General features: G+C 39.1%; 1 protein-coding gene and 1 long non-coding RNA gene across 2 annotated transcripts; one reads left to right on the top strand and one right to left on the bottom strand.

Moving 5' to 3' along the window:
* Positions 1-25,911: 25,911 nt before the first annotated feature.
* On the top strand, positions 25,912-31,855 carry LOC107788008 (uncharacterized). Its single transcript, XR_012706467.1, has 4 exons — positions 25,912-26,049; positions 26,267-30,857; positions 30,976-31,116; positions 31,331-31,855. It is a non-coding gene; the product is annotated as an uncharacterized LOC107788008 (long non-coding RNA).
* Positions 31,856-36,811: 4,956 nt separating this feature from the next.
* LOC107788009 (jasmonate-induced oxygenase 3) lies at positions 36,812-40,409 on the bottom strand. Its single transcript, XM_016609644.2, has 3 exons — positions 39,747-40,409; positions 37,810-38,143; positions 36,812-37,351 (listed from the first exon to the last, which is right to left on the bottom strand). Exons 1-3 carry the CDS (start codon positions 40,247-40,249, stop codon positions 37,103-37,105), a joined length of 1,086 nt encoding a protein of 361 aa, XP_016465130.1. The 5' UTR covers positions 40,250-40,409; the 3' UTR covers positions 36,812-37,102.
* Positions 40,410-72,089: the final 31,680 nt, after the last annotated feature.

Here is a 72,089-nt window from a genome sequence, read left to right on the forward strand (position 1 = left end):
GTGGTCCTTATTACCCTCTCGAGTAGACGATACCACATTTGAGCCAATCCTTCCATCATGCTGATATGATGTGGGGATCCAAAGAAGATGAAGCGCTAGCTAGTTTAAGGAATCTATTCTTGGAAGATGAATACATGGACTGTAGTGTAATAGTTGAGGAGGAGGAGGAAGAAGGCCTCATCATCCAGACAATGGAGAAGGGAGCTGTTCTCAGGAACTGGACTGCCACACCATCAAGGGCCTGCTGAGTTCCGGGGTAGCCTGGCTGCTAGTGTCATTTATTTTGAAAACAATTCTTATGAGCATTTTTAAAACATTTTCAGTATTTTATTTTGAAATATTTGTTTGAATCATTGAAAATCGCTTTTGTTTGACATCTTGATAATTATCAATAATTTGCTATTTTATTATTTATTATTATTCTCTATATTTTTCTCTCTATAGCATTACTATTTCTTATCGTGATGAACCAACAACTGTGACATGTAATGAGACAATGCAACATAAGGATAGTGACTCGAAAGAAATAGAAGAAGAGGATATAATACCTGAGGAAATTGTTAGAGAAATTGAAGATTTTGAGAACAAGCCTAAGTCCAACCTGGACGAAACTGAGATAGTCAACTTGGGAGATTCCGAAACAGTCAAAGAAAATCGCATAAGCATTCACATGTCACCATCAGAGAAAGAAGAATACACCCGTTTCATGAAAGAATATGAAGACATTTTCGCATGGTCTTATGATGATATGACTGGTTTGAGCACGTCCATAGTGGCTCATAAACTACCCACCAACCCAATGTGTTCGCTAGTAAAGCAAAAGCTCAGAAAGTTCAAGCCAGATATGAGTCTAAAAATCAAAGAAGAAGTCACCAAGCAGATCAAAGCTAAGGTTCTCAGAGTGGTTGAATATCCAACTTGGTTGGCTAACATCGTGCCAGTTCCGAAGAAGGATGGGAAAGTCAGAGTATGCGTCGATTATCGGGACCTAAACAGAGCAAGTCCCAAAGATGATTTCCCGTTACCCAACATACACATACTGATCGACAACTGCGCCAAGCATGAACTCCAATCCTTTGTGGATTGCTTCGTGGGATATCATCAGATTTGGATGGATGAAGAGGATGCCGAAAAGACAACTTTTATTACACTGTGGGGGGTGTACTGCTATAAAATGATGCCGTTTGGTTTGAAGAATGCTGGGGCCACTTATATGAGGGCCATGAAAACTATTTTCCACGACATGATACACAAGGAGATAGAGGTATATGTGGATGATGTCATCATCAAATCCAAGAAGAGTACAAATCACATAGCAGACTTGAGGAAATTCTTTGATCGGCTTCGGAGGTACAATTTGAAATTGAATCCCGTAAAATGTGCCTTCGGGGTCCCCTCAGGAAAGTTATTAGGATTCATCATAAGCCGCCGAGGAATTGAGCTAGACCCATCAAAGGTCAAGGCTATCCAGGATTTGCCACCTCTAAAGAACAAGAAAGACGTGATGAGCTTCTTGGGATGTCTTATTTACATCAGCCGCTTCATAGCACAATCAATCGTGATCTGTGAGCCGATCTTCAAAATGTTAAAGAAGGATGCCGCAACTAGTTGGATTGAAGACTACCAGAAAGTGTTTGACAGAATCAAAGAATATTTGTCCACACCGTCAGTCCTGGTCCTGCCAGAACCTGGTAGACCACTGCTACTCTATCTCTCCGTATTGGATGGGGCTTTCGGTTGTGTCTTGGGACAACACAATGAGATGGGAAGGAAAGAACAGGCCATATACTATCTGGGTAAGAATTTCACACCCTACGAAGCACGGTATTCTTTGCTGGAATGCACATGCTGTGCTTTGACCTGGATAGCCAGAAACTGAGGCACTACTTCTGTGCCTATACCACATATCTCATATCAAGGATGGATCCTCTGAAGTACATCTTCCAGAAACCCATGCCTATAGGGAAGCTAGCAAAATGGCAGATATTGTTGAGTGAATTCGACATCGTCTATGTGACTCAGAAGGCAGTTAAGGGACAAGCATTAGCGGATCATCTTGCGGACAATCATATAGGAGGAGAATACAAACCACTAAAAACATATTTTCCTGATGAAGAAGTATCATTCGTAGGAGAAGATATCGCTGAAGCCTACGACGGATGGAGAATGTTTTTCGATGGAGCCGCAAACTTCAAAGGAGTGGGTATTAGAGCTGTTTTGGTGTCAGAAATAGGTCAACATTATCCGGTATCCGCAAAACTTAGATTTTCGTGCACCAATAATATGGCAGAATATGAGGCTTGCATATTGGGGCTCAATTTGGCCGTTGACATGAATATCCAGGAATTACTGGTAATTGGTGATTCAGATCTTCTGGTACATCAGGTGCAGGGAGAATGGGCTACAAAGAATACCAAGATATTACCATATCTATATCATGTACAAGAGATGATGAAGAGGTTCACGAAGATAAAGTTTAGACATGTCCCGAGAATCCAGAATGAGTTTGCAGACACATTGTCCACTTTGTCCTCCATGATACAGCATCCGGACAAGAATTTTATCGACCCCATTCCGGTAAGGATTCATAATCAGCCAGCTTACTGCACTTATGTTGAAGAAGAAGCGGAGGGGAATCCATGGTTCCATGATATCAAGGAGTACTTGGCAAAAGGAGAGTACCCGGAGCATGCAAATCATACTAAAAAATGCACGCTTCGAAGATTGTCCAATCATTTCTTCCAAAGTAGAGGAATTCTGTACAGAAAGACTCCAAACCTAGGGTTATTACGGTGTGTTGACGCCAAGTAAACTTCCAAACTGCTCGAAGAGATACACTCTGGAACTTGCAGACCACACATGAATGGTTTTGTTTTAGCTAAGAAGATACTGAGGGCGGGTTATTTTTGGATGACTATGAAAACAGACTGCATCAGGTATGTCCAGAAATGTCATCAGTGCCAAATACACGCAGATATGATACGGGTGCCGCCAAATGAATTCAATGCAATGAGTGCACCTTGGCCTTTTGTCGCTTGGGGAATGGACGTCATTGGACCAATCGAGCCCGCTGCTTCAAACGGGCACAGGTGCATTTTAGTGGCCATAGAATACTTCACAAAATGGGTCGAAGTTGCATCCTACAAAGTTATAACCAAGAAAGTCATCGCAGATTTTGTCAGAGATCGTATTGTTTGCCGATTCGGGGTTCCCGAGTCCATCATCACCGACAACGCCGCCAATCTCAGCAATGACCTAATGAAAGCTATGTGCGAGACCTTCAAAATCAAGCACAAGAATTCCACAGCATACAGGCCTCAAATGAATGGAGCCGTGGAGGCCGCAAACAAGAATATCAAGAAAATACCGAGGAAGATGGTAGACAACCACAAGCAATGGCACGAGAAGTTACCATTTGCCTTATTGGGGTACCTTACCACAATCCGCACATCAACTGGGGCAACTCCCTATTTGCTGGTCTACGGTACTGAAGCTGTCATTCCTGCCGAGGTTGAAATTCCTTCATTAAGAATTATACAAGAAGATGAACTCAGTGATACAGAATGGATAAGAAGCCTCTATGAACAATTAGCTCTCATTGATGAGAAAAGAATGAATGCAGTGTGTCAAGGTCAACTCTATCAGAATAGGATGTCCAAAGCTTTCAACAAAAGGGTCAAACCTAGACAGTTCGCACCGGGGCAGCTGGTACTGAAGCGGATCTTCCCGCATCAAGATGAAGCCAAAGGGAAATTTTCGCCCAATTGGCAAGGGCCCTACACGGTTCACAGAGTACTAACAGGAGGAGCACTCATACTTACAGAAATGGACGGAGAGGTTTCGCCAAAGCCTATCAATTCAGACGCAGTCAAAAGATATTATGTTTAGAATGTTCGCATTTCTTCATCTGATGTAATTGAACTATGCTCGACCTGATTCCTATTTAAGAGGGGATACGCAGGTAGCCCTGTGGGTTTGGTCACAATTCAATAAAATTCTCATTTTCCCCACAACCAGAAACTGGGGCAGAATTTTTAGGAGGACCCTCAAAATTCCGGAGCAAGTCTAGCCAACGTCATCACATGTAGAACGGTCATAGAATCGCCTAAGTAAATTGGGGTAGAAGTTTGAGGAGGACCCTCAAAATTCTAAGGAAGTTGCAATGTCTCTAAAGTGTCACAGTCATTGGTTCATCTAATTTATCTGATATTGCATACTAATGTATTTTAAATACCTACATTCATCATATGCACGCACATTTTCGAAAACTTTATTTTTATGAAACATCCAGATGCTACCTGTGGTAAATCAAGCAGGACTTCGATACAGAGCAAAGCAAAGCAGGAAGGCGGAGGCACGAACCAACCTTCCCCCGTAAAACTCACGATTGTCCTTTGGATACAGGAACAAGAAATATTCTCAAATTCAGGCACACCTCAGAATCGCTGTCTTCATAACAACAAAGCTGCCAAGCGTAAACCCATTTCCATCTAAGAAATACTCTACTACTACTTATTATCTATTCATTGCATGAAACTAAGCATTGTCTCCATCTTGCATGAGGCTAAGCCCTGCCTCCTTAATTGCATAAGGCTAAGCACTGCCTTCCCCTGCATGGGACTAAGCATTGTCTCCATTTTGCATGAGGCTAAGCCCTGCCTCCTTAATTGCATAAGGCTAAGCACTGCCTTCCCCTGCATGAGACTAAGCATTGTCTCCATTTTGCACGAGGCTAAGCCCTGCCTCCATCTTGCACAAGGCTAAGAATTGCCTTTCCTTGGACGAGACTAAGCATTGTCTCCCATCCTACATGAGGCTAAGCCTTGCTTCCTCAATTGCATAAGGCTAAGCACTGCCTTCCCCTGCATGAGACTAAGCATTGTCTCCATTTTGCATGAGGCTAAGTCCTGCCTCCATCTTGCACAAGGCTAAGCACTGCATTTCCTTGGACGAGACTAAGCATTGTCTCCCATCCCGCATGAGGATAAGCCCTGCCTCCTCAATTGCATGAGACTAATCATCGTCTCCCACTTCGCATGAGGCTATGCATTGCCTCCCTAGTCGCATAAGGCTAAGCATTACCTTCCTCTGCATGAGACTAAGCATTGTCTCCCGCTTGCATGAGGCTAAGCCCTGCCTCCTCAATAACATAAGGCTAAGCATTTCCTTCCCCTGCATGAGACTAAGCATTGTCTCCCACTTGCATGAGGCTAAGCCTTGCCTCCTCTTGCATGAGACTAAGCATTGTCTCCCATCTTGCATAAGGCTAAGCCCTGCTTCCTCCTTGAATGAGACTAAGCATTGTCTCCCATTTTGCATGAGGCTAAGCATTGCCTCCCTAATTGCATAAGGCTAAGCTCTACCTTTCCTTGCATAACACCAAATGCTATGCTACTTGAAATCTAGCATTATTTTCTATTTTTCTCGGGGCTAAGCTCTGCCCCCGATTTTACACAAGACTAAGCTCTGCCTTGTTTTGCTTTGCATATGACCAAACATCATGTCTTTGCATCTCATGGGCTGAAACATCGCCATTCTGTCCAAAGGCGTCATAGTCTGAAGGCATCATCCTCATAGCCGGAAGACACCATGCCATGGCCTGAGGATCTCTCAATATTGCACATCATTATTCAAAGGCGTCATAGTTCAGAGGCACCATTTTCATGGCCCGAGAACATCATTTCATGGCCTGCGAATCCCTTATCACGCAATTCATGGCCCAGGACATCATGGTCGAAGGACATCATCCCCATCATCCAAAGACAACTTTCATGGTCCAAAAGGAATTGCATCATGTTTAAATTATCGCAATATACACCTGCATGCATTGTATTTAAGTTCCGCAGGTAATCCAGGAGGTAACCGTTCTCCCAACAGGAGCAATCTTCGCTCCAGTTTCCATTGAATATTCACACCCTGTAACTACCTCAAATACAACCAACCACCATCCGTTACCCATTTCCTCTTGATGACCGTTCAAATACCCATAACCGTTCTAAGGTACATTCATTCATAACTCTGATGTCATCCTATCTAGATGAACATGTCCATTCCTACAACAACTCCATCGGCTCAGTTCACCACTGGATCCAGAACTACACACGGCCTGATTCCCGTAAAACCAGAGATATGTAGGCAACTCAGAAAACGGAGTTCGACCTCCATTTTTCAAATCACCCCATTCGGTCAAAATCGGTCATCATTTCTTTACCCGACAACTCTTTCATCATTCCCGGGTAAAGAGGGGCAGTTGTTGATACCCAATTTTTCTCTCATATTTTTAAAATATATATACTTTCAAAATAGTATATTTGCATTATCATTTAATTTATAAACCTATACAAGCTTTTTCCATAATTGTCCATAAATTTTAAAGGCTTTACATCAATTTCTTTCTGCATTTTATTGTATAAATATCCAATAATTATCGTTCAAATTATTTTTATGATGATTTAATCATCCAAACTTATCATTTACACCAACATGTATGTTTTTAAATATTTTACTGCATTTGTTATAATTACATTTGCATTTTTAGGCTAATTGTATATTTTTGCAATAATAGCCCATATTAATGTATAATTACATTATTTATGAAAAAAATAACTTTTTATATTTTTATAATGTAAGTTATTATTTTTAATCATTTTAGTGCACAATTAATATTTTTCTTATTTATTAATTATTTTTATAAATTATTTCTTTTGCTAAAATATTGGGTATTTAAAAACTAGCCCACTCTTAAACTTATTTTCGAACCAAACAAAGGCCCAAAGCCTAATACACTAGCCCAAACAACCCCCAGCCCAAACCAAATTAACCCAACCCCTAACTCGGTCGCGACCCATTTCTAATAACCCGATCCAACTACCCTTTAATCGTGAGATCAACGGCCCATATCAAGCCCTCCTCTTTAAACTAACCCAAACCCCAACCCTAATCCCATTCTCCCTTGTCCGCCGCCCTAATATCCCTCACCTTCCTTCTCCCTCCTAAGAACCCTAGCCGCCGCCCCCTAAATCCTCTCATAATCCCGTCTAATATGGGATTCTATGGCTACTACTTGCCATATATGACCTCCTCCGGGTATTGGTTACTCTTCTATACTGCTTGCCTAAACATGGCAAGTAGATCTCAACAAGATCAAACCAAAATAGGTTCAAATCACTGATCTTTCTGCTATTCTGTCTATGTTCATCCTTTGTTCTATTGTGAGTACGAATATTTGTGCATTTTTGTTGATTCTTATTTTTTCTAAAAAACTAGGGTTTACAGATCTCTTCAAATCGAACCAAAATTGGTTCGATTCTCTGATTTTAAGTATTATTTGTGTCTATATTTGTCCTATGCTACCGTTTCTGTGTATATTCCGTTGATATTTATTTTTCCTAAAAAAAACTAGGGTTTACCGGCTTATTCTCCTAATTTAATTTTAAATTGATTTATGTGTTCTTCTTTCCTTTTATGGTCTGATTGTTCGTATTTCCTTACTTATGTGCTAATTTTTACCACTATATAAACCCATTCCCTTTCCCCTTTTTGAACAGACAAAAAGTCACTAAAAAAAACTCTCACTAAAAATTAATTTTTCTACTTTATATTTATTTACTATTCTATTCTGTTTGGCTCTTGGCCGGCTGAAAGCCAAGGCCACCGGATTTCTACTTTTCTGACCATCTCTTGGGTGTGAGCACTGCCCTGGGTTCTTGAAACCCTCGGGAACTTGACACATTTGAGACTCTAGGTCCTTACTGCTGTTCTTTTCTTGTTTATTGAACAATCACTGGTTAGTTTCTAAACCCTCGCAATGTTTATTCTTTTATGTTAGCATGTTCTTTGAAACTGCACAACTTAATGTATTCCCTTGATTCTCTTTAGGTGTGATTTTGCCTATAATTTCTAGCCTAATAATGTCTTTGCACCTAACTTAGTTAATTTAAACAGAATGAAGCATGTTTAGTTTGGTGTTGTTGATAATTCGAATGTTCTGCCTTGATTATATGGTTTAATCCATGTTCTCTGCCTAATTTTGAGCTTCTAGTGATTAATTGATGTTATTAGCATACCTTAACTTGTTTAATACCTTAACTTGTTTAATACCTTTACTCTAAGTGTAGTACGCTCCTATGACTATGGTTGCCACTCTATGTGTTCTTGCCATGTCCAATTCTGCACCTCTGACAACTTGTGATCCTTTAAAACCAGTCTTCTTTAACTGACACTCTCTATGTTACCTGATCCTGTTTGTATTATAATGCTTAAGTCATGTGTTTGGTATAATATGATCTCTTAAGTCCTAAATTAGTTGCATTACTTGGTTTTAATAGTCTAATACCATTTGCATGTTAACTTGCAATCCCAGGCTCCTTGTTCCTTATCATATGTCACCCTGCCCAGTGTGTTAATTTGCTTTTGGAGTTCATTATGTGATTATCTTACAAGTTTGCAAATATTTTCCAAACCTATTACTATTTTTCATTGATTGTTTCTTGTTATGAGTCTAATTCTGGGCCGGCTGAAAGCCAAGGCCCCCCTCCCCTAAATCTTCTCTATCACCCTCCCTAGTGTGAGCATTGCTCAGGGTCCATTTTGAGACCCTTGTGAACTCTGACATACTAGGGTCTAAGGTTCTTTGGGCCACTTTGTCCTAATTGTTCAACTCCGCCCCTCCCTTTTCACCTACAAAATAAACTAATTGGTTTGTGTAAATGGCTGTTGATTAGCTCTGGCTACTGGGTTTTGGCTATTTTGTGTAAAATGAAGATTGTTTTTCTGGGTTTAATTGGCTATGACTTCTGGGCTGTGGTAAAGCCTGTTGGATATGTAATTGAAGGCCTGGCTGGGTTGGGTATACTTTGGGGCTATCTTAGGCCCACTACAGTTATTTTGTAACCCTGAATTTTATTTCATTCATTGGGTCTGTAATAATATTGTAACAACAATTGGGATGTTAGTAAAATTGGGAAAAGGGGTTTATTTTAATATTTGCATGAAACGGGTAGAAATCCTGCCTATAGGTGTTTACTTTGCTCGAACATGTTTTGCTATTGTGTGTGTTAGATAACCTTCCTATAGGTATTTAATTCGTTTAACATATTCTGTTTCTACATGCTAGATGGCATGCCTATAGAAAATAAAATGACCAATGTCTCAATGTGCATTACATCATATTCATTAGGTGCTACGACCATAGGGTTATGTTAATTTATGTTCTACCAAATTTGCATTTTAGAAATCATGCCTATAGGGTTTAATTGGATAATGTGTTGTTGTTATAATTGCTCATTTAGGAAACATGCCTATAGGAGCTAAAATCAGTTTCAATCGCTAATCGTAGAAATCTTGCTTTAAGTGCTAATATTGAACTTCCAAACACTGTTTCATTGCTTAATTCTGTCGCTATTAGAAAGCATGCCTATAGGATCAAACTGGGTAATTCTGAGTATTTTCAATAGTTGTCACTACTAACTACTGCGTAAATTACCTAGATAGCATATCTATAGGTTTAATCGCTTATAATCTGTAATCAGCGGGCAATTGTGTAGTCGCTTAGAAGCTGTATCTAAAACGGCACCTTGCATCTGAAACTGCATGTACGTTTGAATCCCAAGGTCACATAGAAACCATGTCTATAGGACCTAATAGCTTTAATTTGCCTCAATCTTGAAATTGTCTAACGTTTAATGTGAAAATTTGTTCGCGTGCATTTGTTGTCTAAGTGTGGAGGCTAACTTGAGCCCTTAATTGCTTTTACATGAAGTCTAACTTGTTTTGTATGTCTCCTAGTTTTATCATTTCTGAGCAGCCTAAGCTATGTCTAGAAACCATCCAAAATAGAGGTCCAAACGCCTCCTGGGCCATAGGCATGGAACGGGTAGTGCACGCATAGGGCACGATTTAGAATCAACTAGTGCGCTTTAGGTAAAAACTTAAAGATTGTAATCGGGTAGCAGGAGATAATAGTCTGTGCCCGTTGAATAATACAAGTAACACCCCACCTCGAGGGAGTTACGAAGTGTTATTTATGTTGCACTGGGTGATCATTTAGGCTAAAAAACTTAGGACCCCCCGTCTTGTCTTTAAACCAATTATTTGTGTTTACTCAAGGACTTTCTAATAATATTTTGTTTTTCAAACTTCTTGTTTTTCTCTCTGACTATTTGACTAATTCATATAATTCAAGTTCGGTCAGGACCCACAGTTGTGGACCTCGAAGAGTGCCTAACACCTTCTCTTCGAGGTAATTTGAGCCCTTACCCGATCTTTGGTGATGCAAATTGGTTAAACCAGAGTCATTTGCAAATAGGTGTCCTAACACACCTCAAACACGTTAGGTGACGACTCTCTCTTTTAACACCTTCCTTTAAAAGAGTTGTCACGTGTCAAAACCCGATTTCGCGAGAAAGAGGGGTACGACAGTAAACCATATCAACATCCTCACCACTTGATTCATTGTTGTCTTTCTTGAGGACCAGGTTCTTCTCCCTTTTGGTCTCTCTTCTCTCATGATCCTTTTTCTTCTTCATTTCATAAGTTTTTAAATTACCAATGAATTCATCAACGGTCAACTTTTGTAGATCCTTTGCCTCCGTGATAGCATTTACTTTGCTTTCCCAGGAACCAGGTAATAGACTGAGTATTTTCCTGACAAGTTTGTTCATTGGAATGATTTCTCCCAGAGAATAGATCTCTTTGATGAAAAGGTGAAGCGAGTGTGCACGTCCTGAATGGACTCATCGTCTTTCATCCTAAAGAGTTCATACTCAGTGGTTAGCATATTGATCTTTGACTGTTTGACTTGCGTTGTCCCTTCGTGTGCTATTTGAAACTGCCTGTACGTTTGAATCCCAAGGTCACATAGAAACCATGTCTATAAGGCCTAATGGCTTTAATTTGCCTCAATCCTGAAATTGTCTAACGTTTAATGTGAAAATTTGTTCGCGTGCATTTGTTCTCTAAGTGTGGAGGCTAACTTGAGCCCTTAATTGCTTTTACATGAAGTCCAACTTGTTTTGTATGTCGCTTAGTTTTATCATTTCTGGGCAGCCTAAGATATTTCTAGAAACCATCTGAAATAGAGGTCCAAACGCCTCCTGGGCCATAGGCATGGGACGAGTAGTGCAAGAATAGGGCACGATTTAGAATCAACTAGTATGCTTTAGGTAAAACCTTAAAGATAGTAATCGGGTAGAAGGAGATGATAGTCTGTGCCCGCTAAATAATACGAGTAACACCCCACCTCGAGGGAGTTACGAAGTGTTATTTATGTTGCACGGGGTGATCCTTTATGCTAAATAACTTAGGACCCCACATCTTGTCTTTAAACCAATTATTTGTGTTTATTCAAGGACTTTCTAATAATGTTTTTTTTTCAAACTTCTTGTTTTTCTCTCTGACTATTTGACTAATTCATATAATTCAAGTTCGGCCGGGACCCACAGTTATGAACCTCGAAGAGTGCCTAACACCTTCTTTTCGAGGTAATTTGAGTCCTTACTCGATCTTTGGTGACGCAAACTGGTTAAACCAGAGTTATATGCAAATAGGTTTCCTAACGCACCTCAAACCCGTTAGGTGGTGACTCTCTCTTTTAACACCTTCCTTTAAAAGAGTTGTCACATGTCAAAACCCGATTTTGCAAGAAAGAGGGGCGCGACAGTAAGCCATATCAACATCCTCACCACTTGATTCATTGTTGTCTTTCTTGAGGACCAGGTTCTTCTCCCTTTTGGTCTCTCTTCTCTCATGATCCTTTTTCTTCTTCATTTCATAAGTTTTTAAATTACCAATGAATTCATCAACGGTCAACTTTTGTAGATCCTTTGCCTCCGTGATAGCATTTACTTTGCTTTCCCAGGAACTAGATAATAGACTGAGTATTTTCCTGACAAGTTTGTTCATTGGAATGATTTCTATCAGAGAATAGAGCTCTTTGATGAAGAGGTGAAGCGAGTGTACACGTCCTGAATGGACTCATCATCTTTCATCCTGAAGAGTTCATACTCAATGGTTAGCATATTGATCTTCGATAGCTTGACTTGCATTGTCCCTTCATGTGCTGTTTGGAGATCTTCCCATATCTCCTTGGCAGATTGACATGCAAAAATCCTGTTGTATTCGTCTGGCCTAATGCCATAGACGTGGATTTTCTTTGCTCGAAAGTTCTTCTCTATAGCCTTGCGGTCAGCATCGCTATATTCCTTCTAGTCTTGGGAATTGTCACTGCTGGTTCCCCAATGGTTTTCATAGGATTGAAGGGACCATCGCAGATAACATCCCAGAGCTCTAAATCTTCATCCATGATAAAATCATACATCCTTGTCTTCCACCATCCGTAGTATTGGCCATTGAATCTTGGTGGTCTGTAGGTGGATTGACCTTCTTCGAAGTTTGGTGGAGAAGCCATGAGGATCCTTTCTAGCTGTTAGCCTAATAGAAAGAACCTGCTCTGATACCAATTGATAGAAACTAAGGGTCCACAAAACTATATAGGGAACCAAGTTCTCTATTAGTTCCCACAGAACACACACACACACAGAGCATTTAGTAAATAACACAATAGAGTTTTACGTGGAAAACTCCCAGCTCACGGGATTAAAAATCACGACCTACACTCATAGGATTTAAACTTCACTACTGAGCAAACTTCAGATTATAAACTATTGTAACATAGGAATTAACCTCTTAGTCCCTCACTAACTTGTAATAACTCTATTACAAGCCCCTTTGTAATAACTCTATTACAAAGCTTACAACTCAACTAACTCTAGCCAAGACACAAACACAAGGTTTATGGTTTTACAAAAGGTTTCCTATACAATGCTTCTAACTAAGCTAAATAGGAATTACAAGTAAATTACTTTAACAAAGGCACAACACAACTAAGGAAATATAATGATTCAATACAGGAAACAGGTCCTTCATTATGTTGTTCTTTGTTCTTGACGCCTTGAATGCCACTTGCAAGTTGGCAACACATTTGAGAGGAAGCTTGATGAATTCTGGAATGTGCAAGTGTAATGTTTTTTCTTTGCTTCATGTTAATATTACATCAGTGACATCACTCGAATGATGTAAGCATGTTTGGTACAAGGGCATTCCCCATTAAGTGACTGGTGCACTGTATGCACTGTTGCGTATGTGCTAAGGCACAGTTGCATCCACTTTACAACTGTTGAGAGTTGACTGGTACAGTCAGCAAGGGAACTGATGTTTATATGTTCCCTCTGTTATTTCTTTGACTCTGAGTGTTGGAACATGTCCCAGACTTGAGATTTGTTGATCTTGAGCACTTTGAGGATGTGGAGCAGGTTCCCTATCTAGTTCCCAACATTAAGTTTGTTAGATCATCAAAACATAACATGACACATGACTTATCATTTATACATCATCACAAGTTTGATATATTGCTATAAATAGTGTACGTACTTAGCCATCTATGTTAGACAGAAATTGTAATTTCAACTCATATTTTCCATCTGCCTTTTTAAAAAAGCCAAGCTCCTCGACCCCCTCCAAATTGCCAGTGAAGGCAACTATCCACTACTTCTTTTCATCTACGGCTATAGTTGAAGGAAAATTATCAATGTTTCTCTACGGTGATGAAGTATTTGTTAATTAAGATGCCTGAGGGACTAGAATAAAGAGTAAAGACAAAGCAAGTCATCAACATTGGGAGATTTCCCAATTAAAGAATCTATTATCGATAATGAAAATTAGAATACGACAAGTTGTATAATTGTATTAACAACAGATAACATTCAAGACTCTGGAGTCTAACAAAGAGTGAATCATTAGAATATAATACACTGAGAAATTATCGTCGACAAGATCCTCGACACAACCCTGTTGAAAAATTAGTGATATCTCAAAAGGTAATGTCCATCTTGGTTTGGAAAATCTTTTCTCTTTGAAATATTATTTACATCTACTTATTAGTTAGTAAATTATTTTACATTTAGTAGAGTCAAATTAGTCATTACTAGCAGTTATCTAGTCGTTGGAGCAACGCCTACATAAAATACTTTCTAACATAACTTTCTGAATCATCTTCTCCCTTCCATATGCTGGGTTTCATTCTTGAATTTTCTGTTAATTCTGTTCCCAATTTTATAACTGGAAAAGCTTGTTGAATCCTGGGGGATATGCCTAATTTTATTCATTATTGTGTGGGCGAAATATCCTTAAGGACTGTCCTTGACACGCCTTGATAAGTGTGGATTTTAACCACTTATTACCACTTTTTTCCTTTTGTTATAGTCCGAAAGTATTGATTTATGTTCCAAACACTAATGAAAGTGTGCAAATAATAGGAATGTTGGAAATTTGGGCTCTCATGAATAAATCCAACTCAAAAAAGAGTGTTCTGACTCACAAGGCAAGAAGGGGTACATAACACAAGAAGTGTGGTCCGCAGAGGTATTTCTGCAGCCACAGAAGAAAGAGCGGACCGCAGAATTTCCTCTGCGGCCGCAGAACTAGTTAAGAAGACCAGCAGACTTTAAGCAGATGTGCAGACCGCACATGAATTGTGCGGCCATAGAACAGGGTCAGCATCTAACAAAAATTCAAATGTTCAGAGAGTGTGCAGATGACAAGACTTGAAGCCTTGCCTGAAGTGCGGACCGCACAAGAATTGTGCGGCCGCAGAAGCTGCATTGCAGCTGCAGACCAAATTGTGCGGCTACAGATTCCAAGTCTCTGTAAGCTGAAGCAATGTGCGGACCCCACATGGAATTGTGCGGCCGCAGAACCTCCTGAGGGGCACTTTTATCAACAAATGTTGGGCCACTATAAACATACGCAAATCGCATTTTAGGTCAAGTTTTGAAGTTTGAGAAGCTGTAGCCAATTTATTTTGCTATTTTAGGAAGTTTGTGACTATTTTGGGATTAAAACATCATGTTTTATTATTTTAATCTTAGATTATGAGTTTAATTAGTATTTCTTCTTTGTTTTCTTTATTTTCCATTATGAGAAACTAGACTCTTACTAGGGTTGTTACCCAACCCTAGTGAGTAAAACTTATGAATATTTAATTTAATGCTTGTTTATGATTGAGTGTTGATTATTTAACCTTGTTTGTGCTTTAATTTAGAATTAATGGTTGCAAACATTGATTCATACCTTTTTGACTTGGTCTTTACTTGAGAAAGAGAGACCTAATCTAGAATAACTTGGATAACAAGAAATTGGGCTAATTAAGGTTTTGATTAGCCTAATTAAAGGGTTTTAACTAGATATAGGGAAGACCCGACTTGAGCTCATATCAACTATTTCAAGCCAAATTGGGCAAAATCACTCTATGACCGAGAGGTATTGAGTAGGTAACTTAGAGTTGAGAGCTATAATACACCCCGATCAATACAATAAGTGTTAACGTACTTAACCTATTAGGCGAACACATAGGTGAATGTCACATCCATAGGCTTTTTAACCATTTGGTAAAAAAAAACAAAAACAATCATTCGCTTTCTAGTTTCGTCTCATTAGTTTTATAATTGTTAGTGATAAATTAGAAGTAGAAAATAAAATCCTTTATTTGGAAGCGCAATTTAGTTATTTCATTTGCTCTCATCAATTGTATACCCCTAACACCCATATTAAACTCCCTATGGAAATCGACCTCGACTCTTGTTGGGTACTATTCTTCCAACGACCATTTTCACTCACTTTTGAGTGCGGATTGGACGTGGATCAAATTTTTGGTGCCGTTGTTGGGGAGTTAAAATAGTGTTAGCTATATATTTGACTTTGTTTTGGGAATATCTTCTTTCCCTTCCGTGTTACTAACTTGTGTGAGAAATTATAGGTACAACCATGGCGAACAATGATCTCTGAAATACGCCTTTGGGGGAACTGGACGGTGAGGAGGAGCAAGTAGAGGAGGTGCCTCTTGAGCCTCAAGCCAATCGGAGAGGCCGGATACCTCATGACAATGTGCCTGTTCCACCCCTACCTCCACCATGAGCGGCTCCACACTGGATCGTGCCCAATGAAGGTTATGCTAGTGTAATAGTCCCTCCCAGTATTAGGACGGATAACTTCCAAATCACCAATGTAATGCTCACTTTGATTGAGCAACGGGGTTTCTTTACCGGAGCTCCAATTCAAAATGCTTATAAACATTTAAAGGGCTTTGTGGATCATTTTGGGGGAGCAAGCAAACTAATATTTCCGAGGATGCATTGAGGTTAAGTCTTTTTTCCTTCTCTCTACGGGGGAAAGATTTAGATTGGTTGGAACTATTGCCGAACCATTCAATTCACATATGGGATGAGTTGGCGGAAAAGTTCATTGCTAAGTTTTTCTCTCCCGGGCACATGGCTACACTTCGAGTTGAGATCTTGGCATTCAATCAAGAGCCGAATGAACCACTACACGGAATATGGGAGCGCTATAGAATAATGGTTAAGGAATGTCCCAACAACGATATGACGGAAAAAATGATTCAACAAGCCTTTTATCGTGGGATTAACACAACCAAACAATGTGTAGTGAATCAACTAGCCAGTGGGAACTTTATGACTACGCCTTATGCGGAGGCATGTGAAATCGTGGATGAGATGGCGGAAATACCGTTGCCTTGTCAATCCCAAGCCAATGTTCCACAAGGTAATCCGAATATGATCCACATTCACAAAGAATTGCAAGATCAATGGCAAGCCACTGCCGAATTGACCACTACCATGACTCAACTAGAAAAGGCCCAACTAAATTAAGCGCAAGATCCTAAGCAAGTTAATATTATGGATGGAGCGAATGTGATGGTGAACAAGAGGAGGACCAAGGATCCACAAGTGCAAACTCGAGTGGAGAACTATGTGCAAGATGATGGTGGTTTTGAGCAAGACGATTCTTATAATGATCAAGGGGAAGAAGTGCAATATGTGAATAATTTTCAAGGGCAAAGAAACAACTTCCAAGACCCAAACCAACAACAATGGCGATCACAAAACAATCATGGCAATTGGAAATCTAACAATCAAAGGAATTGGCATAGCAACAACAATCAAGGAAATTGGAGTGGAAACAACCAAGGAAATTGGGGAGGCAACAACCAGGGTGGATGGAGTAACAATCAAGGCAACCAGGGGTCGGGTTTTCAAAGGCCCCTGATGTACCAACAATCGAGCAACCCGCCTCTTTATCCTTCCCATGGTTCAAGTTCTTCAAACAATGAGATGGGATATATTAAAAGTATGTTCAAACAAATGATGGAAAATAATGTCGATTTGGATGCCCAACTTGCCTCACACAACACATCAATCCGCAACTTAGAAGTTCAAATAGGGCAAATCTCTCAAGCTCTAAATTTTCGTCCTAAGGGGGCACTATCATGTGGCACGTTAGTAACAATACGGGGCATGCCATGGCGGTTATCACAAGAAGTGGAAGAGGTGGTAATGCACCCACCTCAAGTGGAAGGCGATTTATTGATGATGATCAGGTTATGCAAGAAGAAGAGATCCCGAACAATGTTGTGCAACCTAATGAGTAAGTTTGGATCGATATTAATGATAGTGTGGAAGAGACTCAAGAGGAGGTGAACCCGTCTAGGGAACATATTATTGACATACCAGAGTCGATAGAGCAAAAGGCTAAGGCACCATTGCCTAAGACTCCACCTCCATACCCTCAAATAATTTTCAAGAAAAATGGTGAGAATCAATTCAAGAAGTTCATTCAAATGATGAAGAGTCTCTCAGTCAATGTGCCATTGGTCGAAGCTTTGGAATAAATTCCCGGTTATTCAAAGTTTATGAAGGATCTTGTGACAAAGAAGCGGTCAATGAATTTTTAGACCATCAAAGTCACTCATCAATTGAGTACAATTGTTCATTCAATGGCTTCTAAGTTGGAGGATCCCAGTGCTTTCATGATTCCTTGTACAATTGGAAGTGCCGAGTTTGCTAAAGCTCTTTGTGATCTTGGAGAAAGTATAAATTTGATGCCCTATTCGGTTTTCAAGACTTTGGAATTTGGGAAACCAAGACCCACCTCTATGAGATTGCAAATGGCCGATCGTACCATGAAAAGGTCGTTGGGTGTAATTGAAGATGTTTTGGCCCGGGTTGATAAATTCATTCTTCTGGCGGATTTTTTCATTATGGATTGTGAAGTTGATTATGAAGTGCCAATTATTCTTGGGATACCTTTCCTTGCTACGGACAAGGCTCTTTGTGATGTTGAAGCCGGAGAACTCACTTTCTGGGTTGGTGATGAAAAAGTGGTATTCCATGTGTGTAAGTCTATGTGGCAACCAAATAGCAATGAGGTGTGTTATTTTGTCGATTTGGTGACCGATGTCATTGTTGATAATACAAGTGCCACAATCAATGTTGGTGATATTTTGGAGGTCGTTTTGCTCAATTTTGATGATGACAAGATGGATGGCTTCACGGAATGTGTGAACTCTTTGCAAGGAATGAGGTCGTACAACTATGCACCCCGAAAATTATCCTTGGATCTTGAAAATAGGAAGACTCCTCCTACAAAGCCTTCTATTGAAGAGCAACCTATCTTGGAGTTGAAGTTATTGCCTCCACATCTTCGGTATGAATTTCTTGGCCCTTGTTCTACTTTACCGGTAATTATTTTCTCTTGTTTGACTAACGTGCAAGTAGATTCCACATTGGCAGTGCTACAAAAGAGGAAGAAGGCTATTGGGTGGACCTTGATGGATATTCGGGTTATAAGCCCCGCCTTTTGCATACATAAGATCAAGTTGGAGGATGGCGCTAAACCGTCTATTGAACATCTAAGGAAACTCAATGAGGCTATGCAAGAAGTTGTCAAGAAGGAGATTATCATGTGGTAGGATGTCGGGGTTGTCTACCCCATCTCCGATAGTTCATGGACTTCTCCAGTTCAATGTTTCCCAAAGAAGGGGGGCATGACGGTGGTCACTAATGACAAGAATGAATTGATTCCTACAAGAATGGTGACCGGTTGGAGGGTGTGTATGGATTATCTCAAGCTCAACAAAGTCACAAGGAAAGATCACTTTCCACTTCCTTTATTAGATCAAATGCTCGATAGATTTACCGACCGTTCTTTCTATTGCTTTCTTGATGGATACTAGGGCTATAACCAAATTCTCATTGCTCCGGGTGATCAAGAGAAAAGAACCTTTACATTTCCCTATGGTACTTTTGCTTTCAAGTAGAAGCCATTTGGTTTGTGCAATGTACCAATGACTTTACAGACATGGTGGAGGACTACCTTGAAGTTTTCATGGATGACTTCTTGGTGGTTGGAGATTCTTTTGATGATTGTCTTGCAAATTTGGACAAAGTGTTAGCTAGATGTGAAGAAACCAATTTGTTGCTCAATTAGGATAAATGCTATTTCATGGTCGAGGAAGGTATTGTCCTTGACCATAAAATCTCAAGGAATGGAATTGAAGTTGACAAGGAAAATATTGAGGTGATTTCTAAGCTTCCACCCCCAACTTCGGTAAAGGGTGTGCGGAGTTTCTTAGGCCATGCGGGTTTTTATCGGCGCTTCATCAAGGATTTCTTTAAGGTGGTGAACCCGTTGTGCAAGCTTCTTGAGAAGGATGCCAACTTTAATTTCAATGATGATTGCATAAGAACTTTTGAATTATTGAAGCTCAAGTTGACAACTACTTCCATCATCACCGCTCCAAATTGGATTGTGCCTTTTGAACTCATGTGTGATGCAAGTGACGTAATGGTTGGGGATTTTTTGGGACAACGCATCAATAAGATTTTCCATCCGGTCTACTATGCTAGTAAGACCATGAATAGTGTCAAAGTTAACTATACCGCTACGGAGAAAGAGCTCCTTGCTATTGTGTTTACAATTGAGAAGTTTTGCCCGTACTTGATGGGTGCAAACATTATTTTTCACACGGATCATGCGGCGCTTCGTTATCTTATGAGCAAAAAGGACTCCAAATCTCGGTTGATGTGATGGGTGCTCTTGTTACAAAAATTTGATATTGACATCTAAGATAGAAAATATAATAAAAACCAAGTGGCGGACCACTTGTCTCATTTGGAGGAGGAGTGGAGGCCGCATGATGGACTTGAAATCAATGACTCCTTCCTCGATGAGCAACTTTTGGCAATTACAACGAAAGAGGTGCCATACTTCGCGGACTTAGAAAATTTTCTTGTGTGTGGAATCATTCCGGATGAGTTATCTTCAAGCCAAAGGAAGAAGCTCAAAAGGGATTGTCAAAATTATTATTAGGATGAACCATACCTTTTCTGAATTTATACGAATGAGGTGATTAGGATGTGTGTACCAAAAGAAGATCAAGGTGATATTCTTGGGGCTTGTCATTCTTCGCCATATGGTGGTCATCATGGTAGAGCAAGAACGGCAGCCGCTTAGTTGTGGTTTCTATTGGCCCACTCTTTACAAGGATGCTACTGAGTTAGTGAAAATATGTGATGAATGTCAACGGGCCGGTGAAATCTCAAAGAAAATGAAATGCCTCTCACCATCATTTTGGATATTGATATTTTTTATGTGTGGGGCGTTGACTTAATGGGCCCTTTTGTGAGTTCTTGTGGAAATACCTACATCTTGGTCGCGATAGATTATGTGTCCAAATGGGTTGAGGCCGTCGCTTTACCCAACAATGAGGCGAGAAGTGTAGTGGCTTTCTTGAAGAAGAATATTTTCACAAGATTTGGTACTCCTTGTGCAATTATAAGCGATGGGGAGTCACACTTTTGCAACAAGGCTTTTGACATTATACTTAGAAAGTATGGTGTTACTCACAAAGGCACGACTTCCTATCACCCACAAGCTAGTGGGCAAGTGGAAGTCTCCAACAGGGATATAAAGAGTATCTTGTCTAAAGCGTGAATGCTAATCGGACGGATTGGTCCAAGAAGCTTGATGATGTATTATGGGCTTATCGGACGGCTTACAAAACACCTATCGGAATGTCGCCATTCTGGTTGGTATTCGGAAAAGCTTGTCATCTTCCGGTGGAACTAGAGCAGAAGGCAATGTGGGCTTTAAAGAAGTTGAATCTTGATTGGGATGTAGCAGCTAACTTGAGGGTTGCACATTTGAATGAATTGGATGAGTTTCGGTACCATGCTTATGTGAGTTCATCCTTGTACAAAGAAAAGATGAAATATCTTCATGACAAATACATTTGGAATAAAGAGTTCAAGGTGGGCGATCTTGTATTGTTGTTTAACTCAAGGTTGGGGATGTTTCCGGGGAAGCTAAAATTCAAGTTGAGTGGTCCTTTTGAAATTGTTGGTATGGCACATTTTGGTACATTAGACTTGAAGAACAAAAACAATAAAGTATTCTGAGTCAATGGTCATCGGGTGAAGCACTACTTGGGCAAGGTTGGAGATAGCCACGTAGTGGGGGTCATTCACTTCATTTGAGGGTATTCTGCGTCGTACCGCGATGTTAAATCGGGCGCTTCTTGGGAGGAAACTCATGTTCATTTCCTTTTTCTTTTATAGTTAGGTGTTATTTGAGTTCTAACTTGATTTAAAGTGTGTTGCAGGGATGAGTGTGACTTACAAGAGAGGTGGACAAAAATATGGCTAAGTGTTCAAGATTGTGGGGATAACATTTTATTTGTGCGGACCGTACATTTCTATGTGCCATGGCAGAAGAGCATTGTGGCCGCACATTTCTCTTGTGGACCGCACATTTAAAATATTAAAAGAAGTGTCAAAATACTAACTCTCTAAAGTTTGAGCTTGTTAGTGCGGAGGTTGATTTGCGACTGCACGTGAAATCTGCGGCCGTACCTGAAAATGTGCGGACCCCATATTAGGTTCTGAGACGAGTCCACCAGGTGACAGAGTGCAGACCGCTCATGAAAATATACGGCCGCACTCGCTTATTTCTCCTTCTCAAATAGTTGGTATAAATAGAGGAATAGGGCTCATTTTACACTTTTCCCTCTCTGAACAAAACAATGTTGCTCTGTTGATTTTTCTTGAGAGATTTTAACTGTCCTCACACACAACCACCTTGATTATTCACTCATTACACTCACTCTACTTGGTATGCTTCAATTTCATGTTAAATTTTTTGTGTTAGTTTAATTTTTAGATTTTTAATCTTTTTAGGCCATCTATTATTAGAGTTCAATTATGTGTCCATGTGGGGTAGATCTGAACTGGGTAAACTTAATACATGCTCTAATGGGTTTGGGTTAGTGAAATTTCATATTTTTACAATGTTGCCATGTCTATTTATGCGAGAATTTGAAAAACCTAAGTAGGCAGAATAAGACTGTTCGTAACTTTTTGATATATGCGGTCGCACTTGAATTTGTGCGGTCTGCAGATTGGAAATTTTGGCAACTTAGTGAAGAAGAGATTTGTGGCCGTAAGTTAAAATATGCAGACCACAGATTTCCTTCTGTGGCCGCAGTAGGCCATTTCTCTATCATCAGAGACTCAGCAGTTTTGAGAGTCTGAAGTAAGACCGCAAGTTAAAATATGCGGACCGCACTTCCTTTCTGAGGCCGTACAACAAATATCTGCGGACCGAAACTCCCTTCTGCGGCCGCACATCAAAAATGTGTGGCCCCGTAGATCCCTTTACCTGCAAACATGTATTACATTCATAACCCCACTGTGTCCAATTGTTTCTCCCTTACCTACATAAGTCCTGAATGTGTTGTATAATGAATTGCAACTAACATTATTCTTTGTTTTGATACAGACAATGGTTCGATCAAGAGGTCGAGGTGACACTTCAAAGGGAAGAGGTGAATCTTCTCGGGATCAAGGTAGAGGTACCTTGCCCCTTGTCCAGCCTAAGACAATTAGGAAGAAAACCACAGCCGGCAGAGGGAGATGTGTCAACCTCTCCGAGTCTAGCTCCTATGTCCTGTATAGAAAAGTGTCAGAGGGCAACTCAGCCTCTGTACAGGAAGAGCAGATAGCCACAAAGTCAAGTCCACAGGGGAGATACCATCTCAGGGATGAGCCTTCTTCATCTCACAATACCTCTGAGGGGTCGGAGAGTGCTAGCCAGGCTTCTGAGCCATCAGCTACACCAGTCACAGAAGCACAGACTATAGAGGAGATCCCCGATGATGGTAGAGGGGGAGATGGTATAGCCACAAGTGTAGAGAGATCAAAGAAGAAGGAGGTCTGGGAAGATAGGTTTGTCAGCTTGGCCACCTTCACTGATTTTCATATGTGATGGCCGGTGAGGTCGTTGACTCTTGAGAGACAGTTCCTATTGAACGATTTGGAGACATACAACCCGGCGATCTTGAGGCAATTAAGAGCACGAAAGGGGTGGATGTGGTTCACTTAGAGAGTGGAGGATGCCAAAGAATACCTCATCCGAGAGTTCTATGCTAATGTTGCTCATATAAAGAAGGGGATGAAGGTGACCAAAATGCGCAACCTCAAGGTGAGGTTTAATCAGTGATGTGTGGCTATAATTTCATAGTTTCGTACATTATGTGCCTTGCATTTTACAAGCTTTAATGATAAATTACACTTTATTTGCGCATAATGGAGTCTATTTTATGTGAAGGTGAATTAGAGATGAAAGTAGAGCAAAAGAGACACTTAAACGTTGAAAGTGTGCTCGAGAACAGTGAAAAGGAGAGACCTGGCGAGGCCAGCCAAAGGCCAGGCTGAACCAGGCATTAGGCTGGCGACACCAGGCCTGGGGCCAGGTCCAATCCGAATTTTGAAGGCTTATTTCGTCTCCTGGTTTGACTAGGACTTGACCTGCACGTTTAGGTTTTATCCTACACATATAAATAGACCTAAAAAATGCCACTTTGGGGTGGAGACCGAGATTGGACAGAGAGACCGACATTAGACCGGGGATTCGACCTAAGGAGGAAAGAACACACTAGGAGCAAGGCGGAGAATTCTTCTACGAGTTTTTCACTTCCTTCTTTCTATTTTCATTATTGGTTATGAATTCTAGTATTGTAGTTATGCATACTATTATGAATAGCTAATTTTTTATCTAGGGTTTTGATGGAACCTATTGGAGGATGATTTTCTTGTTACGTTAATATAGATTTGACGTAGTATTTTCTCTATTTGTTCAACTATATTATTCTTGTGGTTGATTGAAGGGCCCTCAATTAGCTGTGCCTATTTAGTATGTATTACTCGGGAGAGAATGCATATTTAGGTAGTTGTTGAACAACATCACTTCTAAATGTATATGAGGGATCAATACGGAAGGTTTAAAGGTGGGATTAGGGATAACAAAATATTGGTGCTATCTGAGTGAGTTATACTTAATGCCAGCTAGCGTAATTCGGAAGAATATGTCTAGTAAATTGTGGTAATTACTTGGGAGAGAGTTACAACAGTTAGAGTGCTCATGATCGATAGAGAAAACTTAGGCAAATTTATAGGAAACGTAGCAGAAAGAATCCGACAATTGAAAAAATCATAACTCTAGACCTCCTTAGTCTTGTCTAGAATTTCATCCATGTTAGTTGATAATTTTACTGCTTTATAATATTTGCTAGTTAATTAGTAAAAATAAAAATCAAATCTTTATAACTAGAAAATTATTTGAACTTGTGTTGCTTTGCAATATTGAACAGTTATAACTAAGCCTTAGTTCTCTGTGGGATTCGACTCCGGACTTGTAAACCGGATTATATTTGCAACGAGGGAGGCATGGGTGTCTTGCCCGAGTTGCATGATACTAAGGAAAAGGAAAAAAGTGAGAAAGTTGTTTATTAAAATTATAATGAAGCCTTACACAATTGAGATTTTTTTTGTGGCAAAAATTTATATTAGAGTATCAAAATATGTTGATGAAATTGTTGAGCTATGACATGTTTCCTACAAATTTAGATAAGTTGTTGGAAGTTAAAGTTTCTTTTGAGATGTCTTTATTACTTAGTTGAGAAATACTATAAGATAATATTGTGTATGTGAATTTTCCACTGTATTAGAAGGATACAGTGATGAATCTTTTCTATTTGAAATATTATTTACATCTACTTATTAATTAGTACATTATTTTACATTTAATATATTAAGTTTTGAACCCTCTTGACATAACCCAGCCTATATAAACATGGTCTTTGGAGAGGGAAAGACATACTTTCTAACGTAACTTTTTGAATCATCTTCTTCCTTCAATATGTTGGGTTTTTTCCTTGAATTTTCTGCTATTTTTGTTCCTAGTTTTATAACTGGAAGAACTTGTTGAATCCTGGGGGATACGCCTAATTTTATTTATTATTGTGTGGGCGAAATATCCTTAAGGACAGTGTCCTTGATACGCCTAAAGCTAACTCCTATTCTCCATAATCAACTTTTTCAACACCCCCCCCCCTCCCCCTGCTCTTCTGAATTATCGCCGTTGAAGAAGTCAGGTGCAGAGCTACCCTTCTGCTTATAACAGTTTCGACATAACCCAATAACTTTGACCAAGTCCCTATAATTTTATTTTTTTTAAAATTCAAAACTCATAAACTCAAAAGTGCAGCTGTATAGGTGTTACTCAATATAACAATTGTCTAATTTTTTTCCCATGGTTAAGTTCCATAATATTTTCATGGAGACGAACTGTGTTTTTCGATTGAGATGACTGAGACACTAGACTAAATTAAAACCAAAGCAAGAGATTAAATTTGGAGGAATAATCGTATAATATTCTTGTTTTCTCCCATAAAAGTACGGCAAATTAAATAGGGCCATGGCTAGTTGTATTATCAATAGATTAACATTTAAAACTTGGCAGAACGGTGGGGAGATTTAAAAAAGAATCTTTAGAATATAATAAGCTGGGAATTAATTATAGTTTAAAGTTGAACGAATATCAAAGGTGCACGCCAATGCGCCATATTATTATATTGGTGTGCGTATCTCGTCCCTAGTCCCTAGTAGGCTTCCACCATTATAAATACAGTGCGGAGCTGTTTCTGCCTTGTAAAAGGAAAATTGTTAAGAGAAATTAGAGACACCTAAAAATATGATAGGACCAAGTCGTCCATTGTTCGTTCTATTTGGGTCATCAATAGTGCAGTTAAGCTACGATTTTCATGGTTGGGGTGCAACCCTCACTAGCCTCTACTCTCGCAAGGTATGTCTTCCTTTGTCCTTTGAGTTAATAATTCTTATCATATGCATTAGATAAGTGTGATTTGCTCCTAATTAGTCGTCCACTAAATATACCTTCAAAATTTTCTCGATGCCACAATAAGAATCTCAATTAATTCTAAGCAAGTCCTTTTCTATACAAAAGTTGAAGGTAATATTTTCAGCTTTAAACTCATCATTTTATTCTATACTTGAAACAGGCTGATATTTCATTGCGTGGATATGCTGGTTGGAACTCAAGGATGGCTCTTCAAGTTTTGGACGAAGTTTTCCCAAAGATATACCTGTCAAAACGGGCTGCCAGCCTAGCTTACATGGGCCTTGGTATTTGAAGTTGGTTGGGCGGGGTCGGCTAACAATTTTGATGGGTCTTAAAATGGTTAGCTCAACCCAACCTTATGTAGGCCGCGACCCCATAAGGACTTAGTATATTTTGAGTTTGAGCTATATTTTTTGTTATTTTTTAGTTCCTTTTTCCTTTTCCTTTTTATATTTTTAATTCAATATTTTTTTTATTCGGCCCACGTGCGAATCAGCCCAACCTCAGTCAAGCTTCACGAGCTGTGCGCTTACTTGGGACGGTCTAAAAAAAATTCGTTTTTAAATGGGCTCTAAAATTTTAACCCTACTAAATCACGGGTTAAGTTGGACCCGCCCAACAAGCCAAACCCATATTTACGGCTTTACTCAAAGCTACCTACTTTACGGAATATTGTGTACATGTTTTATTTTGAATAATTAACCCAAATAGCCGTCCACCATATCACTTAAACTAAAGATAACCACTGAATGTATAATATATACATAATTTATGTATTACATGTGTATAATTATGTATAATCAATGTATAATTAATGTATAATTTATGTATATGGCTAGAAAAAGTAAACAATTAATATGGCTGGCTATTTGTGTAAAGATCCCTTTTATTTTCAATGATTTGTGTGCCTCATCAACATCCTACAACTTGCTAGAAAAAAACTTCCTACAAAACATTAAAACAACTTTTTTAGATGGACTCTTCTTTTGCATGAAAATAATAGGGATCTATATCTAAATAGATTTATTGTTTATCTTTTTTAGTTGGTATATATAGTCTATACATTATTTATATATGCTTCCACGCATGATTATACATATATTGTATATCACTCGCCATTTTTAATTTAAGTTGTTTGATGAGAGACTATTCTAGTTAACTTTAGAATAAATATAAACCAACTAAAATGTTGTGAATTTTATCCATGCATTAGGCAGAATTAATGAAAAAGCTAAAATATTCGAAAATTACTGGTTCGATTGTCAGCGCGTAAGGCCCATTAAAAGGGAAAGCGCTCCCTATCAAGGGTTCCATTCCTAAGGCTCGAGCCAAAGCCTCTAGTGAAGTTTAGAGAGATTTTATTTATCCTACCACACCCCTTAGTGGTAGCTAAAATACCCGTTTTCATTAGAGTTAAACCCAAGAGTTTAGATCTAATTGGCTAGTCGATATTCCAAAATTTATGATAATATATATTTGTCTTCCTCCAAAGAAAATTTTATTGATCTGGAATCGTAATCTATTATTTTTTGTTTAATTCCGAGGTAGGATGCGGATGTTAAACCTTCTCTTGTCATACTTTATTTTGGTGGAAATGATTCAGTAGATCCTGAGTTTCCTAGCAGCGCTCATGTCCCTCTTCAAGAATATGTTGAAAACATGGGGAGAATTGCACTTTATATCACGGTAAATATTTAATCATTTTTTTTTTGTAACTAACTTTTGTATTAACACCTTTGAAACTGTACAAAGCTATAGCTAACTAAAACAAGCACAACTAGCTATCTAAATACCAACTAAAACAATAACTCTGACCTATACAAGCCAGTATGTAAACTAGACTCTAGAATATAAAACTTTGCATCAAGGTCTTAACTCTTGTTGATGCTCTCACATGACAAATATAGGCAATTTCTCGCATAATTATCTCCCAATTGCGATACTTCTTTTCAAAGATCCTTTGGTTCCTCTCCATCCATAAAGCATAAACACATTCAGCATACACCATTTTGAAGATTTGAGCTTGCTGCGATTTTCCTCTGGCATTGTAGATAACCCAAGCTATATGCTGGTCCCAAGTCTGTAAAATCTTCTCCTTTCTTTGCATCCATTATTGCATTATGCTCCATTTAGACTTAGCAAATTCACATTCACCAAAGAGATGGTCCCTTGTTTCCACATGATTTTGGCATAGTATACAAGTCAGGTCAACAGTTAAACCTCAAGCCACCATTCGATCGGCTGTTTATAGTCTATCTTCTAGTTCCAGCCACATTGTAAACATTGCTTTAGGCTTAGCATAATTTCCAAACATGAGACACTTCCAAGGCACCGGCACATAGATAAGAATAAGTTGCTTGTACACAGTGTTGATCATGCTTCGAGTAGTTCTAACAGGTGGTATTAATCCCAGGTTCTCCTTGTTTTTCAGTAGTTTCCTAATGATCCAACATGCCTGTGAGGGAATTGTTATGTCCCTTAGGGGTTTGCCTTTGATATAATACGCATGGATCCATTGAATCCACATTTTATACTGTTTGTGTGCAATGTCCCAGCATGTTTTGATTAGAGCAGCTTGGTTCCACAATTTAATGTTTATAAGATTAAGTCCTCCCATCGACTTAGGAGTGCATACCTTATCCCAAGCCACTAGAGCTTTCTTGGTGAGTAGTATATTAATTCCAGACCAAACAAAACTTCTGCAATAAGCATCTATAGTTTTCAATACCTTAGCAAGTATTAAGAACATGTGAGCTCAGTAAGCCTGAATTCCAAAGAGCACTAATTTGACCAACTGAGTTCTGCCAGCATAGGACAATTTTTTTGCAGTCCAAGAAGTTATTTTGGCAGTGATCTTCTCTATAAGGGGTTGCCACTGTAGTAATGTAAGCTTTTTTGTTGATAAAGGAACCCCAAGATATTTGAAAGGGAGAGTACCATGCACAAATCCTAAGTGTCTCAGTATGTTGTCTTTATCTTCTTGCTTGACTCCACCAAAATACACACAATTTTTGCCTAGATTAGCTTGTAGTCGTGATGCTTCAGAGAATTGGCTGAAACACTTGTGTAAAGCAGTGATAGAGGATAAGTTCCCTTTGGCAAAAAGAAGCTGGTATTCCTAGCTTTGCACACCTTGGATGGAACTGAAAAGTTCTGTTATCTTTTAACTCATTGAGCTTCCTGCTTAGGTACTTCATAGCTACTGCAAACAAAAAAAGGAGACATTGGGTCCCCTTATCGAAGGCCTCTTGCAGCATTGCATGTCAATTTTAATCATGCATCTGGAGATATATTTTTTTTCTGGTGTAAGATTTGATAAGCTCATGAGCAAGAATGATATTGTCAGCTATTTTCCTGCTTAGAATAAAACCTGTTTGGGCCTCACAAATAATGTTTGTTACCACACCTTGCAATCTGGAAGTTAGTATTTTAGCAATCAATTTGTATAGGACAGTACATCAAGCAATGAGTCTATACTCCTTTACTGAATTTGGATTGGCAGTCTTTAGGATCAGAGTAATGACAGTACAGTTTATTGCCTTATACAATTTTTCAGTTTTGAAGAACTCCTTTATGGCTTCCACTACCTCTGTTTTCACTATGGGCCATACTTTCTTTAAAAAGTAGGCATTGTATTCATCCACACCTGGTGATTTATCATTTCCTATTGATGATAATCCTTCTTAGATCTCTTGTTCAGTCACCTCTGCACATGACCTTAGTCTTTGTTGATGTGAGATGGTTGGCCCTTTTGTCATAGTGATCTTGTTAACTGCTGGCAAAGTTTGAGCAGCTGATCCCATCAATCCTTTATAAAAGTTCACTATTTCCTTCTTGATTTCCTTTGGTTCAGACAACTTCTTGTTATTGAGAGATGTAAGTTCTGCTATCTGTTTCTTTTGTGTTCTCTCCTTGATCAGAGCTGAGAAGTATTTGGAGTTGGGAATCTCCTAGTTTGATCTAGTTGGCTTTGGATTTCTGCTGTAGTGCACTTTCTTGAATCATGGACCATCTCTCCAGGTTCTGTATTAAGTCTCTGTCTTTTCCCAGTAGATCAGTAGTACACCTCATGTGTATTTGTTCCTGAGTGATTACTAAGTCTTGCCTGGCCTTTTCAATTTTCTGAGTAATGAATTTGAACTCTTCATTATTCAGTTTCTTTAGTAAAGGTCTGAGATTGTTCAGCTTCATCCAAATGTTCTTCATCCTAGTTGTATTATAAGACTGTTGCCAAACATGCATGCTCTACAATGTTCCAGAAGCCCTCATGATTGGCCCATACATTAAAGAATTTAAAAGGCACCTTTATGTTGTTATTAGAAGAGGTCAATGTTAGTAGAATGGGAGCATGATCTGATATAAAAGATATATCATCTATAAAATCTATCTGATCCTATTTGTTTATGGACCATGTATAGTAGTCTCTTTTCCATTGTAACTCGGTTAAGAGTAATATTTACTCGTTTTCACTGTTTAAATCAAACCAAGTAAACATTTTAAGTTTTTAACTATAAGCAGTTAAAATATGTGTATGCAAAACTTGTTGTATATACGTTGAATGAGGGTAATTAAGTTTTACTCAGTTTATCATTATTTGAAACCTTTTCCTAGCTATTACTCTTACACTTTATTTGGTATTTCTAACATAAATCTTGTCACGTATATCACTTACAGAGCCTTTCAGAAAATACTCGTCTGATTATGCTAAGCGCTCCTCCGGTGAACGAGGAACAAATTGTTCAATTTTATGGGTAATTTAACTCCGATGCTGAAAATGACTTCTTGATTAATTTTTAAGTAATTTAAATGATGTTTAAAAGTATGTATTCATCTTGCTTCTGACCATTACAACCTGAAATTAATTATCAGCGATAATCGAGGTAGATATAACGAGACCTGCCGCATATACTCAGAAGCTGGTATAAAATTAGGCCAAGAATTAGGCGTGAAGGTTATAGATTTTTGGTCTGCACTTCAGGAACGCCCAGATTGGTTGACTACAGTCTTCTGGTAAGTTGAAATCTCTACTAATTTTAATCTCTACTTTCGTGTTAATATATGGAGTAGTAGTAAATAATATTGTTTCATTTTGAATCAAAGAAATTAAATTATATACATTGCGCGTAAATTTTGTGTACATTACTAGTAAATTTTAGCGTGTGATAATCGGTTAATTACCATTTTATGAGAATTAAGTTAGTTTTTTAATTTTGTGTTTGTGTAGGGATGGGATGCATTTAACAAAGGAAGGAAGTGACATTTTGGTAAAGAAAATCTCGAGGGTACTTAGAGAGGTAGACTGGGAGCCAAGCCTACACTGGACAAAAATGGCTGATGAATTTTCTGATATTATCATACCACTCGCTTCTGGGATGAACCTTGACAACTGGCAGAATGAGTATATTGAATAAAACTCTAAATCTTTTAGGTGCATATATTAACATATGCAAGAATAAGACATGTACTCTTCATTTCCCGTTTTCTTGTTTGATCTTTTAAACTACTACTAATAAAAAAAGGAATTAGCACGGACAAATTAAATTCTGTAGCTAAACAGAAAAATATTAGCAACGGATTAGTGAAAGATTATCAAGAAATTATTTTAGTTACAAACGATTTAGCGACATATTAGCGATGAAGTTATTAACTAATTCCAGTATATTTTGTAGTGACTCTTCTGCAAAGGAATAAATGTAATCCCTACGAAGGTTTTGCCTTTTCCTTGAAGGGTTTGCTTTCTTGTAGAATGCTTCTGTGCGTGCTACTCCTATGTGTTATGGAAAGTTAAGTAATATATTGCAAAGAACACTATTCTGATGTTCATTTTGGAAACTAACGATTCATTTATTAGTAAAAATGCGACTTTAATTTGCTCTCCTGTGAGGAAGCCCTTTAGTTTCTCCATTAAGCTTAAAGACACCGTTCTATATAAGTACCAAGCTAAATCACTAGGCAGGGTATACATATGTCGGTTTTGGTTCGGGTTTTCTAATTACCAAACAAAACCAATTGTATCGAGTTATTAAATCTAAAGACCAAACCAATAAAAGTCGGACTTTTTAATCTCGGGTTTTCGGGTTGTTTCGGGGGGGTTTTCCATATAGTTTTCATAGCACAAAACATAGAATTTGTGCTCCAAATATTTCTTTAATCCTAGTAAGACATAACTATATGAGGTGTTTCCAAGAAACTAACATAAAATATGAGATTAGTCATGGCATTGTATTAAAAAATCAACAATAAAGATAATAAAATCGCATAAAATAAATATTATTAATAAGCCATAATGAAAATAAACATAATCTTAAATTACTAAGTTGCTAAAATAAGTATGACTAATAAGTACTATTATTTACATGACTAATTAAGTTTTGCATTTTATCTAAACCATGAAAAAACTAAATAAATAGATATGCCATTCCTAACAATTGAATTGAATGTCTTTTGTTAACATTAATATTTATTTGATTATGGTTTGGGATTTGTTTGAGTTACTACCATTTATGGACTATAAAACTTATTGGAGCATTCAAAAATGATAAGTCCAAGCTTGAAATAATACGTTAAAAGATAAAATTATGAAAAAGTTCAAGAAATATTGATAAACTACATTAGAATAAATATATATATATTTAAAACTTTCATAAATGTAATGTCAGGTTGGTTTGGTTTTGGTTTGAATTTTTTTAGTTAAAACCAAACCAAACCAATTATGGTCAAGTTTTTTTCCCAACAACAAACCAAACCAAACCAAACCATAGTCTGGTTTTTTTTCTCGATTTGACTCGGATTATCGGTTTGATTCGGTTTATCGATTTTCTTTGTACACCCCCTATCACTAGGTATCGACAGCAAGGAATAACAACATATAGACTTAGGTCTAATGTAATCCCTAGAAAATATAAGTTTTGGGAAATTATCCTTTTAGGAAAATAAGACCCAGGTCTAATGTTTGCTCATATAATTTTAAGTTTGATTACAGATTATTCGATTGTAATCTAGCGTTTGCAATAACTCATAAAATTTTAGACCGATAAAATTTTGGTTTGCTAAAAAATGATCTTTAGACCATGATTTAAAAAATTTATCAGTTACAAGAAAAACAAAAAGAGGGTCATTTCCTAAACAGTTGATACAGAAAGGGACAATCGGCAAAAGTTTCATGTACCGTTTGGATCGGGAGAAATTCAAAAATAGGCAGATTTACAAGTGGTTATTCAAAAATAGCCACAATTTCAAAAGTCATCGAAATTTAGTCACTTTTCATGTAAAGATAAATCTGAACGAAAACACTATTCAAAATCCAGAAAATACTCCAGCATAATATACTGGAATTCTAGTATAATATATTGGAACTCCAGTATAATCCAGTATACTTTATTGGAACTCCAGTATACTGGAGTTTGGAGTTCCAGTATACTTTGCTGGAACTCCAGTTTAATATACGGGAGTTCCAACAAAGTATATTGGAACTTTAGTATATTATACTGGAGCCACCAAAATATATCGGTCCAACATAATATGCTGGAAGTTCATACACAGATGCACCGAACTCCAGCATATTATGCTGGACCGGTCTCTGTTGCAGCAAAATAGTGACTATTTTTTAATGACTTGACAAACGCCGGCTATTTTTAAATGACCAGTCCGAAAACTGGCTAGCCCGTGCTATTTTAACGTTTGGATCGGGAAAACCCGGCCCTTTTGTTGTAAGGTTACTCCTTGAGCTAATTTTGTCATTTTCATTTGCCTTATTCTTCTTTTTTTCCTTCATGTTTTTCTGGTCAGAGCTTCTCAATGTCTCATCTCATATGCGAGTCCACAAGTACAAATCAACCATTGGCAAGTACCTTTCTTAGTAAAGACAAAGCACATACTTCCTCCCTTTCAATTTATGTGAACATATTTTTTTTTTAGTCCATGTCAAAAATAATGATCTTTTTCTCTATTTAAAAATAATTTACCTTTATGCAATGATTTATAGCCACACAAAATATATGTGCCTTATTTTACACCACAAATTCAAAAGTCTTCTCTCTTTTCTTAAACTCCGTATCCAGTCAAATGAGTTCACGTAAATTGAATTTAATTTCATTTTAATATTAAATAATTTAACACGTGGGTTATTAATTATTGGCCTGCTGGAGGATTTTTATTGACAAACTGCTACTCTGTTTTGCATTTGATAATGCTAAATTTGTGTTAGGGAATCAAAATTACCTCATAACAAGTTAAAGTATTGATAATAAAAAAATATATTACATCTGTATCTTTAATTAAGTAAAACCCTAATTAAAAGCTCATATTGAAGTACAAAGCAAGAAAGAAAATCATTCACTTCTAGTAACCAACTAGTATGGCCAGCCCGTGCAGCGCACGGGCCCAATAACATTGCTAAACAGTACATTATTGTTCCAAATAAAAAAGAAAATTTTTCATAAATCACTATTGAGAGATAAACTCAAGATGTACGAGAGCTTTTTGCTCTCTTGTTTCAATTTAAAACAATTGATCTCTTGTTTCAATACTGTATGTGAATTTGTTATAAAATTCTAATATAGCTATGTATGTTAATTTCTGAAAGTATAGCAACGAATGGTAAATACAATTATATTTGTTGTGTCGCATAATTTTTTCAAAAAACATTATATTTTTATTGGTCCTAACTATTATCCGAAATTTTTTTTTTAAAAGAAATTTATTTTATGATCATGTTGGCTAAATAACACGAGTTTCTGCCTAACTTATATGTTTTGAGAATATAAATTTTAACATCATAGCAAACATCAGTTTTTATATATTATTTCAAATGAAAAATGTGACAGTTCAAATAAAAAAAAATATAGATTGTATGCTACAACCCAAGAATTATTACGAAATTGTCCCCTTTATTTTATCACTTTTTTTTTTTTGCGTCCTTTATAAATTAGCTGGGAACTCTTCTTCTTTTTTTTCAACATTTGAACGTCAAATTCTTTTAGTTATCTTTCACTTTTGTGTCTACTTGTAATTGAAATTAATTTTTAAAAGTGTAAACTTTACGTTGATCCTCAAAGAATTGGATGGAAAAGTAATATATTATTGGTAAAGAAATTCAATCTCATCTAACTGGCCTTTGTTATCACTTTTCTTCATATTTCTTTAAATGTATTTACATTAGCTTTCCATTTAATTTGCAAAGTACCTTGTTCCTTTATACTTATGTCTACTTCAATCTATAGTTCGAAGACAATTATGTTATTAGTATTGATTGACAACTTTGCATCTAGATGTTCAACCAAAGACGATTTAAAAGATCCCAAAGTACCTAACAGTGACAATAGAATTAACAAAATCAAGCATCGCAATGTTTAAATCTCTTCATAAGTCCTGGTAAGCAAAATTAACATGCTACACTCCTTTCTATTTGTCATTACCAAAAACTTTTTGAAAATCTTTGGAATATATTTTAATCCATGGTTGATTTGAAAATTATTTAATCTTTGAGTTTTTACTTGTATATAAAATGATCATCTCTTTAAAACTATTCCCTTCGATTACAGTAATTAAAATATCACTGTTCAAATTGAACAAAAATAATTTATCACAGTTAGAACAATTAAAATAATTGCCAGTACAAATATGGATGCAAGAACCTAGTGATAATATTTCCTCAATGAAGATCGACTCCTCTTCGAATTATATGCTCCTTCCTTGATTTTTCGGTCTCTAAATTTCAAGCAAATTGAGATATTAGAGAAGGATGACATTTTCTAGAAATAACTTTTTTTTAAAGTTTTGATCATCCTAAATCTCAATTAACCATATCACAGACCTTTAAACAAAATGAGATATTAGAGAATAAATGTAATTTCTAAAAAGAGCCTTTGTTTTATCCTCTCTCTTTTTTTTAAAGTTTTGATCATCCTAAATTTCAGTTAACCCTAAATGGCTAAATCCTAAACGTTAAAAGAAGAAGATATTAGGGGGAAAATCTAGTTTATATATTACTTGTACTTTTTCTAATTTTACTTAAAATCTTTAGATTATCGGAGTTAACAAGTTTACTCTAATATCAAATAGAACAATTTTTACATTTTCTATGTAAGGTTAGTTGCCTAAGTTTTTGCTTATGCAAACTTAACTACTTTTTCTGGTCCCTATTCTATAATGTATTTTTTACAATTAAACTAACTCTTCCTAACTACATGTATCAAAGAGGTTAAACTAACTAAATAGGAAATGAAATATTAAGGCTGCAATAAGTTATGTGTAAAATAAAGAATTAAAATGGGGTCCAGTGTTGTAGTATGTGTTTACGTGTGACAAGGTGGATGTTCCGGGGCCCACGTTTAAGAGAAGTGTACTCCCCTATATCTCTCCGGTCCACTTTTATCTGGTTTGTTTGTTTGTACAGATACAACGCAATAATGTACAGCAGTACTAAAGCAGATAAATCATGAAATACCAAGAATATCGCATGACAGGCAAGCATGTTGACGGGGTCCTGCCTGCTATTCCCTCTTGTAAGAAGTAGGAATATAGTAATTTCTTCGACTGTATTGAATGGGCAACTACTTATAATGTAACATTTGAATTATACCATCTACAACAGAAAAAATAAACCAAAAAATAATTATGGCAATAGAGAGATCGAATTTTGCAAGAGGTGCTAATTTCTACTTAATATCAATAAATTAAGAACATGAAAACTTATCTCTAGACATACAAGAAATGAAAATTCTAACAGAGGAAATCCAACAAAATACATATGATACATATGCATCCTAGTTGCCAAAAAAAGAAAACAAAATAGAATAGAATCCCTAATCCCTTAGCTTTAAAAAGCTGAATTTAGCAGATGCATGTGAGAATAATGAGTCTATCTCATATTCTTTTTTTTTTTTCTTTTTCAAGAAAGTAAAAGCATGCTAGTGATTAGGAGCTTCCTTTGTACATTAAGATGAACATAATATAGCATAACATAAAAACATTTCAAACAAGGAAAATAATTTAATTATCTAGGGGATTTAAGTGATTCAATTTGAGATTTGCCACAAGGACCCTTTGTTCTAATGAAAGCTCTATACTCATTGAATGTCATTGAAGAATATAAGGCAGGACAATCCTTTGTCACAAGCTCATCTGCAGGTTTAATAAGTTTGTCACCTCCTGGATTATAGAAGAATGCTAAGGACACTCTCTCTTTGGCTGAATTAACAATCACCCTGTGCTCCACGCTTTTGTATATTGCATTACTTAACACCTGCATGTAGGCATTTTTATGATGAAGGTTATTGTACGACTATATATATCTACCAAAACTTAGACAAAGTATATATGATCTATATATAGTTTCTAGTTCTTAATCTCAAAGTGTTGTTAGTCTATACAATTCACTAAGTGAATTTTTGGGGAAAAGAAAAACGAAATTACACTATTTTCTAGGTAGAAAGAAATATACCTCTGTATTATTTTATATGACATACTTTTCTATTTACTAATTTGTTACAGAAATAGTGATAACTTTTTATATTTAAAAAATCTTTAACTTTAAATATCGAGCTCATTTGATCCTTGACATGTTTTTATAGCCACAGAAATATCATGATAAAGGGTACTCTAATATATGTACAATTTTTTTTTTCCTTTCTTAAACTTGGTGTGTCGTCATATAACGTTGTATAAAAAAAACGTAGAGAGCAACAGAACTGAGAGAGTTACCTGAATTTGATCTCCAATATTGACAATGAAGGCATTTGGAATTGGTTTAACAGTTAGCCAGTTGTTGCCGCGGCGGATTTGGAGGCCGACGATATCGGCGTCAGGGAGGAGAAGGGTGATGCCACCAGGGTCGGAGTGGGGAGAGAGGCCAAGTGTAAGGTCTGGCTGTGGACATTTTGGGTAAAAATTTGCTCTTAAGCATGCACTAGTATCACAATCTCCTCCAAAGCTTTGGTGTAGATAATCCTCGTTTAATCCAAGGTTTATCGATAAAATCTTAGTTAATCTTCGACATAGTTTCACCAGCTCTAGCCCATATTCCGCGGCCAATTTCCTGAAATCATTAAAAATATTACTCCTATTTCCTTTATAGTCTGTACAAAAAAAAAATGACATATTTCTTTATTTAGAAATAATATTACCTTTACGCAATGATTTATAGTCACACAAAATATATGTGACTCATTTTACACCACAAGTTCAAAAAATATTTCTCTTTTCTTAAACTCTGTGTAGAGTTAAATAAGTTGACGTAAATTGGAACTTATAGAGTATAAATAGAAGGGGAGAAAAAAGAGAAAAGAAATGATATTTCTAGAAATGTATATTTCCACGCTTAATGTGATTCATAGAAGAATAGAAGTCAACTTTGGCGCATAACGATCTTGAAAAAGTTGACAAAGACTGAATCTATGTCCATATATGTAATGTCATTACTGCTCTGGCATGAGTTGCTATAGTAGGGGTAGGCTGCTTGAACAATGACTGTGGATCCCAAACTTATAAATTCTTTAAAAAGAATCAAACTTTAGTTCTTTACTAGCGTGTTTACGTCATTATGTACAGTACTACTGGTGTAAAAAGGTTTTACACCATCAAAGTCAGCCAAGAATATTTACATGTAGGTTGTGTGGGGTAAGAAAGAAAATATTTTTCATGGAAAATAAATATTTTATCATTTATTTTTCTCTTGTTTGGTTGGTGAGTGAAATTTTTTTTTTAGAAAATATTTATAAGTGTTTGGTTAGAAAGTAGAAAATATATTTTCATAAATTTTTTGTTTTTCTACTCTCCTCACCCCTTCCCCAAGTTTCCTTGCTCCCCCTCCCCCAAATACCCAACGTTTTCGGGACTCTATTTTTTTCAAGAATTTAATTATTCTTCTAAAAATTAACACAAATCCAAAAAAATTAATGTGCTGCTTTACTTTTTTACGCAAAAACAACATTGAAATTTGTGGTTCAAAACCAAAAGGAAAATACTATTTTTTTGGTTGAAAAGAAAGGACTCTTTCTACAACATAAAAATAAAGTACTCATTTTATTAAAATAAAAAAAATATTTTTTCTATATCACGAGAAGAAAATACTCATTTTTTGTTGAAATGAATGAAAATACTTTTTATATATCATGAAAAGAAAATATTTTTTTTGTTGAAATAAAAGAAAATATTTTTTCTATGTCATGAAAAGAAAGTACATTTTTTGTTAAAATAAAAAAAAATACTTTTTTATATCATGAAAAGAAAATTCTCATTAATTGGTTGAAATAATTTTTTTACCTATAACATGAAAAGAAAGTATTATTAATAATATTTTTATTTGGGGTGAGAGTGGGGTGAGTGGGGTGGTGAGGTGGGAGTGGGGGTGGGGTGTGAGGGGTGGGTTGGTGAGAATGGGGAATTAATAGGGCGGGGAAGGTTGAAAAAGAGTTTGGAATTTTTTTTCATTCTTTTGATAAAAAAAATATTTTCAAACATGAAAAAATTAGAAAATATTTTCCGTTTCAGGCCAAACACACCCGTAGTCTCCTTATATCTAAGAGTTGTAATATTAAAATAAGACAGATTGTCCTACAGTAAATAAAGATGACCTAATGATATAAAAATTACTTGCACTAATCAAAAGTAAACTAAACATGTATAACAATAAATTTTACCTGCATGAAACTGGAAGTGAAGGCCATTTGTTCTCGTCCCTCAACGCTTCAGGAAGATAATGAAGGAAGAAATAATCACACCAATCCAATTTAGCACCTACCTCCATCCCAATACGGCTACCGTATCCTTCATAAGTTATAGGAGAATTCGCAAATTTTTGCTTCTCCTCTAACGGAAGGTGGAAAAACTCGCGCCAAACAGCAAGAGTATTTTCCATCAGTTTGTTGCTAACTCCATGGTTAACAACTTGAAAGAAACCCCACTCACGACAAGCGTGTGAAATGAGGTCAAGTGTTTCCTGACGGACAAAATCGTTTGAAGAATTAAGGTTTTCGAGGTTTATCAACGGAACGTTAACGGAGGTTGGCTCTGTTAACTCCGTGACATACGGCCTGTCCGAAGGCGGCTTCACGAAAAGATCGGGGATTTTTCGGATGCCGCTTTCGGACAATGATTGAACTCGGACAATTGGCTCAGGCCATTTTTGGAAGCAACTCATCATTTAGCTAGTGTAATTGATGCTAAAGAAGAAACAGAGGTTTTTTAATGTTTATTGAAGGATGAGGATAATAGGATGATATTGAGACGACATATTTATATGCAAAAGTGAAGAGTAAATTAAAGAGTTCGTTTCCGGCGCCGTGACAAAGTTGGTTTGCTCTCTTTGTCACTCGGTCCCCCGTATATAGTGTCTACTATGGGTACCGAATGCATCCTCTACTTGTAACAGATTGCAGGTATTAATTAGATGACAGGATAGACTCCAAAATGCAATGTCACACTCCGAATACGAGTTCGGCCGAACTTAATAGCTTTGTTTAAATATGAGCAAATTTTACATTTAAAATTCAGTTATTTGTATTTGAATTCGTTGTTCTAAAATCGAGATCCAAGTACATTGAAATCGTGGCTCCGTCTTTGCTCAGTTTCATCACTATTTGATATAGAGGTGTTTGCACAATACAAAATTTTACAAAAGAAAAACAACTTTTTATACATATACTCCTTGAGGTGCAATAACGTGACAGACTTTCCTTATTAATCCATTTCAAATGATAGACTTTTATATTTAAAAATAATTTAATTTTAAATTATTTATTTTTACTCTTAATGAGAAGTTTGTCTATCCATACAAATGTTACTCAATTTTAAGACCATAAGTTTCAAATGTCTAATTATAACCATACAAATACTATGATATTTTTAACACCACAAATTTTAAAAGTCTTCTTTTTTCCTTAAGAATTTTGTGTCAAGTTAAACTATTATTTCTCCGAAAAACGGATAGAGTTGAATTTATGCGTAGTTCTAAGAATACCTGGTATAACTTGACACGAATTGAAAAGATAAGTAAAAATATATCGAATATTAACTGTAAAAAGGAATGAATACCAAACCAATTTGAGTAAAGAATGGTTGATAAATGAACAATTTGAATCAATGTCCAAAGCCCAAAATGGGATAATATTTGCTATATGTATGTAAATCTCAATAATCTTTGGATGTGAGGGTGTCTCAATGTATTTCAATGTGTCTCTCACAAATGATAGCCACTCTTCATATAGTGGAGGAACCCTACTTTGGATATAATTAAAAATACATAGTGGGGATCTCATGATAGATTAGTTAATTAGCTTTTTTTTTTTTACTTCCGCCGAGATTCTCTTCCCTAGTGCGGCTACAATGACTCTTTGTCTCTTGGCTCGATCTCGGTATTGGTTGGTCTCTGTATTGGTCGGTCTCTGGGTCTCCAGCTCGATATGGACTCGAGCTCGATATTGATTCGAGCTTGATATTAATTGGTCTCTGGGTATCGATCTCGATATTGACTCGAGCTCGGTATTGATCGGTCCCTGGATCTTGAGATCGATAACTCAACTTCACATCACAGCTTGAAATTATAATGACGACCCTTGGTCCATCATGATCCCATCTTGACTTATTATACGGAGGGCAAACTTGATTTTGATCGTATACAGATAGTCCCCTCGTTTCTTGGAAAGAAGGTGGTGAAAAACGATATGATTTTTCAACCTCTGACTAGATACATATTGCCGTCTGCGTCGAGCCCGATTGTGACGTATGTGAAAAATGTCTTGTCGGTCCAGTTTTCAAGGCATTAAATGCACGTCAGTCGATGGTCGGCCACTACCAGTTTTGAACCGTCACTGTAAAATATATAAATAGCCCCCTTCTTCGTCATTTCAAACTTTTACCTTCAAATCTCTTCTTATTCCAATCTTCACAGTTCTTCGTCTTCCCCAAAGCTCTCTATTCCCAGGTTTTGAAATTTCTTTGCATGTTCTTCTAAAAATACCAAATACCTTACTCTCCCTTCTTCTTTGTTCACAAAAATTTAGATGGCAAAAATATCTAAAACTATTCCGCAGAAAGAGGCTGCTTCCTCATCTCATCCGGCCGGCGAGAAAACAGTGGTGGAGCCACGCCTTGAAGAACTTGTTCCTGGGGTGTGTGTTATTGATTCCGATTTTAAGGTCGAGAAACCCTCATCGGTTGCTGGTCGATGTGAACCGGTATCGAGATATATATGCTCGATACCAAAAAACCTTCTTGATCTGGTGAAAAAGGACTGCCATTGGAAAAATAAAGAGGTTGTGATACCAGCACTGGAGGAGGCTATTACTACTCATGTGGAAGGGTACCTTAGTGTTTACACTTACCCTTTTACGTTGGGTCCCCTCGATCTGATCATCATCGATTTTTGCAAGAAGTACCATAGATGAGAGTCTGGGTTACGAAGAGGAGCCAGTTTCCATAGTTGATAGGCAGGATCGCCAGTTGAGATCTGAGAGGATTTCCGCGGTAAAGGTTCAGTGGAGGTTCCAACCAGTTGAGGAGGTGGAGAATGTAACGACCCGACCGGTTATTTTGCTTTCTAGAATCCCATTCCCCTAAATAAGACTTCCCGTACATGCTTTTACTGTTTTATGACTTGCGGGGATGGTTAGTTCGGGATTTGGAAGGGTTCGGGTTGAAATCGAAACACTTAGTTCCTTAAAGTTAGCGTAAAAGGCCAAGTTTGACTTCGATCAACATTTTGAGTAAATGACCTCAGAATCGAGATTTGGCAGTTCCAATAGGTTCGTATGATAATTTCGGACCTGTACATATGCTCGGTTCAGGTTTTGGATGACCCGGGAGTGTTTCGGCGCTAATATCAAAAGTTGGTTCTTGAAGCTCTTTAAAATTTGGTTTGAAACGGGTTTTGGTGATATCGATGTCCAAACGGAATTCCGAGACTGGGAATAGTTCCGTAATGTCATTTAAGACTTGCACGCAAAATTTGGTGTCATTCCGATTTGATTTGATAGGAATCGGACGAGCGGAAGTCTTTTTAGATATTTTGAGTTCATGAGTTAATTCATGCGTTTTGGCATCCGATTCGTGGTTTTTAATGTTATTTCAGTGTTTAGATCATGTGAGCAAGTTTGTATGATGTTTTTAGACAGGTATGGGTGTTTGGTATGGAGCCCTGAGGGCTCGAGTGAGTTTCGGACGTGCGGAAGGGATGAAAAACACACCAGATTTCTGGTGTTTCTTGGCACCAGTTGCAGGTCTCGGAAATGCGAGATATAGTTCGCAAATGCTTACTTCGCATTTGCGAGAAGAGCTTTGAAATTGCGAAGAAGCTCAGCCTCGGGAGTTTTTGCATTTGCCACACCTATGCCGCATTTGTGAACTCAGCACTGATCGCATTTGCGACCCATCCGTGGTTAGCCTAGATACTTACTAGGTACACGTTATTTACGTACTCATGCTACACTTCTGCCCTTGATGTGCAGGATCTTAGGTAGGTGCATTTGGTTACCACTCCGACACGCACGTTTGACTTCTAGCTAGAGACTACTCGGTGAGCTGCCCTTCCGAGCCGTTCAGCAGCAGCCGGAGTCTCTCTTTTGGATATATATTTCTGTCTATTTCCTTAAGACAGTAGACTAGTATTCTTTTGTATATTCTGCTAGTAGCCCACATACTTGTGACACCAGGTCTTGGCACACACTAGTAGACTTATGATTTTGGATTTATTATTATGACTTCGATTTGCACTCAGTTGCTTTTGTTTAATTACTTTACAACAGTAAATTTCAAAATCTTTTATAAATGCGGAAAATTATTACTATGCAAACATATTAAAAGTGGAAACCACTAGATTTATCAGTGTTGGTTTGCCTAACAACGGTATTGGGTGCCCTCACGGCCTATGATGAAATTGAGTCGTGACAGGAAAAAAAAAATCTTTGAAGTTAATGACACTACCTCGGGTGTGATGGCAAACAGTTCGGTTCCACAGATCCAGCAAAATTTTGACGTGATCAGGCAACTTCATGTTGAAGTAGACGTAGTGAGGGCGGAGGCTGAAGAGTGGAAAAAGAACACGGATCTTCTTGCCTCAGAAAAGGAGGCCGCCCGAGCTAAACAGCTGTCGGCTGAGACCCAACTCCGAAGTTTGAAAGGGAAAACCTCGATGCAGGACAAGAAAGTCGAGGAGTTCTAGTCTCGGTTAGGCTTAGCAATTTTTCTGATCGAGAGAGACTGACCACAGAACTTGCAGCAGCCAAATCGGAGGTCGAGATAGCCACTGTTAATGCTGATGCAATGGTGGCCGTCTGCCGGTCCGATGCTGAAGCTGATCAAGTCTGAGCAAAGGAGGTTGCTAAAGTTGCTCAGGCTCGAGCAAACTGGGTTGCCGAGCATGCTATATGCCAATCTCGAAGGGAGACTCTCGAAGAGATTCATGCTCGTGGCTTCGATCTTATAGCCGAGATCGAAAAAGCTAAGGAGCTTAAAGCTTAAACCATAGTGTTGGCTTTTACCGATGATGATGATACGTGGAGTACGAGCGGACTTGAAAGTGAAGGGGGCCTCGAGGACAAAGATGCTGCTCCCGGAGAGGACTAAGTCCTTTAGTATTTTTTGTGCTTCTTATAAGATCGTTCTGGTATTTTATAGAGAAATTTAATCGGGTCGTGCTGCCCCTTGTAAATGATTTTTGACATGTATATAAAACTTTTTTCCTTTTGTAGCTTCTGAATCTTTTGCCCTTTTTTTTTGTTAATTTATACAAAGGTCAAAAAGTGCCTTACCATGGAATAATTGTTTGAAGATCCAAGACTGAGATAGTAAGGACCGGTAGAAAGTACCATGCTTGACCGTTTCTTATAGGTGGTCCCCGAGTGAATGTTCGAACTCGAACTGAGGCGGCTCTTGGGCTTGATAAATAATCCTTGAGTGAGAATGGTTGCTCGAACTCGAGTTAGAGTAGCCCTTAGGATTTATGGTTAAGTGAGGATTTGCTCGAACTCAAAATAAGGTAGCCCTTGGCCTTTTGCAGTTGAGTGAGGATTTGCTCGAACTCGAAGTATTGCAGCCTTTAGACTCTATAGTCGAGTGAGAATAATTTCTCGAACTCGAAGTAATGGCAGCCCCTGGGCTTTGTAGTCGAGTGAGAATTTGCTCGAACTCGAAGAAAAAACAACCCTTAGGCTTTATGGTCGAGTGAATATTTGCTCGAACTCGAAGTATTGCAGCCTTTAGGCTTTGTAGTCGAGTGAGAATGATTTCTCGAACTCGAAGTAAAAATAGCCTTTTGACTTTATGGTCGAGTGAGTGTTTGCTCGAACTCAAAGTAAAAGACAGCCTAAGATTTATGGTCTAGTGAGTGTTTGCTCGAACTCAAAGTATTGCAGCCTTTAGGATTTGTAGTCGAGTGAGAATGATTTCTCAAACTTGAAGTAATGGTAGTCCTTGGGATTTGCAGTCGAGTGAGAATTTGCTCGAACTCGAAGAAAGAATAGCCCTTAGGCTTTATGCGTAGTTTCGAACTTGAATCAATGTAGCCCTTGGGCTTTGTATAATTCGATCTCGTTGAATTTTCGGATGATAGTCCCTGATTTATGGGGTAATCATTCAAACTCCAGTTATGGTCGGCCTGTTTGTATAATAGATCAAGAATATGAAGTAGAAGAACCTTTCTGAGGTATGAGATATCAGTAAAGAAGAAATTTCTCTTTATATGTCATCATACATGTGTACATGTTTTGTGACAGGGCTCGAGCAAACTATGCGGGCATGGTTCGTTTGACCATTTGGCCCTTACAAATTTTTCCTGTCCATACCCTGTTGCCATGAAGTAATTTCCTTGTATCGAACTCAATATGCCCCCCAGTATTCGAGGTTGATTTTAAAGAGGCCTCAGATACTGTTGAATTGCTCTAAGTTAGCACGATCAATGGTTGCCTCATTAAAAACCTTACCAAAAAACCCATTTGGGACAAAATCGGTCTAAGAGAAAAAGAGTGCAACGCGTGCTTTCAGACCTAAAGGCTCAAGTTGAGGAATCCATTCTTGTTTCTGGTTGAACACCTGCAAGGGTTAGTTTCGAAATACAAATGAACATGGGAGGGTCGTACCTTAGTAGTAGTATCATTTTAGGTGTGATACGTTCCAATTGCTCGGTATTTGTTTACCGTTTATCATAGCGAGCTTGTAGGAATCTTTTTCGACGATTTCAAGAACCTGATACGGTCCCTCCCATTTCGGGCCCAGTTTTCCTTCATTCGGATTTTGGGTGTTGAGGGTGACACTTCTTAGCACCAAGACCCCGATGTTAAAATGTCGAAGATTGGTTCTTCGATTGTAGTACCTTTCGATCCGCTGTTTTTGGGCAGCCAAATGGACGAGAGCGGCTTCTTATTTTTTGTCCAAATATTCTAGGCTCGTATTCATGGTCTCGTTATTTGACTCCTCTGTTGCATATCAAAACCTGATTCTAGGTTCTCCAACCTCGACCGGGATAAAAGCTTCGGCGCTATAAACCAATGAGAATGGTGTTGCTCCGGTACTGGATTTCGATGTTGTGCGGTATGCCCATAGGACCTCGGGTAGTATTTCTCTCCATTTTCCTTTGGTGTCGGTCAATCTCTTCTAAAGATTTTGCATGATGGTTTTGTTGGTCGATTCGGCTTGTCCGTTCTCGCTAGGAAGATAAGGTGTTGATAGGATCCTTTTGATCTTGTGATCCTCGAGAAATTTAGTTACTTTGTTACCGATGAATTATTTTCCATTATCACATACAATCTCGGATGGCATCCCGAATCGACATATGATGTGGTCCCAAATGAAGTCTATCACTTCCTTTTCTCTGATTTTCTCGAAAGCCTATGCTTCAACCCATTTAGAGAAATAATCAGTCATAAACAAAATAAACTGAACATTACCTGGGGCCGATGGGAGGGGGCCAACGATGTCCATTCCCCATTTCATGAAAGGCCATGGAGATAGGACCGAGTGGAGTAGCTCCCTAGGTTGATGAATCATGGGCGCATGTCTTTGGCATTTGTCGCATTTTCAAATGAACTCCCTTGCCACTTTGCCCATGTCGGTCCAATAATACCCTGCTCTGATTACTTTGTGGACCAGCGAATCGGCACCAGAATGATTTTCATAAGTTCCCTTGTGAATTTCCCGTAAGATGTAATCGGTATCTCCCGATCCTAAACATATTGCCAATGGTCCATCGAACGTCCTTCTAAACAGTGTTCCATCTTCGGACAGGGTGAATCGTGCTGCCTTTGTGCGCAGAGCTCTCGATTCCTTCGGATATGATGGAAGATTCCCATTCTTAAAGTAATCTATTTATTGGTTTCTCCAATCCCAGGTTAAACTTATGGAATTTATCTCGGCGTGACCTTCTTCGATTACCGATCTCATGAGTTGTACAACAGTCCCCGAGTTGAGTTCGTTATCTTCGACTGATGAACCTAAATTTGAAAGAGCGTCGGCCTAGTTGTTTTGTTCTCGGGGTACATGTTGTAAAGTCCATTCCTTAAATCGATGTAGAGTCACATGTAGTTTATCCAAGTACCTCTGCATTCGATCTTCTCGGACTTCGAAAGTCCCGTGAACTTGGTTTACTACGAGGAGGGAATCACACTTAGACTCCACAACTTTCGCTCCCAAGCTCCTAGCTAGTTCGAGACCTGCAATCATGGCCTCATACTCGGCCTCATTGTTAGTCAATTTTATAGTTCTGATAGACTATCTAACTACATTACCTGTGGGCGATTTTAGTACGATGCCTAGTCTGGACCCCTTCGCGTTCGAGGCACCGTCCGTAAAGAGGGTCCAAACTCCCGAAGAGGTACCCGACTTTATCAGCAATTCTTTTTCAATCTCGGGTACGAAGACCGGCATAAAATCAGCCATGAAGTCCGCTAAGATTTGAGATTTGATAGCGTTTCGGGGTCGATACTCAATATCATACCCGCCAATTTCTATGGCCCATTTGGCCAATCGATCCGAAAGCTTGGGTCTGTGCAAAATATTTCGAAGAGGATAAGTTGTTATAACATGTATCAGATGACACTGAAAATATGGTTTTAGTTTCCTAGAGGCGCTTATTAAATCAAGAGCTAATTTTTCTAAGTGTGGATATCTAGTTTCGGCCTCACCTAAGGTCCGACTAACATAATAGATAGGGAATTGCGTACCTTGTTCTTCTCGGACCAGGACTCCACTTACCGTTAGCTCCGAGACTGCCAAATACAGGTAAAGTTGTTCGTCCACTTTCGGGGTATGAAGCAGCAGAGGGCTCGATAAGTACCGCTTGAGTTCCTTTAAGGCCTGCTGGCATTCCGGAGTCCATGCAAAATTGCTCTTCTTCTTCAGCAGTGAGAAAAATCGGTGGCTCCTATCTGAAGATCTCGAAATGAATTGTCATAGGCAGCTATCCGCCCCATTAGCCTCTGCACGGCCTTTACATTATCTACTACCGTGATGTCCTCGATAGCTTTGATTTTATCAGGGTTGATCTCGATTCCTCGATTGGACACCATGAAACCAAGAAACTTGCCCGAGCCAACCCCGAATGCACATTTTTCGGGGTTGAGCTTCATATTGTACTCCCTTAGTATGTCGAAAGTTTCCTGCAAATGCTTTAAATGGTCCTCTGCTCGCAGGGACTTAACTAACATGTCATCAATATAAAATATCATTAATTTTCCTATTTGTTTCTCGAACATTCGATTTACTAGGCGTTGATAAGTTGCACCAATATTTTGTAGACCGAATGGCATTATGTTATAACAGTAGGTACCATACTTAGTGATAAACGAGGTCTTTTCCTGATCCTCTAGGTTCATCTGTATCTAGTTGTAATCAGAGTAGGCATCAAGAAAACTAAGAGTCTCATGGCCGGTCGTGGCATCGATCAACGATCGATATTAGACAAAGGGAAAGAATCCTTAGGGCATGCTTTGTTCAGGTCACATTCTAAGTTTGTTTCCCTTCTTAGGGACTACCATCACGTTTGCTAGCCATTCGGGGTATTTTACCTCTCGAACGGATCCTATTTTAAGAAGTTTGGTTACCTCGTCCTTGATGAAGGCATGTTTGACCTCGGACTGGGACCTTCTTTTTTGCTTCACCGGATGGAATTTCGGATCCAAACTTAGTCTGTGAGTGGTTATTTCCGGTGGGATCCCTGTCATGTGAAGATGGGACCAAGCGAAACTGTTCATGTTAGATATAAGAAATTGAATAAGCTTCTTCCTGAGCTCGGGATTTAACCCCGTGTATACCTTTCGTTCGGGCAGATATTCGATTTGCGTGATTTGCTCCAGTTCTTCGACCATTGATTTGGTAGCGTCGGAATCATCGGGGACCATGAAAGATCGAGGGACCCCATAATCATCATCTTTGCCAGTCCTTTGATTCTCTAATTAGGTCTAGGCTAACATTTGTGATTGCTATTTGGTGTCCCGTTTATCCTTCGAATATGATCCCTTTGATGATAATGATGATATTGGAATCACTTCATCGACGACAAATATTTATTTTGCAGCCGGTTGCTCCCCGTAGACTGTTTTGATTCCCTCTAGTGTTGGGAATTTTAGAACTTGGTAAAGGGTCGAGGGTACTGCTCTCATGTTGTGGATCCATGGCCTCCCGAACAGGGCATTATATCTCTTGTCGCCCTCGATCACGTGGAACTTCGTTTCTTGGATGGTTCCGGCCATGTTTACTGGAAAAATTATCTCACCTTTGTAGTTTCACATGCCATATTGAATCCGTTTAGTACCAGGGTTACGGGAACGACCTGATCATGTAGACCAAGTTTCTCTACGACCCTCGATCTAATGATATTGGCCGAACTACCTGGATCAATTAACACACGTTTAACTTGAGTTTTATTCATAAGTACAGATATTACCAGTGCATCATTATGGGGCTGCATGATTCCTTCTGCGTCTTCATCACCAAAGGACAATGTTCTTTTAGGTATGTAATCCTGAGTTCGAGATCGCTTCTCTCTCGTAATCGACATCTTAGTGCATTTAAACACCGGCCCCTGGGGGACATCGATCCCTCCGATGATCTTGTGGATGATGTTTTGTGTCTCTTCTTGTTCGTTTTGTCTGTTGAACTCTTTGTTTTTGAAATGGTTCTTGGCTCGGTCACTTAAAAACTCTCGAAGGTGTCCTTCATTGAATAACCGGGCTACCTCCTCTCTCAACTGCCTGCAATCTTCCATTATGTGGTCATGGGTACCATGATACCTGCACATTTGATTGGGATTTCTCTGGGTTAGATCGGACTGCAGAGGTCGAGGCCATTTAGTATCTTTGATACGTCTGATAGCCGATATGATGACTGATGCATCAATATTGAAGTTATATTCTGATAACTGTAGTGCTTCCTTAGGTCCGGTATGCCTGTCGAACCCACTCTTGTTCATTAGCCCTCGAGACCCTTGGACTCGATCACTTCTCCTTTCGCCTCATATGGGGTTATATCCCGGTTCGCTACCCCTACGATATTCGTTATACGGCCAATATCGATCCCTGTTCGACCTTGGTTGATGTCCCTTTTAATAGGGGACCCAAAACCCAACTGTTCATCTTAGACTCTAATCTTTGATTGATATCGATTGTGTATGTCGGCTCAGGTAACAGCCGGATACTCGATCAAGTTCTGCTTCAACCATCGTGAAGCCATCGAGCTTCATTCGTTCAGTTCTTGGGTGAAAGCTTGAACGACCCAATCGTCCGTGACCGGTGGTAGATCCATTCGTTCCATTTGAAAATGAGATACGAACACTCTTAGCATCTCGTTATCTTTTTGTCTTATCTTAAAAAGGTCCGACTTCCTGGTTTCGACCTTTATGGCTCCTGCATATGTTTTTATGAAAGAATCTCCAAGCATAGCAAAAGAATTGATAGAGTTAGGCGGTAAATTATGATACCATATCATCGCTCCCTTTGAGAGGGTTTCACCGAACTTCTTTAATAATACAGATTCGATCTTGTCATCTTCTAGATCGTTCCCTTTTATGGCACATGTGTAAGAGGTGACATGTTCGTTGGGGTCGGTCATTCCATTATATTTCGGAATTTCGGGCATGCGGAATTTCTCGGGGATTGGTTTTGGAGCCGCGCTCGGGGGGAAAGGCTTTTGTACGAACTTTTTGGAGTCCAAGCCCTTCAATATTGGTGGTGCCCCCGGGATCTGATCAACCCTGGAGTTATAAGTTTTCATTTTTTTGTCGTTTGCTTCAATCCTCCTTTCTCCTAACTCTATTCGTTTTGTCAGTTCCTCAAGCATTTTAATAATTTCGGGATTAGTCCCCGATTCTTGTTCATTTGGCCTTACTACAGCTGGCCCCATCTTGTGGGTGACTTCTTGGGGTGGACCGGGCTCGAGCCTGCTCGGTGCTTGGGTTTGGCTTTGCAACTGAGCTATCGCTACTTGTTAAGCTTGCAACATTTCAAAAATCATACGCAGGCTGGTCCCGTCTTCTCCACAATTTTGGGTATTTCGAACTACATATCGAGATCCACCACGAATGTTGTTTTCGGGGTCGGAACGTTGGTTCGCCTCAATAGACACATGTGAATTAACGTCAATTGGATCTATGGCTCGAGTTCCAATGGGGTCGACGAGTGGCCTTTCATCCCCGGGCGTCAGGTTGTTATTCTCATCTTGAAGGCCAGCTTCATTATCGATAGGTAGGACCATTAATTGGGAGTTCGTCGTTTTTAACCTTAAATCAAAGACACTTCCAAGAGCAAGCGTAAAATAGTGTGTTTCACAAAGATTCGATCGAAATAACCACTATTATTCTTAGTCCCACTGTGAGCGCCAAACTGTTTACCCGAAAAATAGATAGAATTGAATTTATGCATAGTTTTAAGAATACGTGGTATAACTTGTTACAAATTGAAAACATAAGTAGAAATATATCGAATATTAACTGTAAAAAGGAATGAATACCAAACCAATTTGGGTAAAGAATGGTTGATAAATGAACAATATGAATCAATGTCCAAAGCTCAAAAATGGATAATATTTGCTATATGTATGTACATCTCAATAATCTCTGGATGTGAGGGCGTCTCAATGTATTTCAATGTGTCTCTCACAAATGATAGCCACTCTTCATATAGTGGAGGAACCCTACTTTGGATATAATTAAAAATACATAGTGGAGATCCCATGATAGATTAGTTAATTAGTTTTTCCTTGATTTTCGCCGAGATTCTCTTCCCTAGTGCGGCCACAACGACTCTTTGTCTCTTGGCTCGATCTCGATCTTGGTCGGTCTCGGTATTGGTCGGTCTATGTATTGGTCGGTCTCTAGGTCTCGAGCTCGATATGGACTCGAACTTGATATTAATTGGTCTCTGGGTATCGATCTCGATATTGACTCGAGCTCGGTATTGATCGGTCCCTGGATCTTGAGCTCGATAACTCAACTTCACATCATAGCTTGAAATTATAATGACGACTCTGGCTCCATCATTCTCCCATCTTGACTAATTATACGAAGGGCAAACTTGGTTTTGATCGTATACAACTATGTCACATAAATTAAAACGGAGGGAGTATAAAATATTCTAAAAGCTTATGATTTTAGATATGTCACTATAAGGTAAAAATACGAAAAGTTTAAATTTAAAAATATTCACATATAAAAAGATGTCCACTTGACAGATATTATAAAAAGAAAAAGAGACATACAAAATTCGGAGACCATAATTTGTTTTGATTAATCAACTATTTTTGAGAGCAAATGAGAGTTGGCATAGCGAAAGGGTGGCACGTATTGACACATCACAAAAGAATTAAATTACTTCTGTTCCCATCAGATTTTGCGCCGAAACGGACAAAATATTAGTTTTGGATAAATTCCAAATAATCACATCGAATCGAAGGGCCGTCTAACTATTTCCCATCTATCCTATTATTGATTGCCTATGGGTAAGGCTTAAAATGGTGAAACGCATATTTCAAACTGATTCATGAAATTATTGAAAAGTAAGTGTCATTTTCAAAAGTGTCTCTCAAGTAACTTTAGACAACAACAGCTAGCACACAGCAAATGTCGATTTCATTGTGCCGACATGAAAACTCAAATCTATATGCTGACATGACACATCTCTTAGTCCAGAGTTATTATTTATCCATTCTCTATTTTTTTGCATTTTCCCCTTATTTTTCCTTATTTGTTGTTTAAAAAAATTCTTTTCCAATCTTCTCAAATAAGTGACCAATGCGAACAGACGCCTGCGGTTACAATTTCATCCATGCGGCTATTTAGTCGATCACTTGAGAGAAACTGAAGGAGCTCTTCACCCGCCATTAAACATTAAGTTCGTTAAAACAATCATTTCAACCTTCGACGGCCAAACGTTATTACTAATAAAATTATAAAACGAGTAATCGTGTCAATTAGCAGCCAAAAGCCTCTATAAGTAATACCCACAAAACCCTCTGCTAAATACAATAATTTATTTTACCTTATATATCATGCCAACTATCTGCTGCCATCTTTTTCAGTTCTAAAACCTTTTATTTCCATGCCTTTTAATTTTCTGGCACTAAATGAAGAAATTTAATGGTAGTCTATTCCAAACTATATAATGACACAGTGAAGAAATCGGGTATGAAGGAGCAACCAATAGTAGGAGATATGAAGACAGCAGCAGTTATAAAGGGATCAGAAGCAGCTAAAGAGGAAAAGAAACCAGACATTCCTTCTTCACTTAATATTTTACGCTCTCTTTGTTTTCTGGGTAATTACTAAGTACTACTCCCTCTGTTTCAATTTATGTGAACATATTTCCTTTTTAGTACGTGCCAAAAAGAATGACCCATTTCCCTTTTTAGAAATAATTTACCTTTATGCAATGGTTTATAAACACACAAAATATACGTGTCCCATTTTTCACCACAAGTTCAAAGGTTTTCTCTTTTTTCTTAAATTTCGTGCTCAATCAAATGAGTTCACATAAATTGAAATGGAGGGAGTAATATATTGCATTCTCACATTTTTTTTTCTTTTAATTTCTTAGTTATTATGCCTAATGTTTACCCGAAAAACGGGTAGCAATTGAATTTATACGTAGTTCTAAGGATACGTGGTATAACTTGGTACAAATTGGAAAAATAAGTAAATGAATATCGAAATTAGCTATAAAAAAAAAAAAATTCAAACCGAATGAATTACTTGGCCTAAGCCTTCAGATTTTATCACTCTCAAATTGAATGGAGAGTGATTGGCACAAGAACAATATGAGACAATATCAAAGCCCAAAAAAGGATAGTATTTGCTTGATGTTCTATAATTCTCAGTAAATCTGCCCCCTTTCAACAAATAATAACAGCCCTTAATATAGTGAAAAAATTTTATTTTGGATATAATTAAAAATACATAGTGGGGATCTCATGATAGATTAATTAATTAGTTTCTCTTTTATTTGCGCTGTGATTTCCGCCTAGATTCTCCCCCAGTTGCGGCTATAACGGCTTTTTTGTTTTACGGCTTGATCAAGATCTTGGCCGGTCTCTATTTGTCCAATCTCGATTTAGGACGATCTCGATCATGATCGGTCTCTGGGTCTCGAGCTCAGTCTTGGCCGATATCGATCTTGATCGGTCTCTGGGGCTCGAGCTTGACATTCTAACTTCGCATCATGGCTCGATATTATAATGATGAACCTCAGACCACCACGTTCCAATCTCGATCAGTCATACGAAGGGCAAATTCGGTTTTGACCATATACAGATAGTCCCCTCATTTCTCGGAAAGAAGATGATGAGAAACGATATGAATTACAGAAGTCCGACTTGGTGGATGATGATGTCATCGACGAGCCCGATTATGACGTATGTAACAAACATCCCGTCGGTCCAGTTACCAAGGAATTAAATGCCTGTCAGTCGTTGGTCGGCCACTATCGGTTCTAAACCGTCATCACCAGTTATAAATATTCAAACTTTCATCCTCATCTAAACTTTTCACTCAAAAAGCTTCTTCTCTACTCTTGCATATTCTTCAGAAAATCCGTTTGCTTCATGCATTTTACATCGCATACAACCCAAATTCTCTTTTCCTTTGTTCATCAATGGCAAAAACCTCCAAAATGGTGCCGCAAAAAGAGGCCACTTCTTCATCATGACCCCCCGAAGGTGAGGATGCGGCGGAGCCTCGCCCTAAGGAATTCTTTCCGGTGGGGTGCTCAACTATCATCAATTTTAAGGTTGAAAAACCTTCTCCGGTACCAGGCCGATGTGAGCCGATCTCGAGCTACCAGTGTATAATCACCGAGAAAATTCACGAAAAAGTAAAACAGGAATGCAACTGGGGCGACAAGCATGTGGTAGTCCCATCGTCTGAAGAATCAATTACTACCCACGTGGAAGGGTTCTTAAGTGTTTATACTTATCTTTTCACGTTGGGTCATTTAGACCCTGTCATCGTCTCTTTCTGTGACCCTTGGCCAGATCCACCCTTCTTTTTGGATAATAGTGATTCTCCTCCGATTTTTCTGGAGCAAAATCGAGGGGTGTCTTTTCATCCTCGATCACCTTATGCGCCTTTATAGTCCCCGTCTCTATCGAGGAGGGTTAATCAAGCTTGCTCGCTGAGCCACCAAAGCGCCATTCTTGAGTATAGACGAGACTCGTGATCGAAGTTGGATGGGTCGATTTGTTCGAGTCAAAACCGCGGACCTGATCCCTGATGACATGTCGTTTCCTGAGAAATGGAATATGAACCGTGAGTACTTATTTCCCTTCGAGCGTTTTAATTTGTGACTGCCTTTCATTTTCTTGATCCACTTTTTCTTTCTTGTTACAGCTGTGGCTCGGATGCCGGAACCGATTATGGGTCTTAAACAATGGGTTGAAGGTCTGGTGCTGCAGAGACCGTACTCCGAGCGCACTTGGGTAGAACTATCAAAGGGTCGATGGGAGGCCCGCAGTCATGGTAAGTCTCTTTCTTAGTTTGTTTGCCATTTCTCCTTCTTCGCTTGCTTATCCCCCCCCCCATTTCCCTTTGTAGGACTTGGGAAGGAGTTGCCATGAGGCCCCCATCTGGTGATGAATAGGTCCCTTCCCCGAAGCAGGTTAAAGAGAAGAAGAGAAAAGATGCACCGAGTTTCCCGGTCTCGGAAAAGAAAACAATCGGCAAAGAAATATCGCAAGCCCAAGGGGGGCTCCGGTATCATGCCTCCGTACTCGATTCGCCGATTAAGGGATAAGCCCGAAGAAGGAGAAGAGGAATTAGCCTGTGTACAGGCTAATGTTGTGATACAATAATCCTACGAATCGGCGGAGGTAGATAAGGGAACCCTGGCCATAATTCCTGAACAAGGAAAAACCGAGACTATCCCGTCTCGAGCTGAGATGGTTAAAGGGGAGACCGAGGGCAAGACTTCTCGGGCAGCAGAAGATATCTCGAGGGACGAGATCGAGGTAATCGACATTAGTGGATCCCCTCAGATTTCAGATGCTCTAATCCGAGAGGCCAACATGTTGGAAGGTCGATCTTACGAGGGTATTCAGGAGTCGAATGATATCCACGGCTTTCTGGATGGGCTTGAGTCAGCTGCCTCGAAGGAGATTATCGGGTTCGGTAGATTACCGGTACCGAAGAAAGCATCATGGTCGGGCTCTACTGGGTCTTCATCGGTTCCAAAACTGGTGGACCGATTCCCGGCCCCAAGTATTAATCCCGATCGTAAGCGGAAGATAGTGCTCTCCGTCCCGGAGGATGCCTGAATTTTCTCTCTCCCTGTGGGGATTGCTAGTTACCTTCGGTCCTTAGTGACCGAAGAGGATCAAACCTTGATGAATGCGGTAGGACCCGCTTGCCTTTTCAATGAGGCTCAACATGCTCTGAATCGGGTAACTTCGATGGTATCTCTGCCGTTTCTTTTACACTTAGAGTTGTAGATAATTCTAATATCTTTTTCCATGTTTGTAGGCTTTGGTGTTGCATCACGAGGCTTTCCTCCGAATTCGGGAGGAGCATGAGGCCGAAGTTCGGAACCTTACTGAGAAGAGTGACTCCTACAAACTTCTTAGTGAGAAGCTTCGGGCAGATTTGGCATCGGATCGAGATGAGAACGAGGAAATAGCTAAATAGGTAATCCGAATTCTTCATGATAGTGAAGATGAATTGGAGATAACCACTAATGATCCGATTCTGCAGGTTCAGCAGATGCTCGAACAGATTAGACGGCTCAATTCGCAGGTAGATGAGCTACTGACCGAGGCGGAAAAATTCAAAGAGAATATGGACGTCCTTGCCTCGAAAAAAAGGAGGCCGTCCAAGCGAAATTGGAGTTGGCTGAGACCCAGCTTCGGGCTGCAAAAGAAAATGCCTCGATGCAGATCGAAAAGATTAAGGAGCTTCAGCATCGATTGGATTTGGCCACTCACTAAAACAAAAAAGGCCTTTAGCGGCAATTATTTAGTGGCAATAACCTAGTTGCCGCTAATTTATTCTTATATTGTGAATATTACCGGCAAAAAGATTTTGGCCGGAAAAAGGTACTCTTATACTAGCAATAAAAAAGATTGGCCACTAAAAATCACTTAATTCAGAACAAATATTTTTATTTTATATTTCCCTCCAATTTTTTCACACTCCACTCACTTATTCCCCCAAATATTTTTCTCTGTAAATTAAACTTAAATTTAAAAATTTTGGGAATACCTCATAAAGTCTCAATCTATCTCACCACCGTCGCTGCAACCCAACCCAACTCATCTCTATCTCACCAATCTTAGGCAATGCAACATTTCTTTTTACTCGCTCTTTATCTTATTGCTTTTATTAGATTTATACATATTTTCATATCTTTCTTTCCTTGATCTAGTATTTAGGTGTATGTATACATGATTTCAGTTAATTTTATTCTAATTTTATTCTTTTCCCTCACATACTCGCAGTTACTAAGGTAATTTTTATATATCTAGGGTTGGGTTCCTCTTCATCATATTTTGAGAAAATCAAATGGTACTTCACCCGCTAGCGCTCAACAAGCTCCTCTTCTTCGGTGACAACAGTGAGCTTTATTTTTTCCCCTCAGTTCTAAGTCATAGTTTTATATGTAATAACAAATATGTGTGCAATGGTGCTAGAGACCTTTTATCGGTCTAATGGATAGTTGGTCTATAAAATCCCATGACTGCGTTAGGATTTCATAGTTAGAATTTTTATTATCGTTATTGTGCTTGAAATGTGATCTATTTACAGGTACATCTTGCACTCTAATGTGATTGTGTGAAAATTTTTAATAGACACTTTGTTAGTTAGATTCTTTTGTAGCCAAATATTTTGCTTTCAGTCTGTTATTTTTTCCAATTCAGTCAATGACCAATTCCATGTGCTATAATTCGTGCTTTTTTATTTTTAGTTAACCTAAAATGTTGGCTACAATTTGTTTGATTTTCACTTTGGTGGTTATGCAGAATACCTTTTCTTTTTCTTGTTGGATTATCAAAATTTATAAATCCTTCCTAAGTTGTTGTTGAAAGGTGAGAGTTTGTTATGATTATACATTAAGCTTGTGATTTTTCAAAAAAAGTTCAACTTTCCCTGGGCTAACACTTGAACTCAAGTTTGGCTTTGCCGTGAATTCGGCTTGGTCTTCCACAAGTTGTAAAAAAAGACCAGTATCTTACTTCAATAGAATTTTCTTTTAACAAAACTAATACAATTACAAGTGAGAGATGTTTATGTGGCATAAGGGTGTATTATGGTGAAAATCTAATCTCATGTTCTGCTTTATAGGTAGATATGTGAGTTTACACATCAAACAATATACATAGATAAATATGTCAGTTGTTCACACATTAAAGAATATTAAAGCCCAATGATACAAGCGAGTGCAAAGCCTTCTTGAATTTGTATATTTTTACACTGAATGTTTTTGACTGAATTAATATGTATCTCTTGTGAGATGCTTCCTTGTACTTATCAAAAGAGTTTCTTCTATGGAAGAATATTGTACTCGTTTAGTAGAACTTTATTAGTGTACTCTCCAAGCCACCTTAACTAGGAGAAGCCACTGCACAAGGTTGTGAACTATGACAATCCATTTAAAGTTACATGTTTGGTTTAATTTTACAGAGTATTTTATGTTTCTTGAAGAAACTACAAGAATATTATGATCTGGAGAGATGAAAATAGATTAAAAGTATTTTATTTCTCTAGAATTTGTCATTAATCTTTGCATCAGAGAGTTAAATTTGAGACAACTTGAGTAAAGAGTCCTCTCGAGTTGCCTTTTTCATTTCATCAAGTTCAACATAAATAGACACTATTTCATTCATCAAGGTCTCTACTTCTTTCAAGAGTTCATCTTTCTCAAATAATTTCCTTTACAAATCCTCCACTAGCTCACTCAAACTCTTAAAACTATAGGGGTACCTTACTCATCTAGATTAATTACCAACTTCTTGCTGTCAAAACACTACAATAATGTGTCTTAACTTTTTAGAATTTAGAGTTTGTACTTTTAAATCATTTGACTTTGAAAATTTTGTAAACACTGGAGTTGAAAATTCTGTGAGGTAATCCTTCTCTGTTATATACTTGTATCCCCGCTCATAGCCAACCATCCTATTGCATGTGCCTTTCAATCAAAGAAGCTTCTTCAATAGAATGACTTATGGCTAGTGACATAATGCACTGGTATAATCAGAAGAAAGATATTTCATTATAGTGCCATTGCTTTTCCTTAGGTGTTTTAAGAAGTGTAGATCAGTTTACTTATTCTGAAACTAAGTACATACCAGCTTCAGATGTTCACTAGATCAGAGGGTATAATGTATTTATACAATACGGTTACAATCTAGAAACTATGGTAATAATAACCTCAATGTAGCTTTTAAAGCAAATTGGAATCAATTTGAAGTGGCTAATTTCTTGTTGGCAGCTATAATTAATCATAGCACTTTATTTGATACCACCATTGAAGGCAAAGATATAGGACTACATAATGATCAAATCTTTATGAAGTAATTTTTGTAATTTTCCTTCTTGCAGCTTGATAAGAGCGCTTCGGTTGGGGAACAAAATATGTAGACCCGATTCATTTGAAGAGAAATGTTTTGATGGTTTAAGAAAGTGGTATCAAAGAGCCTTTCCTCAAATCTAAGAGCAGAGTCAACAACACCTCCCAAATCACTATTGTTGGAGCCAATGATTACCCCATTAAAAGCCTCGACTACGAGTATGAATACTTTTTCTTTCCTGTTTCTGTGCTATTTTCTTGGCTAGTTGCTTGGTTGAACCAATAACTATTGTTCTTGGATGTAGGATATAGTATCTTGACCATGACTTTCAATCTCCACCTCTAGTCTATTTTTCTTTAGCTAGTATATGTATAAAATTTCATGTTCTAATTTGGCTGAAAGATAATACTTGAACTCCCAAGTGTGTTGTTTGGTTACAATCATGTGATTGATATATCATCCCTGGTGTTACATTAAAAGAGGTATCTATCACGACCCAACCTAACCCACATCGTGATGGCGCCTATCGTGGAACTGGGCAAGCTGACTCATTTCTAAAATAAACCGTTATTTTTATTTCAAAGATAATTTCAATGTTATTTAACATAAAAACCTTCGTAAATGATTTTGATTAAGTGCGGAAGGAAAATCCGACATCGGGGTGTAACTAGTCATGAGTATCTGCGGCAAATCCATCGCACCTGCGAAGGCGCACCTGCGCGTTTCCTCTGCTTCTGCGAAGTCTGCCCAGCATTCCCCTTTCCGCATCTTCTCCCCAGATTTCGCACCTGCGGGCTCGCAGATGCGACCTCCAACTCGCACCTGTACAACCTGCCTAGACCAGCGTTGCCCGATCCTGCGCACTCCCTACGCACACTAGCGGCCTCGCACCTGCGAGGCTTTCTTCCGCAGGTGCGGAAATAGCAGAAGCAGCAGCTCCAGCTGCAAATTCCAACTTTGACAAATCCGTTCACCATCCGGAATCACTCCGAGGCCCTTGGGACCTCAACTAAAAATACCAACAAGTCATATATCAACATACAAACTTAGTCGAACCTTCGAATCACTCAAAACAACATCCAAACACCAAATTACCCTCGGATTCAAGCCTAAGAACTTCTAAATTTCCAAATTCGGCAACCGATGCCGAAACCAACCAAACCACGTCCAAATGACCTCAAATTTTGCACACACGTCAAAAATGATACTACGAACCTACTCCAATTTCCGGAATTCTATTCCAACCCCGATATTAATTTTTTTACTCCCGACCGAAATCGCCCAATTTCCAATTTCGCCAATTCAAGCATAATTCTACCACGGACCTCCAAATCATAATCCGGACGCGCTCGTAAGTCCAAAATAACCTAACGGAGCTAACAGAACCATCGGAATTCAAATGTGAGATCATTTACACATAGGTTAATATCCGGTTGACTTTTCCAACTTAAGTTTCTACTTAAGAGACTAAGTGTCTCAATTCATTCTGAAACCACTCTGGTCTCGAACCAACTAACCCGATATAACATAATATAGTTGAATAACACAAAAAGAAGTAGAAATGGGAAAAATGGGGCTATAACTCTCGAAATGGCCGGTCGGGTCGTTACATCATCCCCCTCTTAAACATCTGTTCGTCCTCGAACGGGTCTAGAAACATACCCGGAGTCTCGAATAGGCATGGATATATGCTCCGCATCTCCCGCTTGGTCTCCCAGGTGGACTCCTCCACAGGCGGACCTCTCTACTGCACCTTCACTGAAGCTATATCCTTTGACCTCAACCTTCGAACCAGCCGATCCAAAATAACCACCGGCTCCACATCATAAGTCATATCACCTTCCAACTGAACCGTGCTGAAATCCAAAACATGGGACGAATATCCAATATACTTTCGGAGCATGGAAACATGAAATACATGATGCACACTCGACAAGCTGGGTGGCAAGGCAAGTTTATAAGCCAACTCTCTTATCCCCCGAAGCACCTCAAAAGGCCCAATAAACCGGGGGCTCAACTTTTTCCTCTTCCCAAACCTCATAACACCCTTCATGGGTGATACCTTCAGCAAGACCTTCTCCCCAACCATAAAAGACACATCACGGACCTTCCTATCCGCGTAGCTCTTTTGCCTAGACTGCGCCATGCGAAGCCGCTCCTGAATCAATTTTACCTTATCTAATGCGTCCTGAACCAAGTCTGTACCTAAGAGCCTAGCCTCACCCGGCTCAAACCATCCAACCGGAGATCTACACCTCTTCCCATATAAAGCCTTGTACGGAGCCATCTGAATACTCGACTGATAACTGTTGTTATATGCAAACTCCTCGAGTGGCAGAAACTGGTCCCATGAACCCCTAAAGTCAATGACACAAGCACGCAACATGTCCTCTAATATATGAATAGTGCGCTCTCGCTGAACGGCCCTCCAAAACTGCGATGTGAACTAAGTACCCCTATCTGAAATGATGCAAACTGGGACACCATGCAGGCGAACGATCTCTCAGATGTAAATCTCAGCCAACCGCTCTGAAGAGTAAGTAGTACTAACTGGAATGAAGTGCGCGGACTTGGTCAGCGGATCCACAATAACCCAAATAGCATCGAACTTCTTCAAAGTCCATGGGAGCCCAACTACAAAGTCCATGGTGATCCGCTCCCACTTCCACTCTGGGATCTCTAATCTCTGAAGCAAGCCACCCGGTCTCTGATGCTCATACTTAACCTGCTGACAGTTGAGACACCGAGCCACAAACCTAACTATATCCTTCTTCATCCGCCTCCACCAATAATGCTGCCTCAAATCCTGGTACATCTTCACGGCACCCGGATGGATAGAGTACCGTGAGCAGTGAGCTTCCTAGAGAATCAGCTCACGCAAACCATCTACATTAGGTACACATAGCCGACCCTACATCTGTAATACACCATCATCTCCAATAGTGACTTCCTTGGAATCACTATGTTGAACCGTGTCCTTAAGGACAAGCAGATATGGATCATCATACTGGCGCTCTCTGATGCGATCATATAAAGAAGACCGAGAAACCACACAGGCCAAAACTCGATTCGGCTCCGAAATATCCAATTTGACAAGCTGGCCTGCTAAGGCATGAATATCCAATGCCAAAGGTTTCTCTACTGCTGGAAGATATGCTAAACTCCCCAAACTCTCTGCCCGGCGACTCAAAGCATCGGCCACCACATGGGCCTTCCCCGTATGGTACAAAATAGTGATAAAATAGTCCTTAAGAAGCTCCAACCACCTCTACTGACGCAAATTAAGATCCTTCTGCTTTAACAAATATTGCAGACTCTGTTGATCTGTATCGATCTCACAATGAACCCCATACAAATAATGGCGCCAAATCTTCAAGGCGTGAACAATGGTTGCTAACTCACGATCATGGACAGGATAGTTCTTCTTATGGGTCTTCAACTGGCGCGAGGCATAGGCGATCACCCTACCCACCTGCATCAAAACACAACCAATGCCAATCCTCGATGCATCACAATACATGGTGTAAGAACCTGAAGCTGATGGCAGAACTAACACTGGCGCTGTGATCAAAGTAGTCTTGAGCTTTTGTAAGCTCTCCTCACACTCATCCGACCACCTGAATAGAGCACCCTTTTGGGTCAATTTGGTCAAGGGCGATGCAATAGATGAAAATCCCTCCACAAAGCGACGATAGTAACCCGCCAAACCAAGAAAACTCCTAATCTCTGTTGCTGAGGACGGTCTGGGCCAACTCTGCACCGCCTCTATCTTCTTCGGGTCCACCTGAATACCCTCACTGGACGCCACGTGCCCCAAGAATGCTATTGAACTGAGCCAAAACTCGCATTTGGAGAACTTTGCATAAAGCTTCTCCTCTCTCAATCTCTGTAATACAATCTTCAAATGATGAGCGTGCTCCTCCTGGCCACCAGAGTACACCAGGATGTCATCAATGAATACAACGACGAATGAGTCCAAATAGGGCTAGAATACACTGTTCATCAAATGCATGAACGCTGCTGGGGCATTGGTCAGCCCAAAAGACATCACCAAGAACTCATAATGGCCATATCGGGTCCTAAAAGCTGTCTTAAGAATGTCTGAATCTCGAATCTTTAGCTGGTGGTAACCAGACCTCAAATCAATCTTGGAGAACACCCTCGCTCCCTGAAGTTGGTCGAATAAATCATCAATACGAGGTAAAGGATACTTGTTCTTGACTGTGACCTTGTTCAACTGCCTGTAATCAATACACATTCTCATGGAACCATCTTTCTTCTTCACAAATAGAACCGGTGCACCCCAAAGTGACACACTAGGCCGAATAAATCCCTTATCAAGGAGTTCTTGAAGTTGTTCTTTCAATTCCTTCAACTCCGCTGGTGCCATACGATACGGTGGAATAGAAATGGGCTGAGTGCTCGGCACCAAATCAATACCAAAGTCAATATCCTTATCAGGCGGCATGCCCGGAAGGTCTGCAGGAAACACATCCGGAAAATCACGTACAACCGGAACATAATCAATGACAGGAGTCTCTGCACTAACATCCCTCACAAAAGCCAAATAATATAGGTAACCCTTCTCAACCATGTGCTGAGCCTTCAAATATGAAATCACCCTACTTGGTACATAATCTACAGAACCGCTCCACTCAACCCTCGGAATTCCCGGCCTAGCCAACGTCACCATCTTAGCGTGACAATCTAGATCATCATGACATGGAGATAACCAATCCATATCCAATATCACATCAAAGTCAACTATACTGAGCAATAATAGATACACTCGGGTCTCCAGACCCTCAATAGTCACCACACATGACCGATATACGCGATCCACAATAATAGTATCGCCCACAGGAGTAGATACATGAACAGAAGAAACTAGAGACTCACGGGGTATATCCAGAAAATGGGCAAAATACGAGGAAACATATGAATACGTGGAACTAGGGTCAAATAATACTGAGGCATCTCTATGACAAACTGAGATAATACCTGTAATCACAACATCTAAAGCAATATCATCTGGTCTGGCAGGGAGAGCATAGCAACGGGCCTGACCACCCCCCGATCTGCCTCCCCCTCTAGGGCGACCCCTAGCTGACTGACCTCCACCTCGAGCTGACTGGGCGGGTGGTGAGGCAACTGGTGTTGTAGTCGGAGGCTAACTCCTCTGTTGAGATAGACCTCCATCACGATGAGGACACTGCCTCCATATATGCCCAAGATCCCCACATTCAAAATAATTCCCTGGTGCTGGTGGCAAAAACTGAAGAGAACCCCTAGCACCGGGATGACTGGTAGAAGAACCTGGCATGGAAGAGCCCTGAACAGGTGGAGCACGGGGCGAACTCTGAGCTGGAAGGGCACTAAGTGATGAGTGGCCCAGATGAGAACTGTGAGAACCATGGCCAGATGATGCACCCCGATGAGATGGCCGAGCTAACTGAGCCTGTCTGAAATGACGACCTCTACCGTGCTGGAACTGGCCCCCAAAAGGAGCACCGTTGAATCCACCCTGACCACGATGCCTATTGGCCTCCCTCTCCTAACCGTGAACCATCTCAATCTGCCAAGCAATGTCGACAACCTCATCAAAAGTAGCACCCGAAACCCTCTCTCTGGTCATGAGCAACTGTAGTTGATAAGTGAGACCATCAATAAACCTCATGATCCTTTCCCTGTCCGTGGGAACTAACCAGATCGCATGACATGCCAACTCAGAGAACCGTATCTCATACTGTTTCACAGACATTTCACCCTTGAAAAACTGCTCAAACTGTCTGTGTAACTCCTCTCTGCGGGATTGAGGCACGAACTTCTACAAAAAGACCACGGAGAACTGCTGCCAAGTAAGGGGTGCCTTACGGAGTATCCTCTAACACCTGTCCAAAAGGTCCTGAGCATTCTCTCTCTCTGTGCCACTGAAAGGTGGTGGTTGGAGTCTCCCAAACCACTCCAACCTACGTTGATCATCCTCAGACATAGCTGGAACCACATAATTCTGAGCAACTGCAACCGGCTGGGCTGGTGGTACCTTCGGTGTCTGAAGTCCCTGAATAACCTGCTCCGGTGTGCGAACGACTGGAGTATAAGTGCCTCCCCTGGCCTGAGAAGTAGCTGCGACAGTCAAAATAGAGACCGCCTGAGCAAGGCCAGTACACGCTGTCAGAATCTGAGCTAGCGGCTCTTGAAGGCCTGGAATCATAATAGACACAGGTGGTGCCTGAGCTGGTGCATCAACAACTGGAACTTGGTCCTGATCTGGGACAATTGGTGGATTTGTAAGTACTGCCCCAGCTGTTGTACGGGCTGCACCTCTTCCCCTACCACGACCTCTACCGCGGCCTCGGCCTCTCGCGACCCTGGCTGGTGGTACTGGTGCTGGCCCTCCTGACCGGTAGCACGAGTCCTCACCATCTGTGAGAGAATGAAACAACAGATATTTAGTTACTAGAATTAACAAATTCTCACGACAAGAATTCAAGAATGTGAAGTTTCCTAAAGGTTCTGCAGCCTCTCGAAGATAAGTACAGACGTCTCCATACCGATCCGAAAGACTCTACTAAACCCGCGCATGACTCATGAGACTTATGTAACCTAGGCTCTGATACCAATCTGTCACGATCCAAACTAACCCCTGTCGTGATGGCGCCTATCGTTGAACTAGGCAAGCCGACTCATTTCCAAAATAAACCGATATTTTTATTTCAATGACAATTTCAATGTTATTTAACATAAAAACCTTCGTAAAGGAGTTCAAATCAAAATAAAAGTACGAAAGGAAAAGCCCGACATCGGGTTGTAACTAGTCATGAGTATCTACTACAATCTATCTAACAATATCAAGGCTAACTCAACCTGAAAAATAGCTAAATACAACTAGAGGAAGATAAGAGGGAGAAGAGCAGGGGCTGCGATCGCCAAACAGCTACCTTGCTATCTCCAAGATAATCTGCAACCAGAACAATCAATAACCGCTACCGTGTCCAGCTACACCTGAATCTGCACACCAGGTGCATGGATTAATGTGAGTACGCTAACTCAGTAAGTAACACCAATAAATAAAGACTGAGTACTAGTGACGAGCAATAAAGCATATAACGTTCATATCAGGAAATCTCAATAAAATACAACATACTTTTAAAATCAGGATTTGAATCAAAACATCTCGTTTAAACCCAGTTCCAATTAAAATAAATTAAGGATATTTTTCAACAGTTTTCAAACAGAGGAAAATGCAAAGGTGAGCGAAAATGATGAAATCATAACCAGCCCCTCGGGGGAAAACATCACTTATATACAGCCCCTCGGGCAAACCACACAGTCACTCGTGCCACTCGGGCATACCTCACAATCACTCTTGTTACTCGGACATACCTCACAATCACTCATGCCTCCCAGTCACTCGGTACTTGCACTCAGTAAGTACCTACGCTCACTGGGGGTGTGTACAGACTCCGGAGGGGCTCCTTCAGCCCAAGCGCTATAATATTCACGGAAAACTCACATGCTGCACAGACAACTCACGTGCTATAATAATAGAGTATGCTGCATGCGGGTAGCCCCGATCCACACTCATCCTCACAAATCAGTCCCTCGGCCTTACTCAGTCATAAACCTCTCAAGCCACTCGGGTATTTCAGTAAAACAGGGCATTCGGCCCAAAACATTTATATGCATCAAAATAGAGTCATAAAACTGAGTTATGCGGTAAACAAGTATAAACATGACTGAGTATAGATTTTCAATTGAAAAGAGTGAGAGGATAGTAAGAAAAGACCCCTAAGGGTCCAAACAGCACTGGCACAAGGCCCAAATATGGCATTTAACCCAATTTACAGAAACTCTTTCTAAAACATATAAGCATCATATAGTTTCAACAAAGTATGCAACTTCATAGTTGATACGGGACGGACCAAGTCACAATCCCAAACAGTACACGCCCACACGCCCGTCACCTAGCATGTGCGTCACTAAAAATAGTAGAATGATACGAAATTCGGGGTTTCATACCCTCAAGACTAGATTTACAATCGTTACTTACTTCAAACCGGTCAAATCTCTACCCCACAATGCTCTTGCCTCTGGACGCGGCCTCCAAATGCTTCAAATCTATACACAATCAGTATAATTCCATCAATATACGCTAATGGAATGAATTCCACAAGGAAAGCTACAAAATTAGACCAAAACCCGAAATTGGCTCAAATCCGACAAAATTTACAAAACTAGAAAGCTTATTCACTCACGAGTCCAACCATACCAAATTCATCAAAATCTGACATCGTTTGGTCCTTCAAATCCTTAAATTACTCTCCAAATATTCCAAGCCCTAACCCCTCATTTTCACTAATTACGATGATTAAGCAACGGATAATCACCATATATACAAGTATTAGAGCACAAGTAACTTACCTCAACGAAACCCCATTGATTCCCTCTTCAAATCTCTCCCAAAAGCTCCGAAAACCGAATAGAAATGGTGAAGAATGCCCAAATATTCGCGAAGTGTTCCTATATAACTTTTGCCCAGGCATCTCGCACTTGCGGCCCCTTTTCTCGTACCCGCACGACCGCACCTGCGCAACTCACTTACGCACCCGAACTCCACATCTGTGGCATATCTGTCGCACCTGAGAAGGCGCACCTGCGCGTTTCCTCCGCTTCTGCGAAGTTTGCCCAGCATTCCCCTTTCCGCATCTGCGCCCCAGGGTTCGCACCTGCGGGCTCGCAGATGCGACCTCCAACTCTCACCTGCGCAACTTGCCTGGCCTAGTGTTTCCCACACCTGCGCACTCCCCATGCTCACCAGCGGCCTCGCACCTGCGAGGCTTTCTTCCGCAAGTGCGGAAATAGTAGAAGCAGCAGCTCCAGCTGCAAATTCCAACTTCAACAAATCCGTTAACCATCTGGAATCACCCCGAGGCCCTCGGGACCTCATCCAAAAATACCAACAAGTCATATATCAATATACAAACTTAGTCGAACCTTCGAATCACTCAAAACAATATCCAAATACCAAATTACCCTCGGATTCAAGCCTAAGAACTTCTAAATTTCCAAATTCGGCAACCGATGCCGAAACCAACTAAACTACGTCCGAATGACCTCATATTTGGAACAAACGTCACAAATAATACTACAAACCTACTCCAACTTTCGAAATTCCATTCCGACCCCGATATCAATTTTTTCACTGCCGACTGAAATCGCCCAATTTTCAATTTCGCCAATTCAAGCCTAATTCTACCACGGACCTCCTAATCATATTCCAGATGCACTCCTAAGTCCAAAATTATCTAACGGAGCTAACAGAACCATCAAAATTCAAATCCGAGATCATTTACACATTGGTCAACATTCGGTTGACTTTTCCAACTTAAGTATCTACTTAAGAGACTAAGTGTCTCAATTCACTCTGAAACTACTCCGGTCCCGAACCAACTAATCCGATATAACATAATATAACTGAATAACACAAAAAGAAGTAGAAATAGAGAAAATGGGGCTATAACTCTCAAAACGACCGACCGGGTCGTTACAGTATCAAACTTAGTGTACCAAGTTTATGTTGCATGCTTAAAGTCATGTAGGGCTTTTATGAAGTTTGTAGGCATAATCGTGATAAATTGATTACAAAAAATCTTGAGGCTTGGCATTTTTCTATTAAGTTCTATAGAAGGTGACTGCTAGAACATGAAGCATTTCTTTGACTAGACCCCAAAAAGTACTTATCTGGATAAATAAAGAAAGAAAAATATTGATATATATTTTGTGCAGGTGCTCAACTAAATAATGAATTTACATTGACAGTCTCAAGTTTCATAGCCATATGTATATACTTGCGACCATACGAGTTCTCTTATAAAGAATAGACATTATAGTATCTCAAAGATCTAGGATTGATTAAAGATAAAAGGGAATGCCCTTTGTTGAGTATACAAAATGTCTTCATATTTGAATTGACATTTTGCCTTCGTATCTATAATCTTTTCGAGTTTAGTTGTGTTGCGATGGTTAGTAGGAAATGAATAACATATCTTGTACACTTGATTTTGATTGGCTTTAGTAGTAGCGATTTCTTGATATGCCAATGGTACACGTGTATAAAATACAGGGAGTTATTTTCTTGATTATTAATCAACATCAAATGTGGTTGTTTATTTGATATTCATTTTATTTTATCATTCCAGGTCATACATTGTGATGTTCAAAAACTTGGCATGTGGCAGTCACTATGATCAAGTGGCATGTGGCAGTCACTATGATCAAGAGTTGGAGCATCTTTCTTAAGTCATATGTTGTCTAATTTGTAGCTACTTGATAAAATAATTTGTCAAACGCAAAGCGACAATAGCTATTAGAATCAAATAGTTTAGCATTCTTTTATGTTGTTGACGGTTTAAATTATGAATTAGAAGTTTTTTGTTTGTTGCAGATTTAATGAGCATTATGCTTTTTGAAGTGAAATATTATATAATTAGTTTTCAATGTAAATAGGCATAACATGCATTAGTAAATATTGGGAAATACTTTATTAATTTTTAGCGCAATAAAAATTGATGTTAAAAGATGATGATTATTGTTAAAACTATTATATCCATTAGATAAATGATTATTGTCCATAACAAAAGCCTGCAAATAGAGGAGTAAAGGTGAAATCAATAATAGTTTTAGTGGCCATTATATTTGTTGCCAAAAAGGGGTTCTTCTTACCAGCAATTAGATTAGTCTTCAGCGGCAATAACAAAAGCTGCAAGATGTATGACCTATAGAATTTTTGGAGAGTTATAATGTCCATTGTAATAGCCAGTAAAAAATTGCCGCTAAATCTGAAGGACTTTTACCAGCCATAATAGTGATCTTTACTAGCAGTCCCTCTAATGACCGTTAAAGCCTTTGCCGACGCCAACAACAATGATTAATATTTAATGGCTGGTAAATTTTTTAGCGGCCATTGCTATTGCCGCTAAAGAGTATTTAAATTGCCAGTAAAAGCCCTTTTTGTTGTAGTGACTTCTGATAAGGCAAGCTTGGCCGATGAACTCGAAGTGGCCATATCCGAGGTGGCCGAGGCTAATAAAAGAGCTGATGCTAAAGTGACCCAGTTCAGGATCGATGTTGAGGTCAACCAGGCCAAGGCCAAGAGCATGATTGAACATGCTAAATGCCAGGCTCGGAGGAAAACTCTCGAGGAGGTCAGTGCTCAGGGCTTCGATGTTGCGGCCGAAATTGAAAATGCCAAGGTGGAGGAAACCATAACCCGAAGGCTGGCCTTCCCTGAGGAATATTTCGAGAGCTCGAGCGAACTGAGGACGGAGAAAATCCCGAGGATGCAGCCTCCGATGAACACCAATCCACTAAGGATATTAGGTTTCTTGTTTTTCGTTTGTATCGTTTCTAGGGCCGATTCAACCTTTGGTAAAAAACTTTTGAATATATATATATATAAGGCTTTTCTTGCTCTTTTGATTCTTGTATTTTTCCTTTGCTTTTCTGTATTTTACGAAGGTCGAAAATGCTTTAGCATAAAATTGTGTCAGAGGTTTAGACAATTTGATTGGAACCGAACTAGTATAGCCCTTAGGTTTTTCGGTCAAGTGAATGCTTGCTCGAACTCGAAGTAATATAGCTCTTAGGCATTTGTAAAAAAGGTTGTTTATGGTTTTCTCCCTTTCTCAGTTTGAAAAAGTTTTTTATCATTTGTATTTGTAAAAAACTCGTAATGCCTTAGCACGAAATAAGGAATCGTTCAAGAGTTCAAACAATTTTGTTCTCATTAGAGTTTTCGAGGCTTGATATTATCGGAGCCTTTTACGAATTTGCCGGGGGTAGCCTTTTTAACCGATTTATGAAAGAATTCAAAGGCCTATTTTGTTACGGAATTCAGACGTCTCTGACCCGTATTAATTCGGCCGTAGCCTCTTTAGTTTGGGATTTTTCCCTTGGGCTTATTTTGTCGTTTTACTTCGAGCTTGCTCAAAGTGTCAGTCCCTGAGTGGGGT

This window comes from Nicotiana tabacum, chromosome 24, assembly GCF_000715075.1.
Source record: "Nicotiana tabacum cultivar K326 chromosome 24, ASM71507v2, whole genome shotgun sequence".
Lineage (NCBI taxonomy): Eukaryota > Viridiplantae > Streptophyta > Magnoliopsida > Solanales > Solanaceae > Nicotiana > Nicotiana tabacum.

What these genes read in the sequence shown, in the direction of transcription:
- LOC107788009 (XM_016609644.2), bottom strand. Translation starts at nt 40,249, where the DNA reads ATGATGAGTTGCTTCCAAAAATGGCCTGAGCCAATTGTCCGAGTTCAA. An exon ending in TCACTTCCAGTTTCATGCAG is followed by an intron (nt 38,144 to 39,746) that starts GTAAAATTTATT and finishes TAATGATTTCAG; the next exon opens with GAAATTGGCCGCGGAATATG. An exon ending in ATATTGGAGATCAAATTCAG is followed by an intron (nt 37,352 to 37,809) that starts GTAACTCTCTCA and finishes GCCTACATGCAG; the next exon opens with GTGTTAAGTAATGCAATATA.